General features: G+C 38.8%; 4 protein-coding genes across 20 annotated transcripts; 2 read left to right on the top strand and 2 right to left on the bottom strand.

Moving 5' to 3' along the window:
• The first annotated feature begins 10,126 nt into the window (after positions 1-10,126).
• Positions 10,127-39,975, top strand: LOC121878402 (phosphatidate cytidylyltransferase, mitochondrial-like). Of its 5 annotated transcripts, XM_042384619.1 has the most exons (9): positions 29,662-29,776; positions 29,976-30,206; positions 31,686-31,893; positions 36,867-37,049; positions 37,285-37,396; positions 37,978-38,112; positions 38,323-38,531; positions 38,974-39,079; positions 39,723-39,975. In XM_042384619.1, exons 4-9 carry the CDS (start codon positions 36,873-36,875, stop codon positions 39,851-39,853), a joined length of 870 nt encoding a protein of 289 aa, XP_042240553.1. In that variant the 5' UTR covers positions 29,662-29,776; positions 29,976-30,206; positions 31,686-31,893; positions 36,867-36,872; the 3' UTR covers positions 39,854-39,975. The 5 variants fall into 5 exon arrangements, with proteins under 5 accessions (XP_042240555.1, XP_042240554.1, XP_042240553.1 ...); XM_042384621.1 differs by lacking the exons at positions 29,662-29,776; positions 29,976-30,206 and adding an exon at positions 10,127-10,658; XM_042384618.1 differs by lacking the exon at positions 31,686-31,893.
• On the bottom strand, positions 24,412-32,405 carry LOC121878400 (FAST kinase domain-containing protein 5, mitochondrial-like). 2 transcript variants are annotated; one of them, XM_042384612.1, is made up of 3 exons: positions 32,275-32,405; positions 27,409-28,897; positions 24,412-26,994 (listed from the first exon to the last, which is right to left on the bottom strand). In XM_042384612.1, the coding sequence occupies exons 2-3, from the start codon at positions 28,841-28,843 to the stop codon at positions 26,414-26,416; spliced, it is 2,016 nt and encodes a 671-aa protein (XP_042240546.1). In that variant the 5' UTR covers positions 28,844-28,897; positions 32,275-32,405; the 3' UTR covers positions 24,412-26,413. The 2 variants fall into 2 exon arrangements, with proteins under 2 accessions (XP_042240546.1, XP_042240545.1); XM_042384611.1 differs by lacking the exon at positions 32,275-32,405 and adding an exon at positions 29,541-29,674.
• On the top strand, positions 31,900-33,533 carry LOC121878404. Its single transcript, XM_042384623.1, has one exon. It carries the CDS (start codon positions 32,025-32,027, stop codon positions 32,667-32,669), a length of 645 nt encoding a protein of 214 aa, XP_042240557.1. The 5' UTR covers positions 31,900-32,024; the 3' UTR covers positions 32,670-33,533.
• Positions 39,976-47,800: 7,825 nt separating the features above from the next.
• Positions 47,801-64,618, bottom strand: LOC121878365 (oxysterol-binding protein-related protein 11-like). Of its 12 annotated transcripts, none has more exons than XM_042384562.1 (14): positions 64,560-64,590; positions 62,894-62,995; positions 62,445-62,576; positions 61,978-62,187; positions 61,464-61,659; positions 60,999-61,152; positions 57,772-57,891; positions 53,339-53,601; positions 52,977-53,202; positions 51,320-51,491; positions 50,712-50,811; positions 50,196-50,467; positions 49,843-49,971; positions 47,801-48,952 (listed from the first exon to the last, which is right to left on the bottom strand). In XM_042384562.1, exons 3-14 carry the CDS (start codon positions 62,565-62,567, stop codon positions 48,641-48,643), a joined length of 2,277 nt encoding a protein of 758 aa, XP_042240496.1. In that variant the 5' UTR covers positions 62,568-62,576; positions 62,894-62,995; positions 64,560-64,590; the 3' UTR covers positions 47,801-48,640. The 12 variants fall into 12 exon arrangements, with proteins under 12 accessions (XP_042240496.1, XP_042240495.1, XP_042240494.1 ...); XM_042384561.1 differs by having other exon boundaries at positions 64,553-64,575; XM_042384560.1 differs by lacking the exon at positions 64,560-64,590 and adding an exon at positions 64,264-64,470.
• Between the last annotated feature and the right edge of the window lie 4,629 nt (positions 64,619-69,247).

The following is a 69,247-nucleotide window of genomic DNA, read 5'->3' as shown; positions in this document are numbered from 1 at the left end:
TTTTTAATAGTCATAATAGTGACGAAATGCCATTAAAATTCTACTGTATTAAGAGACTGTTGTTCTTTTATTCTACTGACGGGGAAGACTCTTCACAGGCACCTCTTACTCCTCGTTCACGCACAGTATTATCAGATGGTACAAGGACGTGAGCTCTCTCTGGGACCTACAACAACCTGTCAAACATGACCAGGCGCTTACGACACATCTCCCAAGTAAACGATCTCAGCTGGGCAGGTTAGTGTGTCTCCAGGTGAGCCAAACACAACACACGGGGGGAAAAATGGCTGGCCCCCCTCCCTTGCCTTCTCCTACTCATGATGATTAGGAACGTGTAGAGAATGTTGTATTATCTGCTACAAGGATGCTAGGAGCCATAAACCTGATATTATTAATTCCACTTCAATATGAGTGTGTGTGTGTGTGTTAACCCCTTTCCTCCTCACACATCTTCACTATAGACAAGAGGGAGACAAAACAGTGAGGGAGGTATGGGTCGCCCCTCACATGGAGAGTGACACTATTAATACCTCACAAGGGAGTCAGTGTTGCCCCACCAAGTGATTATCATGAGGGAGGGAGGGAGGGAGGGAGGGAGGGAGGAGGAGGAGGAGGGAGGGAGTGAGAGGAGGTAGTGGAGGAGGTAGTAAGGGAGGAAGGTAGTGAGGGAGGGAGTGTATGTACCCTAACTGTACCCTATACATGTGGAGGTAACTTTATATATAAGATTATACCTTGGTACGTATAACACACTGGGGAAGATATGTGCGTCCGTGAATATACCAGACTACACCCAGCTTATTTTACCTGATGGTTAACCACTCTAACGCTACCTGGGTGGGGGTGTTAAGGTTAGGTTAATTTACGTTGGGTTTCGGTTAGTGTAGGTTAGATTAGCGTTAAGATAGATTGGGTCAGGTTAGCACTGAGAGAGAGTGTTGTTGTTGTTGTGTTAGCTGCGGCAGGTTTGTATAATAACGCTTAGATTAAAGGGTTTTTGGATCCCCTTCAAGTATGCTGTCACCGGATTAAACAACACCGGATTTTTGTTTCACCAAATGAGTGATATTTATGTCCCTGCTTGGGCAAGAGATAAAGTATTGCGCAGGTCAGGGACACATACGTCACGTTTTTAATACATCGTGTACTGTAGATCTATAGTAGTGACGCGGAGAAAATAAACAGATAACTCACAGGAAACCGCAAACAATGGAGCAATTTGACACCAATGACGATGATGAATATTAAAAAATGTCATATATAGCTTGGTAACAACATCCCCTTTATTATTGTTAGGGTATCAACATTCAAGAGTAAATAGATTAACCATGAGGTAAATAAACTGTTTCAATGTCATTATGTGTAGCGATATTTTTTTTATCTGTACAACTGTCAGGATAAAATAATGTAATACTTTTAAAATAGGTGTAGAGTCATCAAAAACTCGTACGTAAAACAAATTTAGAGTTAAATAAATATTACTCGTGTACATCTCAGGTAATATCAGTAGTTCATTCGTCTATGACTCGGGTAAAAACACCGTCAATAACTCACTGAGATAAACCTGAAGTCACTCATCAGTTCCCGAGGTTAAGTGGTGACGCTGGTCGACTAGGCTTATCGTGCGTTACCCCAAAGGTCCATAAACTGTGAGATTTATAAAACACCTAAGATATTTTGATCTAACGTTATGCGTCTGTGTGAATGTTGAGGCGAAAGATGAGTTACGTAATTCCTGCAATTATTAACATAAGAGGAAGTACCTGTAACACCTTCCTTCTCCAGTAGGCATGAAATACAGTACTGTACACGGACTCTTTAACCAGAATAGCCGCGTATCACCACTCACTGACATGCACCACCACCGTCAACTGTGGTATGTCAGCATTATTTGTCTTTCATCAACTTATTCTACTTGTTTATTTCTGAGACTTGAGCATTCGAGGAATTACACAGAGAGACAAAGATGTGACAGCAGCCTACAAGACACCACACCACACCTCACCACCACACCACACTTCACCACACCACACCACACCACACCACACCACACCACACCACACCTCAGACCCCCATAATACACACAATCAGCTCCCTGGTAACTGGTGAGTGAATAACAACACTGTGGATCAGCTACAATTGTCACTTAAGTTACGAAAGAAAGTTGGGATTTTTTTTTTGTAAGTTTGTCTTCGTGGTGTGATGCTGTTTTGGAACACACACACACACACACACACACACACACACACACACACACGTCCTGGGTAACAACATGACGTACTAAGCCTTCCGTGGAGACATAGTTACGGACACGACGCACAGTATCATTATATAGTTCAACATCGAAGCTATTTTGTGGTGATGAGTACAAGTTGTGTCGGGTAGGTCGAGTAGGTCAGGTAGGTTGAGTAGGTCGGGTAGGTCGGGTAGGTCAGGGTCTTCTCCCCCACCCACCCCACTACTACCTTATATTAGGGTGACCGTACAGGTATCGGGTGTCGGGTGGCCGGCCAGTTCTTCACCCTCCTCCTATTCCTCTTCCTCCTATTCTTCCTTCCCTCCTCCTCCTCTTCCTTCCCCCCCTCCTCTTCCTCCCTCTCCAAAAAAGCCGTAATAAAAGCGTAATGAGTAATGGCGGTACAGTAATCTAGAAGAAATTTAAATATAGATTCACTTGACCCTCCCTGCCCTCATGCCAAGGTATTCATATGGCACTACTGGTATGTGGGGTGGGTACTCCTCCCCCCTCCCCAGGGCTGACCCACCTTGATCCACCTGATATTAGCCTGATCCATCCTCATCCACCTGTGGCTCATCTACACTCGGGTGATCCATCTACCTTCCATGTGGGTTTACGAGACTCTGTGTGTGTGTGTGTGTGTGTGTTGAGACTCCTCGGCACTAGGGTGTGGGTCGTGCCTCCTGGTGGGTCACGGGTGTTAACTAAGCCACACAGGTACCTATGGGAGTACATTGGCAACCCTGAGCCTGGCCGCACTGTTTGTAAACTTTGTGGCCAACCCGACTCTCACACCCTCCCCCAATACATCCTCACTTGCCCTATGACCTCCTCCTACAGATCCCCAGCCGCACCTCTTCCCTCCCTGACCAGATATCCCTCCTCCTAGTGACAGGCCTGGCACTTGACATTATTAGGGACCTGCCACGCTTTGCTATAAACAGATGAAATGTACCGGGAATTTTCCCCCCACACACATTCTGTCACTTTATGTAACTTGCTGACAAAACCTATGACCCTTCAGGCTTCCACGCCCTTAATGCATGAATCATAAAGGCAAGCATGAACTTAGCATGCTTCCCAGTTGGGCACTGTAAACGCTTCTGCGCTTCACCTTGCACAGGATGTAAGGGGGTGCCCAATAAACTAACCCCCTCCGAGGCAATCTGTAATCTATCTCCACCCAGAATAAATAGTCATGTTTTAGTGGCGTCATAATTACCACCCCCCCCCCCACACCATCTCCTGTGTTCTCATACATGTACGAATAATTAAGTCTCCTTTAACTCAACATTAACTTCTGAGTCTTAGAGGTGCCACAACAGATCAAGAAAAATATGTGAAAACGCTCACCATCACTAACTCTCCTTTACATATATTTGTGAGTTACTTTCTCCCATTACACCAAATGAAACTGTTGGCTGATGTTATTGCGTTGTGGTGTGTGTGTGTGTGTGTGTGTGTGTGTGTGTGTGTGTGTGTGTGTGTGTGTGTGTGTGTGTGTGAGAGAACACCCATCTCCCTCTCTCTCTATACGACACTCCATGATAGACGTGTCCTGACTCACCTCAAGAGACCTGCCAGGACCAGGTCGTCTTAGAGGAAGTTTGACAGATTAATCTCTGGTCTTAATATCCCATAAAGTTGTGCAACTGTTGCGAGGCGCAGCTCAAAAAAAAAAAGGCCACCAACACGCTGTCCCAAACATTGCCAAAATATCACACCGCTGACGACAACATGTTTACTGCTTCCCTCGAGACGTGAAGGAGTGAGTGGCGGAGTATGTGACGGTGTTGTTGTTGCTTGTTCTTGTTACTATACCGACACCAGAGCCCAAGTGTACACGGTGCATGAGACGGTACGTGGTGAACGGTGAGGAACAAGTACACAGCTTTGCCAGTTAATCAACACCGCTCACAACTAACTAAACCTCACACCTGATAATAATATAAAACAATAAATAAAGAAAAGATTATAATCAACGAGACGCGACTCTGAGGTGAAGTTATGTGTGATTTTATACGATACGCGACCTTCTACCTCACGTCCTGGAGGGAGTGTCGCCCCATTCACCACCAACTGAAAATTTGTAAACGTCATGAGATAGCAATGAGTTATGGTGCCAGCAGATGGTGTGGGTAAGTGTGATGTGTATGGTGAGGGTGTGTATAGTGAGGGTATGGGGGTGAGGGTGTGTATGGTGAGGGGGTGAGGGTGTGTATAGTGAGGGTATGGGGGTGAGGGTGTGTATGGTGAGGGGTGAGGTGTATATCGTGAGGGTATGGGGTGAGGGGTGTGGGGGTGAGGTGTGTATAGTGAGGGTATGGGGGTGAGGTGGGTGGTGAGGGGGTGTGAGGGTATGGGGTGAGGGTGTGTGTGTATAGAGGGTATGGGAGTGAGGGTGTGTATGGTGGGGTGAAGGTGTATGGTGAGGGGGTGAGGGTGTATATAGTGAGGGTATGGGGTTGAGGGTGTGTATGGTGAGGGTATGGGGGTGAGGGTGTGTATAGTGAGGGTATGGGGGTGAGGGGTGTATGGTGAGGGTGTGTATGGTGAGTTTAATAATAATAATAATAAATGATAATAATTAACGGTTTATTGAAAAAGTTCTGCAGCCAGAAGGCTGAAAATATACATTGGACATAAATGACTTATTACATACATTGGTGAGGGTGTGTGTGTGTGGGGAGGGGGGGGGGACGAAGGTGGTGATCGGATGTGGGGATAGTGAGGCAAAGTACTACACCAGCTTCAGCATATACTGTGGTGGCAGTGGTGTGTGAGTGGTGGTGGTGGTTCTGCAAGTGGCGATGGTGTATGAGTGACGAAGATAATGCGGGTGACGAGACTATGTAGTTCACCCAGTCACTTAAAAGAGGAACAACACACCTCCAGAAACACGTAGTAATGAGCCACAGGTGTACACGACGCTCCACTCAGCCAACACAAACAAAAACAGATGCACTCTACAGAGGGCCTCAAAGACCCTGAACCACGAAAAATTGACACGCACTAAAGAAGCCCTGACACCGTGGCCCAGGCAAGGTGACGACACACACTCGACCATAGTAATGCGGGGGAGGGGCGACTTACCTTCACATCTTGTTATGAGAATCTATCAACTCATCTCATTATAATCTGTCAACAGCTGGGCCCTTGAGAAATCCAGCACACACACACACACACACACCTGGATACCCTATTCCAGTGTGTGTGTGTGTTTGTGTGTCAGAAGGTTAAAGAAAAGAGCGAGGAATAAACGGGGTAGAAAGTGACAACAATAAAATCAGTAATTAATGAGAAGCACCGCACCTGGAATAAACACACACCTGGTAGGAGACTGTGGCACTATTACAACAGCAATTATTAGTCGGAGGGGGAGAGGAGAAAAGTAAACACAAGGTTGAGAGTGCCATCATTAAGGTCAGCAATTACCGAAAAGAACTACGAACTGAACACAATGTACAAAGTGAGGACTGAGGTGTTGAACAATGACCTGTGATAGGGGACCCTTGTTACTTAAAGGGAACCACATCGTATAGACAATCATCTACTTCCCTAACTAACATCACTATCAGGGTTGACTTGATGACTTAAACGAACCAGGTAGAGTTCATACCCCGAGTACCAAACCCACACATGATACCAATAACGAGTGAGTGTACGTCTAGGAGGAAGGCTTGGGTGTAAGTATGACCGCGGACCAACAAGGAATGTCGAAGCAGATGATAAACACAGACAATAATATTCCTCTGAGTGCCACCTTGTATGCAGCTGCAGTGTACTTTGGCACCCATAGAGCAGCCAAGAAGTGTCGAGGAGGTGCCAGTGAGTGCCAACCTTACACAGGGGAGAGAGTTATAATATGGAAGATGGAGTTGAGTTATTTGAGGAGTACTTGACCTGAGCAGAACCTCCCGCCTGTACTGCAACTCCTTACCTTTTAAGCAGCGCCTTGAAAGTTTTTTTTTTTGCTTGAATTATTTAGCTTCATAAATATAATTGTGAGAGAGTTTACTTGTCGCTCCCTAACTGGATTACCTTCGCCTGTACACAACCCACGGAATCAATTTGGTTCCTTTACTTTTATAATGGCGAAAAAACAATACTTTAAGTCTAATTTCTATACCGATAAATAGATATATTTTGGCTATTGTACTTTATGTTGTTGTAAATTATTAACTTACACACAGTGAGTAGCGCATTGCTGAATAATAAGGATGTTTACACAGTCCCGCTAGCATCTACCCAATGAGTCAGTAAGAGACAAGGGACTTTCTCCTGTACTGTCAAAAGTAAACAAATTTGGCTTATCTACAGCCAGTGTCCGTGCCGGCACGTCTCCTGCCCGCCGCGCCGCCACACACAACGAGGAGTGAAAGTGGTGGACTGAGACGTGAGGCTGTCGTTGGGAGCTGCTGGCAGGGAGGCTCCTCATCTATACTGCATGTAAATCTCGCAAGTGCTGCAGACCAATGTGGGTACAGACACTCACTCACTCATTAAACCTTGAAGGATGTTTCCAGTTAAATATTCCTGACGAAGGTTCATGCTACAGGAGGTGGTGTGTCGGCACTCAACCTGTGGCCTCAGCTTCCTGGTGGTGGTGGAGGTAGTAATGGTGATTGTAGTAGTAATGATGATTGTAGTAGTAGTAGTAGTAGTAGTAGTAGTAGTAGTAGTAGTAGTAGTGGTCGTCAAGTTGCTGCTCCAAGATTAACGACGGTGACACAAACTTCACTCTGGTTTGCTCGTTTTTATTTTAAGAGAAGAAAAAAAAAACTCATTCCATTTTTCAAGGTAAGGGCGTCCACTGGGCGTCCACTGGCAACGAAAAGCCTCCGTTAAATACTCAGGAGTCATTCAATGTTCTGGTTAATGCGAAGACGACCTCACATAAAACACTGATAGATACAGTGGTGTATAGTACCTGCTCTCACTAATTAGAGAGCGGCAGGCCAAGCGTCATGCTCCCTCACCTGTGGCTGTGGTCAGGACTCTAATATGTGTGTGTGTGTGTGTGTGTGTGTGTGTGTGTGTGTGTGTGTGTGTGTGTGATCCTTGTTGACTACTAATATCACGGCATCATCAATATGTTCTTTATATAACGTTTTATTAGAATTTATTTCATTTCCTATTTCTTAAGTCTACTATAGTTGGTGTTGACGAGGAGATGACAAGCAAGGCCGTGTTTAAGTTCCTCATTAGCAACACAGAGGAGGCCGGTGCTATACTGACACCACACAAGACGGTACTGCTTAAATGTTGCTCAACACCTTAGCATAGTAAAGAGTTACAGATAAGATACAGTAAGGTAACTAATCCTCTGTCCAGTATATGTTACACCAGGGATTATTATTATTATTATTAGTTGTAGTAGTTATCATCATTATTATGGGTCACAGAGGTCTACAGCAACAACAGGAAGTGGTCAAGGTTTTCTCAGTGAACTCAGAGGTGTGTGGTGGAGACAACTGTGTGAGGATGGTGACACGGCAGTGTGTGTGTGTGTGTGTGTGTGTGTGTGTGTGTGTGTGCTTTGGTTAGGTCTGTCCATACTTACTTTTAATGCTGTTTCTCACCGACTATTGTTATACATGGTTAACCTTCAGTAAATCTGCAGGTGTTGGGCATCACACTTTAGCTGTCACAAGGCACGTTAAGTCTCTGGACAGCCATCAACACCTTTTACAGTGTGGTGACCAGGGGAAGGGAGGTAGGTGTGTGGTGACCAGGGGAAGGGAGGTAGGTGTGTGGTGATAATACCAGGTGCCGGGAGACGAGGCACCAGCACCCCGCCAAGTGTGTTTTGCGGTGTAGTGGTGAGCCAAATCTATTTCAGCGTCGACTGTCCATTTATATTCTAAGTCACCGTTTTTGTCTCGACTTAACACACACCTACACATGTAAACACTTCACTCGTCCCCATGCCCGCTTGTACTACCACGCCCACACTTCACATACTCACACACGTTCACCTATACCACAAAAGAAACACACACACACACACACACACACACATACACACACACACACTCACTCGTAAAACTCACCTGGTTCACAAATATTCACATAAAAAATGAGGATGACAGACCAACACTCTCCTCCTCAGTGACCCCTAACATACACTACCAATAAAACCATTTCAACTGTCATATATAAACATAACAATTTCATGGATAACAAGATAGAAATATAAGATGTATCTAAATTAGCAAACTCTACTACAACACGGAACTATCACTTGTAGTTATGTAACCCTACTCTCTATAACACGTATCTAGTATTTTGTTACCCTTCATAGACAGTCATCTGGTTCATAGATATTCCTTTAAAAGTGTGGGAGATATGCTTATCTTGTCACTCAGTGTGTGTGTGTGATAAGTAACGACGCCTGTTCCCTAAGTCGAGTCATTGAAGTCTCGGACTGTAGCGTTTGGGAGACAGTCAACACCTATAGTTTCTGGTCATAAAACAAACAATTGCTTAAAATTCTTGTGTGTGTGTGTGTGTGTGTGTGTGTGTGTGCTAGCAGCAAGCCAAGCATTAAGGGGCAACTTTTTGCTGGGAGAGTCTCATCTTGAGATCTACCTAAAAGGTCACTAGTAATGACCCGTCACCACCACCACCACCTGTGCTGGCCAGGTCGAGTACACCCTGATTGGCAGAGTGACCACGTGTACCTGATTGGCAATCATCACCTGAGGCGGATTCTACCCCTCCCCCTCCCTGGTGCAAGACGTTACGAGTAATTTTAATATATGCCACGCGCAATGTGGAAAGTTAGATTAGATTAGGTTAGGTTATGTTTTGACAGATGGTGACAGAGGTTCGAATGCCTGTGCTACATATTATGATATTTATACATATATAAGCCTAACCTAACAAACACATAATATTTCCATTATTTAAACTGAGGTTGTGAAAAATACCCTCCACGACAGTGTAAAAACATGGTGTTGATCAATGTCACTTCGGACCGTGATGGATGGTACGTTATCTGTCAATCTCAGCCGTATCTCAGAGATTCTTGAGACCTTCTCATACCGTTGTAGGTTGGGGGTAAACGTGGGTATTTTCTGGTACACTGAGTCTTGCTTCATTAAACGTGTTGGTTATTCTTCTGCCGCTTTAAAGAAAGATGACAAAGAACAGGAGCAGTGAAGTGAGAGAGCAGAGGGTGTTGGCAGCAGCTGAGCCTCGCACCTACACCCACAGAAATCTAAATGATCATCCACATCTTTTGTCTCCGTCCAGTACAGTGGAGACAGAGGACAGGCGTCAAGAAGGAGTCCTCACCTCTCGTCCTCCACCCGTCGCGTGGAGGACGGAATCCACCACCATTGTCACACCTCTAGGGTGAACGCTCTTTCTTCTCGCCCTGGGATGAATTAGCATGTCTACACACCAAGTTTTAAGGAATGCGCCGCTGCTCGCACGACACATTTGTTTTGTAAGGTGTGGTGGAGGAGGGTGACAGCACAGAGACAAAAACCCTGTTTACATCGCATCCGTGGTGGCTGTGAGCGATAAACACTGCTCGAGGTAATATGTTAGCAGTACACTCTGGTGCAGGCACACCAGTAGAATTGTCTCCCCGAGACCCGTGTCGCAACGTTAGGCTGGACACGGGCCAGGACATACGTAAACAATGGCCCATGTCACAACACCTGGTGCAGAGAATTATTAACCTTATCTCATCGTTTTGTCTTAATGTACATAGAGAACACACTAACTGACTTAGTGCCACAAGCGGCAGGAACTGGTGTGGCGCGTCAACCCCAGCCAGAGAAAACACAGACTCCTGAAGGTGTGATGTCAGTTAGGTGGAGGATGACGACTCTTAACAGTATTGACTCTTCACTCACATGTGACTACAGCAGTTTTATCATGGGTGTAGGAGAGCGTGATGTAAGTGAGCCGGGCTGCTGAGTGACGTCCGTGTTAGCTCACTTCTCCATAAACAAGTGGAGGCCAGGGTGGGTTGTCACACACTACCTGCAGGTGACGGGGCGCCCCACCAGGCTCATGACACTGCCAGACAGCATACTCCTAGCACATAAAGTGCTGTTGTAACCTCATCCTGATGCTACCCCACACACAGCAAGGCAGGGGCATCACGTTCTAAGGTGCGAACCGAAACACTGACCATTCCGTGGAGGGTGTGGGGCCAGGGTGATGATATATTCTCCTGCCATAAACCCGTAGAAGAATCAAGACATACAGTGTGGCACAACAACCAGCAACCAACACGTAGCAAATAAGTATACTGGTGCTATCTTCAGTACGCACGACGAGTATGTATCTCTGGTCACGATGGAGGCAGAACACAAGAGGGAGGCAGGAGTGAGAGTCCTTGGAGCGACGGAGACGACGGTCGACAAACTGCGGCAAGCAACGTGACACTCTGCATAACAAGGTGAGTTGATTATGGGTATGCTTAGTGGTGTAGGGATGGCCACCAATGAGACTGAGTAGAGGAAAATGTTGTCTGTCGTCTTGTAAACTAATCCAGCCACAATTCAAGGTTTTTCGTCGAATGATAATTATCTACCAAACAGATGCACTCAATTCGTCTCCAGATTGTCCAGGCAGGGAGGCAGGAAGGGGTAGGAGAGGAATCTAATCAATCTTATTCAGTTCAATTTACCTGTGAACGACTGCCAGGAAAATTGTAACTTCTATTAATTACACTCAGAACACCCGTCAATGTGATAAAAATAATAATCAGAGAGCCAGTTGAGGTGCGACCCATACCAGTCACCCTCGGCCTGTGTGTGAAGTGACACTACCAACATTCTTCATTATCAAGGCTACAGAAAATTAAGTTAATTTTTTTCGTCCGCTTAAGTCCAGTCTGGGCCCCAAATTTCTGCCTGTGCTTGAATACCGTACAGACTTGCTTTCCCAGTTCATAGACAACAAATATTCACGCGCTAGGACAGTTGATATCACTACACTACATGATACCACTCACTGACTGTATTGTATGTATGAATGTAAATGCCGTAGTAATTGTTATTGTTCTTTCCATTACTTCCCGTCTCATTTGTCTGTCTCCCTTCCTACCTGTCTATCTCTCTAACAGGTGAGGAAGTCTAGGGGAAAACATCGCCTGGTTGTTTACACTGAGAACCAAAACCTTACGACGTGCCAGCCTCCTTCCATGACCTGCCAGCCTCCTTCTACGACCTGCCAGCCTCCTTATACGACCTGCCAGCCTCCTTCTACGACCTGCCAGCCTCCTTCTACGACCTGCCAGCCTCCTTCTACGACCTGCCAGCCTCCTTCTACGACCTGCCAGCCTACGACCTGCCAGCCTCCTTGTACGACCTATTTACAGGACAGTCAACACTCCTCGTGACAGATGGTCTAAGAACGTCACTAACTGACTTATGATAAAACACAAAAACAACTTCAACAATATTATAAACAAAATAATTTAGAAACTCAACTCAACGATAGATACGTTTATTTAGCACCAGTAAGGAGGCAGAACTGGTGTGCACGGAGCCCTCTGACAATCACAACATCTGCAGGAAGTGTAATCATGACTGAGGTACTGTTTACACTCAGAAAGATTGGACTGGCAGAACTTGAGCCCCTATACTGTGTCTAGGTGTGCCCAGCCTACCCCAGGTCCGATGCAACACACTCACTGGATACCTCTACACTATTTTAGTTGCTGGCAGCTTCCCACCCGAGGTAATTAGATGAGGCTGACTACTACCTGATTTATATTGTCGAGGACCAGGCCTTAGTCACACGCAATTTATTACAGAACTTTAAAGAGATTATAAAGTACCACGCATTCTTAGACGAGGCCGACGAGGTGCAGATGTGATGCTGTACGTGCTGTAGCTGTTCTTAAACACGTGTTATTTCACTCTCTGGTAAGCATACATTAAGTAAACATCATGGTCTTGGTGTTAACTTCGTGGGAATTGTAACATAAATACGTGGTCACTAAGGTACATAATGAGCTATGGTATTTTGAATGAGTTGGGTTATAAGCTAATTGAAACGACCATAGAGCCAAGGGCAGCCTGGTACTATAACATCCCCTTAGGGTGGGTGGCAGTGGGCCGGAGGGGGGGTGGTATTACGTGCTCTGGTCACCTGGTCACGTATGGTAGGAGAGGCGAGTGTCTCATATATACACATACACTTGGGGTCAGGTGTCATAACTCCCCCGCCGTCAGTACATGAAATATTGCGACAATTTTTTTTAAACCTGTAGTGTAAAAAAAAAATAAGCAACAAATATCTATGTCAGTAAGAGCAATGCAAATCGTCTGGCGTTCTCTCCCCCTCCCTTAATAATGATACGTTTATAAAGCCAAGCCAAGCCAAGCCAAGCCAAGCCTAGCCTAGCCTAGCCTAACCACCCATCGTCCAAGTCATCGATGCTTCGTGAGTGTCTGGTGTATTCACTCTTGTAGTAAATGACACTGATAGCTTGTGTTCACCCTCCTCTCCACCATATTATTACAGGGTAGATATGAGACGTGTGTGTGTGTGTGTTGTGTTGTGTTACTAGATATTCAACAAGTGTTAATGATGGTGTTTACTATTATTATTATTATTATTATTACTATTATTATTAAGAGCATAGATGTCACGTGTCACATAAGTTATGAGTCCAAGTCAGAAGTTGCACAAGTAGCATGTCACATAGATAGGATGCAAAGGTAGGGGGTAGGTGGGGGGTTCAGCCAGGAATCACCCCCCCTCTATATACATACCACGAGTAGGTGAGGTTAGAGGGAGTGAGGGGAGGTGAGGGAGGGAGAGGGGTGAGGGAGGGAGAGGGGTGAGGAGTGTCTTGACTTAACAGGATCACAAGGGGAGTTTAAATGAGTTATTTATGCCTCCCTCCCTCCTTCCATCCTTCCTTCCTCCTCCCTCCCTCCCTCCTTCCATCCTTCCTTCCTCCTCCTCCTCCCTCCCTCCCTCCATCCTTCCTCCTCCCTCCTCCTTCCATCCTTCCTTCCTCACTACCTTCTTCTCTTTCCTCTCACCTAGTCCCCATCCTCCCTTCCCACCCAGTTAGCCCGTTTCTCTTTTCCTCTCCTCTTACTGTGTCTCTTTCATCTCCTCTTTCAACCCATCCCATCTAGCCTGCCCCTCCCTCTTGTCCTCCTTCCCTCCCACATCTCTAACTTTTCCCTCAATCTCTCTCTCACTCATCTTTCCTTTCCTTTATCTTCCTTCCCTATCATCCCTTTCTCAGCATTTAGCCCCTCCCAGCTACCATCTCTCTCTCCCGGTACCATATACGGTATACCAGCAACCTAATATCAGGAAGCGCTCTACTTTCTATCATTTTTTCCCTAATTCATTCTGGTGTTCGAGTTTTTGGAGAGGGTCATTTGTTGACGTTTCTTTGGGACTGGTGGTGAGGCAGGGTGGGCGGTAGGTGGGGGCTGGGTGGGCGGGGGTGGGTGTGTTGGAGGCTGGGTGGGTGGGGGTGGGTGTGTTGGAGGCTTGGGGGTGTGTTGGGGGTTGATTGGCACCCACCTGGGATATCAGACACACACACACACACACACTATCTCACCCCACACCTTACAATTATAAAAACAAGACTCATTTGGGAAATTATTTACTATAGACTTAAGTTACAAAATCACACTTTAGAAAAATCAAGCCGATATCTTATAATTACCAATAAGGATAAAATTTAACAGCTCATTACATCACCACCACAGCTCATCAAAGACCTCTACACCTCGTTATAAATCACCATAGGCTGACATAACTCACCAGCACCATCACTGAACACCAACAGACAATTACACAGCCCGTCAAAACAGTGTGTCACGTCAAAACAGTGTGTCACAGCCTACCAAAGCCTATCTATTACCTGACGTTACAGACCATTAAAGCCCGTCACAGCTTCCCACGCACCACCATAACTCACCAGCGACTAACACACTCAGTCACAGTCACATATCACCAAAAAAGGTATCACAATTCTTCACAGTCTGTCACATCCCGTCAAAACTTATCACAGACAAACACAGCTCAACACATCCCTCACCCATTGCAAGAAATAACAAGCTCTGGGTGGTAGAACTTGGGGCCTATAGTCCTAACATCAGTCTAGCATCAGTCAGACCCACGATGATGATAATAATAAAAAATAATAGTAATAATAGCAACAATAAAAATAATAATAATAATAATAATAATAATAATAATAATAATAATAATAATAATAATAACAATAATAATAATAATAATAATAATAATAATAATAATAAAAATAATAATAATAACAATAATAATAATAGTAATATCAATAATAATAATACTAAAAATAATAAATAATAATAAAAACAATAATATATAATAATATACACTGAAATGCGTCTCTAGTTAGGGGGGAAAATTTAATGTGTAAACCTCTGATATAATCTGAGCCTAGAGTCATGGTATTTCCGCTAACATGGTAGATAAAGGCAGAGGGGACCCAGGCAGTAAACGCTGTCTCTCTCCCTCTCTCTCATCTCACTCTATCTCTCCATTTTCTCTGTATTTCTCACTATAGCTTTCCCTTCACTCTCTCTCTCTCCTTTGTGTGTCTCCTCTCCCTCCCTTTATCTCTTTTTTCACAGTACACACACACACACACACACGTTTCCTAGAGGCCGTAAATCAACAAGGCTTAAGAAATAGTGGATAAGAAAGTCATAAATTACTGAAGACTGTAAAATATGGGGTACGTGGAAGGGGGGAAACACCGCCTTCTACCCTTCTCTTCTACCTGTGTATAACGTCAAATGTCACGCATTCCTCAGTAGGGAAACAATATACAGTTGAGGTCTTATGTGTGTGTGGTGGGAGGGAGGTACTGGAGCACTGCGGGCTGCTCCTCTTGACCAAGTGATGAAATGTGATTGTGATGGTTATATTCCGTGTGTGTGTGTGTGTGTGTGTGTGTGTGTGTGTGTGTGAGAGCCAGAGTTGGGCCATCACACTATAACGCTTCTCTCTCCTGACGTAGTTTGAACACACCACATCGTCAAGGATAACTACGTTCATTTAGCAAGTTTCTCTTAGTTGTAATCTTAGTTGTTATGGAGAAGGTGTGGATGTTATAGAGTGTAAGGTTAGTGACAGACAAACACAGGTACAGATGATATCAACCAACAAATATATCAAGGTACTACATACAGGAAGACACCAGGAGAAATTATAGTTTCATATATAACAAGTTTAGTCATTCCTCAATCTAACCTAACCAACCTTCAACTGATTGCCTCTCATTAAACATCAATACACCCGCCAGTTGTGTACAATCCTGTTCCATTAAATCCTAATACGATAAATTTGGGTTAAATTTGGCAAAGGTTTATTCTACTGCCACAAAATTACTAAATCTACATTTTCAGACAATCTTTGAGTAGCACCGGCAAAGGTGAGACAACAATGGAAGTCCTTGTGTGTTGGCTGTTGTAACATACCAGAGACGGGTACGACAAAGACCATATCAAGAAGGCTGGCGAGACACAAGCAGTGAGGGAGGGTGAGAGATCAACTTGCTTAAAATGATGGTGATCTACTCAGGGAGGGATCGTGCCTCGTGACCACCGCCTCACTGGCGACACACACAACACCACCAAGTGCTTACTCGTTCTGCTGATCTGTGTTGCCCACGACACTCAGATAACGTCCACCATAAGTGAAGCTCCCGCCACAGTGTGTCCTGATTCTGGTAAACTACATCAAAAGTATCAACTATTTCATACTGATACAGAGGTGAACCAGTTCTTTTTCCTCGTCTTACATCTATTATTTCAAGGAGTGATGACAGCTGAAACTCCTTCCAAAACCCTATAACATAACTACTACAGCATCTCTACTTTCATTCGTTACACACGAAAGAAGAGGGATAGTAATTATAGATGGGTAAAAAAATAATTTATCGGGGTTTTTTAGTTAATCAGTTTTTTTTATTCCAGTTTAATTATGACACAAAACTCTATAAGTCGTCACATCAGCGCAGGTTATGTCACAACGCCGTGCCGTCACTTATCCCTGGAGCAGCTCACAAAGGAACAATTTGGGTGAACAACCTGTTCACTGGTGAGATGGTGAACCTCGGCCGTCCTCACCCAAAACCATCTCGTAGGATACATCAGTCATCCTTAAAAGTAACCAAACCTGATACAGTATTTTTTCTAATCCTGTACTTTACAATACAATATAGTAATTACACTGCCTCCACCCCCCTCCCAGCACTGTCTCCTCCCCCTCCCAGCACTACCTCCACCACCTTCCAGCATTGCCTCCACCTCCCCCTACCTGAACCTCCAGACATCATCACATACTAAGAGTTTAAGGCAAGACAATCCTGCAGTCAGTTCAGTATGTAGCTAACTGACAGCTAATTAGTCAAACTATAATGATCGTCTTGTGCAATAACAAATATATTTGCTCCGCCTGCTGGGTGGGTCACGAGGCACCAGGAATATTGCAAGGAAAAAATATTATGATTTTGTTAGCAAGAATAACGGACATTACCCTGGAAACCTAAAGTTAGAGTCACCAAAAAATGTAAAATTTATTTGTTTTTCCAACGAGTAGCAATTTAAAGGATAAATAAATAAAATGAGTCAAACGAAACTAAACTTTTTGCAGAGAAATCAAGAAGTTATCAGAAAAATGGACGTAAAATTGTAAGCATACAAAATCGACTGACAATAGCATCTACTATACTATTAAAGTACTGTATTAAAACATACTGTAAACCTAAACTACGAGACTGAGAATCCATGGCCAGACGTTTATACCAGTGTACGGATTCACAATGGCAAAATAAATCAGTTAGTTACGTGTTTTTCTTTTTTCTTATCTCCATTTACAAAAAAAATATTTAACCATGCGAACCTCAGAAAGAATCCGGAACCAGAACACCGAGTGAATTGAGGGTTCAGTGAAGCTAAGGTACTCACTGACACTATATGTATGTCATGCTGATAGCCACAAGTGCTGGTCGCTTTGTTTACCTCTCTTATCATAATATTGGTGAAACTCTTATGATAATATTACCAAATATACGGTTGATACAAGTGTTGTATTATTTGTATCTACACCTGGGCGCACATAGGACAAGATTAGACAGGCGTTGCGTGTGTTTGTGCACGTCGATATGTATGGGTGTGTATAAAAATAATCCCGCTACAAGGGTGACCTGGACAAGAAGACGTTGGCCTGCCCCTCATACGACCAATATGTCGATGTCTGGGTGTTGTTGAGTGAACCTTTACCTAGTGATTAATGCGGTGTCAGGTGAGAGTCGAGGGGAGGAGGGCAGGAGGGGTCCGGCGTGAACGATGGTGGAGTGGGATTGGGATTAATTGGTAGTTTACATTGAGGGATGGGTCGAGGTGAAGTTATGGAGGGGTGCACGAGCTGCCACACGTCACCACAACCTCCACGCCCTCACGAGAGCCTCTTGTACAATTTATATTTTTCAAAACAAATGTGACCAAAAAATGAAATAGGAGTTTCAGCGATCTTTTCATTCGAATGTTTACCGACTTTCTCCCCGTCACGAAACTTAGCAAAATATGGTCTTTACAACAGAAGAGACAGCCTGGAGGTAATAAACTCGATCCAAGGCTTTTTTCTTCTTTTTTTTTAGCACGTTGGAGTGTCTGTGAGCTCTAAATAACCTGCCAGTGAATTGTGTTATAAATCTAGATCGAATTCCCCACGTTGTAGTGACTGACAACAACGCCTACACCCACCATCCTGGGGAGGGTTTGTCGTGGGCGAAGTGTTTATGGTGGTGTTCACAGTGGGCGAGGAATATACGATTTGTTGTCCGTAAAAAGGAAGTATAAACACGGTCGTCAGAATAGTACGCACCAACTTGTACAAACTTAAGTCACTGTACATATTAAACTAGTACTGTACAAACATGGCGCTTCAAGTGTCTGCTGATATATTGCTCCATCACCAACAGAATCAATGAATTCAGAGGTAAAAGTAAATATTGTCATTCACTATGATTTATACATTTCAAGATTTTAAAACCAATTCAACATAAGTAACAGATGTGCGAGCAAATATCTTGTTTGTAAATTTTAATCCTTTACGACATCTGACTTAACCAAAGGACCCGAAAATACACTGGTATCAGAGGATGAACATGCAGTTAAAGGCGCGTGCTGTTATGTGCGACTGCAGCAAAGAATTCACTTGCAATTATTTTCCAACAGCAGATATCATTCCGTTACTGCCATAGCCGACATACGACATATGTTAGTCTCAAGGTTGACTAAGCTCTATTCACTTGAAGGTGACCAATGCTTGAAAAAATGTCCCCCCAGGGCTGCGAACAGCCCTCGCCCAGCTACCACCGACCTATTTTGATGTTACCAGGGAGGATTTACACATCAGACTTGGCATAATTTATATTATGTACACAAGAGAGTGTGTGTGTGTGTGTGTGTGTGTGTGTGTGTGTGTGTGTGTGTGTGTGTGTGTGTGTGTGTCATGAAAATTGAAATAATACAAAAAGTGACCCTTGAAACCAATACGGTCAGACTTCGGCGAGCTCACTGATAACGACGGAGAAATGAGCAATAATTTGAATAAATATTTTTCAACAGTTTTCACCACCGAAAATTTAAACATGATACCCGAGGCACCGACTCTATTCAGAGATAGTGAAGAAAACAAATTAAGTGAGATAGTAGTGACTAGTAACGATGTTAGTAAGCAAATAGACAAACTAAAGCCTAATAAGTCACCTGGTCCCGATGAGATATTTGCCAGAGTATTAAAGGAATGTAAGGAAGAGCTTAGTATGCCCTTAGCAAAGTTGTTTAACATGTCATTAAAAACAGGTGTAGTACCAGAATCCTGGAGGATAGCGAATGTAATACCGATTTTCAAGAAGGGGGATAGATCACTATCCTCTAACTACCGCCCAATCAGTCTAACATCAATAGTAGGCAAATTACTGGAAGCAATCATTTCAAACTCTATTCGAAATCACCTGGAGAAGCACGATTGATCAATGATTCCCAGCATGGCTTCACAAGCGGACGTTCTTGTCTAACTAATCTATTAACATTCTTTTCATCAGTTTTCGAATCGGTGGACGAGGGCACAATTATGATGTGGTATATCTCGACTTTAGCAAAGCCTTCGACAGAGTCCCCACGAAAGACTAATTAGAAAGGTAGAAGCACATGGCATCAAAGGTAACATCCTTAAATGGATTAGGGCGTGGTTACAGGACAGGAAACAGCGAGTGAGCATTAACGGCACTAAGTCCCATTGGACAACGTCACAAGTGGAGTTCCCCGAGGCTCAGTACTTGGACCATTATTATTTATTATATACATAAACGACATAGATATCGGCATTGACAGCAACATAAGTAAATTTGCTGATGACACTAAAATAGGACGTGTTATTAAATCTGACGAGGACTCGGCAAAACTACAGGAAGATCTAAACAAATTTTTCGAATGGTCTGAAAAATGGCAGATGAAATTCAACGTGGACAAATGTAAAGTACTCAGTATAGGAGATGTAAACAGGGAAACCAGATACCAGATGAACAACGATGCCATAGAGAAATCCGACTGCGAGAGAGATTTAGGAGTAATGATAAGTAGGAACCTTAAGCCAAGTAAACAATGTGTTTTTGCTCGTAACAAGGCTAATAAAGCACTTGGGTTCATACAAAGGAGTGTTAGTTACAAGACTAGCGAGGTCATCCTAAAACTGTATCTTGCTCTTGTGAGACCACACCTGGATTACGCAGTTCAGTTCTGGTCACCGTATTACAGAATGGATATAGAATCCTTGGAAAGAATTCAGAGGAGAATTACAAGACTAATCCCGGGCATTAGGAACCTTGAGTATAGAGACAGGTTAAAGCATCTTAATTTGCACTCCCTTGAGAGACGTAGAGCGAGGGGCGACCTGATAGAGGTGTATAAGTGGAAGGCAGGGCTAAACAAAGGGGACATTACAAAGGTACTCAAACTATCCAACCAGGAGCGAACTCGTAACAATGGTTTTAAATTAGACAAATTTAGATTTAGGCGTGAAATAGGTAAACACTGGTTTGGAAACAGAGAAGTGGATGAATGGAACAAGTTACCAAATATCATCATTAACTCGAATACGCTGAATTGCTTCAAACATAGGTTGGATGCTCATATGAGCAATAGGGGTTGGGTGTAAACGGGACTGCCCAGTATGGGCCAATAGGCCCGCTGCAGTTTCCTCCATTCTTATGTTCTTATATTTGTTGTAACCCACTGTGTAATTACTTCCTTTAATGACTAGGTTGGGTTAAGTCTGATGTCAATTATAGGTTCACAGTGATACTAACTCTACAGTCACATTACACACTTAACCTTAAAAATGAGAAAGGCGACACAGTAGGCTGAGCCACGATAAACCAACAGTCACTATACATACTTCAGAGTGAGCCAAGTCAACTTGAATACAAACATGACAAAACTCTCCCAATAACATATTTTATTAGATGAAGTGTACTAAAACAGTAATATTTCTGAATGGTCTACACTAAACAAATACATACCTGTTGTCTCACTCCGCATTATGACATAACAATACTGTTGCTCAACATTGTCAGGTGAGAGCGTAAATCATCTTGGGTAATACCCAACCAACATATTTTTAGGGAAGACTAGCACAGTTACCCCATCACCCCCCCCCCTCCCCCACACACAATACATCAACATATTACTTCTGGCACAACATAACGCTGCCCAGAGGTGTAAAATGAAACCAATTTCAGAGGAAACAAAATTACGCTTCATCAAGAAAATAAGATCAGGAGTGCCTCTGTTAAGGGTTAGTGGTAGGTAGTGTGAAAGTGCATATTACTAAAATGCCACACTCAGAAACTAGGTCAAGCCAAATGATAAGAATAAACTATACTGAGTGACCGCACAGGCAGAGCCTCAAAAGGAGATAGGAAGGAACTGGTTCACAAATAGGGTGGTGGACGGGTGGAACAAGCTTAGCAACTTTGTAGTAAGTGCTGGAACGCTGGAAAGTTTCAAAAGTAGGCTAGATAGATTCATGGATGATAGAGTGGTAGTAACTCTCGACAGGAGCTGCCATGCACAGGCCAACCGGCCTATTGCAGACTCCTTATTTTCTTATGTTCTTATGTAACAGCCCGCCAAGAACTTCAATAACGTGGCAGCACTGTTTGCTTATAACACCGTAAATTTCTTACTGTTGTTGGCATTGGACCTAAGGTCATATTTTGCGCTTATTGATATATTCCATATTTGTCAAAACATGTCTGCATATATCGATTTTTGATCAACAGGCGGCACTTACCCCGCTAGGCCTTTACCTGGCATAACCTAGCTTGCACATGGTAATATTTGAAAGCTCGTTGTTTAGGTGTTTACGTCCTCAACAATAATGAAATAGATTACTAGTGGAGATAAACAATGTACAGCAGGATATATTCTGTGGCTCTATAAACGAAACCTTAATTACAGAACAGTTTGACCTAACAATAGCACTTAGCCTTGTGCCCTTGGTGATAATAACTGGTTGAAGGGTCATTCTACTGTGAGGAGTCCAACATCGCGCATCCTCTCCAAATTCCTTCACCATGGAAGTTAACTAGGAGTTAAAAACAACCTGTGAAGTGAGGGTGTAAACCAAGGGGGGTGGGAGCAGTATTTATGGGAAGGACAAATACTGCAGAAATTCCTAACTGACATACAAGTGTTATACTGTACGTCACACACACTCCGCCATGTTTGACCTTGCTGTAATACTTGAAACGCCATTTTAAAATTCTGTTATGAAATGAAATCTTGATAATTTTCAGGCGACTGTATTTATGCCACAAGGCAAATCACTAATGCATATGTAGCCTACACTCGTACCGGATTTTAAGCAATATTTTTGTAATATGGAAAACGTATTTTGATGATAAAGAGGAGCACCAGGGAAATTACAAATATCTTGATTGTTGAGTTTTTTAATCCAATTAGCTTACGTTTCGGAACATCACTACTTCCATCCTCAGAGATGACCCTAAACCTAAAGTGCTATTTGATTGATTGACAAAACAGAAGGAACTTACTTTAATATCAGGCAACTCAAGTTGTGGGCTTTCCTACTGGCACTTTCCCCTATTCAGTCCAATATAATGAGGGTCCTTACTGCCGGCAAACAACCAAGTGGCTACTACGTAACTGAAAATTTGAAAATGGTTTGAAATGTTTTGATGCGCTGATCGAACGTACTGTAGATTGTAAGGTATGAACCATCGACTTTTTTTACTGCAATTAATTTAATAACTACAACTGTAAATTATATATTGCAAGTTTAAAAATAAATAAATAAATTTATATATATATATATATATATATATATATATATATATATATATATATATATATATATATATATATATATATATATATATATATATATATATATATATATATATATATATATATATATATTTCACATGTTTGTTAACATTTATTATCAATACAACATTTGTATATATTTTTTTTTCCAGGTGAAATTTCAGTCATTAGTGTCAGCTACCGGATAACAGATGGCGGATTGTAACTTCACATACCAACCCGCTGCCAAGTGACTCCCTCCATTAAACTCCACACTTGTCGGCCCACGATATTACTTACGTAATTTATCCCGGTATTCACCAGACCAAGGAGTGAGAAACTTCTGATTCCGAGTCAAACAGTTTAGCAGTGCCAGAGGATTCGTAAAGGATGCAGGTCGTTTAGAATGTTAAGATCAGAGTACAAATAAGTACACTAAAGCTAACCTAACAAATCTAAACTCATATTTAAGCAAAGGGGTTTACTAATCTCGAGGCATAAGACCTAAGTAGCTTTGAAACAGCCGAGTGGGTGAAAAGAAATAAGGGTAACAGATTTGTCAATACTATTGTTGTTTCAATGAACAAAGTATAAAAAAAAATTCACGTCTCAACTTTACCGTTCTGAGGAGTTGCTACAAACTAATACTAACAATAACTACTATTGTACTTTGTGATTACAAATAGGTTAGTGATAGACAAACAATGTTGAGAAAGTTTACGGTAATAGTGAGACCCAGTAGAAGCGTGTACAAGTATTTAATCAAGGCTATTTAGAAGGGACGGATCAGTGGCCAACCAAGAACAATTGTGGCCAAGATAGGGGTGTGTCGGGGCAAGGATAAACATGTCCAGGTAAGGAAAAGTGTGGCCAGGTATGCTTGTCCATCATGTGACTGTGTTGGTTGGTACCGCAGGCTCGCACAAGGCCAAATATATATTACAGCACAAAAACGTAAGTACATTAAGATAGACATTTTCATTGTTGTTTATGAGGCAGACGGCGGAGCTATGACCACCCAGTCTTATAGTCTCCGTCACCTCCACTTTTATAAGATTTATCAAAGTGTTTTTATCGTGATGGAATATTTTAGCATCTCATACTATATCCCTTAAACAAGTTAAATTAGTTATGTGCATCCTGTTACACAATTCCCCGAGAGACGTCATTATTTATGTTATCAAGATAGCTATAAAACTCAAGAAAACATCAACATTCACCCACCCCCCTCAGCAACAGCTAACCTTCAAGGGCAGAACGCTCATATTCCCCCTTTATCCCTCCCCCCCTGGGTAGACAACTATGTGCCTTGTGTCAACCTAATGCACGCCCCTTATCCTGGGCTCACCAACCATCACAAATTTAACATGTCATTTTGGCGGAAGTTTGCAGTTGTCAGGACAGAGGAACTTGTGCTTGCTAAGCTTCCCGATTTAGTCTAGGACGCGCCGGTTAATCACATGCGTTACCTAATCTGGACTTGTACTGCATTGAAATTTCTGTATCAACACTTTCGTCGTCAGTATGCTCTTGTATGATTATTCTGAATAAATACCTATTTCACTGTTCCTGTTTGTGTTTTTTCATTCGTGTATGTCGCATAGCAAACCGGAACTCATTGGCAACAGTAATGGCATTGGATGTTGCTGCCGATATGAACTTACAGTTACTACACTTATGCCTCCACTTACTGTTGCAGAAAATACTAAAGTCCTCATCTTATGCATAACAACTGTATAGTGTCGTCATAGTTGTGGTAAAAATCACACGTCACTCATCATTACATTTATCTGAATTTTTCTTTTCACTCTACATATTTTTGCAGGTCCCTTATATGCTGTTTTTAATCCGTGTTATTACCGGGTATTTAGTGTCGTCTAAAACACACACTAAATGGGAGTAGACCCACTCCATATTCTATGGTGTAGGTAAAAACAGAAAATGTACCATGAAGGTGATACTATTACAGACGGCAGTTGGCCCAATTAACATTCAGCACAACATTTTATCACTTATTATACAAGGTCACCATACCACATAAAATTAAACATTAATTTTAAGTATATTTAATGAATGATTCAATTATCAACATTTAAATCAAATGTATATTATTTAGTCACTTAAATGCTGTCAAACTGTTTTTCCTCAAAAGTATGTAAGTTGTTTGGTTCCACTCTTGTACAGTGAGGAAATTTTATTTAATGACTAGTGCTGATCTGAGTCTGCATATTTACAATCTTCAAATCTCAGACTGATACACCCATAAGTCATTTCTTTAATATTAAATTTGCATAATAGCAGAAAGCCTTAGGATTTGACTTGGCTTGGTTCCTGCAACCTTCTGTCCTGCTCATATTTTGTAGTGACTCTCTTGAAACTCCGAGATTTCTTCGTAACTGTCAATTGTCACAAAATTATAATAGTGTACGTTAATTCTTACTGACTGGCTGCCTGTGTGGCTACAGGCGTAAATCTCAAGGTGTTATACATTAATCTGATGTAACCCAAAGTAACCTAACAATCTTGGTTTAGTCTTCAGTTAAGTTGGTTTGGTATGGTCTGTCATTGTAAATAATTTTGAGTCCAGAAAGTATTACCTTAAATTTGTATGGATTAGAGATGTGAATCAACAAGGCACTAACACTTACCATATTACAGTATACAGTATAACATATGAAACAATCTTGCAAGTATTTATTAACTTTTTTTAATTTATGTAGTATCCAAAATGCAATTTGGTTTCATTAATTTGATGGCATAGAGGTTAAGCACCCCAACATATTTCACCAAATGATTGAACACCTTATTGCCAAGCTCTGTCTGAACTAGAAGGAAAACTCTACAATATGATTAATATTGATTGTTTAATGTTAAATTAAAAAGACTGGTCTGTGTTATTGACTCTCTTTAAGTTACAGTCACCAAGTTATGATAAAGGGACCATGTCTCAATACTTTGGTGGACTGATATTTCATTATCCAAAAATCTCCTGTTAGCGTTCCAATGACAAAAATATCGTCATCGACTTAAAACACTTAACAGAAAGCTATTTATCGCTTGATTTTAATGGTTAAAGTCTCAAAATGCATGCCATTGTATTCCCATTCTCGCCATATAACTGTGGTGGATGTGGGTGTCATGATAACTGCCCTCTGGGGCTGCAAGCATCAGTGTGTCCAAAGGATTTACAGTGCACATACGCTACCCACTTCTTAGTGATAATCACTCGTATTTTAGTATGTTGGTGTTAGATTCAATTTCATTTGTATAATACATGTAGTATTGTAGAGCAATCATTTGTGAAGAAATACACATTTAAAAAATGAAATATGATGGAAAATAATGTCGGAAACAAAAAAGAAATGCACCCCGTGGGGCCCCAAAAGTGTTAATGTACAGTGATTATGTATTAAGCTACAGTAGAGTACCTACAGTATGTATTAAGTGACCGTTAGTTTAGATACAATTATTATGTAAAATACATTGGACACACATTACGACAGTCACCATGTTATAATAAAGTGACCACATTGAAGTACAGAAACTACATAATTAACAATACAGAGATCATATAAAACCTTTGGGCATTTCTTAAGGTAGTCACCTTGTTATAATAAAGACACCAGGTTAGGATACACTACAGAGAACATATGTTTACATTCATCAACTAGCATAGAAAGACATACATACTGTACAGTGTGTATACATCTGATTCATCATCAAAAATCTACAAAACTAATTACATTTACTGTACTGTACTGTACTCAGATACTTTGGCCATAACCAATTACCCGTAATAACATACCTTGGTCAATTCATCTAGAATCAAGGCTCCAATTGCTTGTTCATCATTTGAACAAGTTTCAACATCTCCAGAGTAAATTTTCCTCACTTCCCAGCCACTCTTATTCATTAGTTGTATTTTCAATTTTACCATTCCAATAGGTTGTGACGTGGACAAAGTGGACTGAGAATCAATGAGTTCAATAGAAATTTGTTGTTTACTCGTGTTATCCTTAACAGCAGAAAGTTGCTGTATTACATGGTCTCTTTGGCTGGTTGAACTAGGCAGACTGTTGCAATTATTACCTTTTAGTTCACTAGCATCATACACCAAACTTGCATAGTTAATATATGCTATGGGAAACTTAAGTTTCAGCACTGGAGCACCAACTATTTCATTAATAAACTTGGCACCCTTTAGTAATGTTGCAAGAGCCGGACGATGCTGCACCTCATCCACGAGAGTTCTTGTGGGAAGGTTACTCTTAGAGATGTCAGGGAGTGCTACAGTTAATTCAGGAAGTTCCACTTTAAGACACTCATTCAACGTGAGAAGTCTTGATAGCTGCTTACTCTTCTGGTAATCTAAAGTGTAAAAAATATAAATCAGATCCAGGATTACCTGTAATAGTAGAGAATTATCTTTAAAAATCCAGACCAATCCTAACCAATAGGACTCATGCTCTAAAATTCTCATTTCCTTAATCATCCTCATGTTGTTTTAATATAAATCTATTGTTAATTTCCATTATAATACATGTATGTATTCAAACAATTTTACTACAGTATTCCCAAACGCCCTCTTTATAGTTTTCTTACTACTGTACAACATTTTCATAATGCTAATGGTGTACACAAACTGGTTTTTTTCTCTTATCACATTTAAACTGTAGAGACATAAACTGAACTGTTTAAGAAATATATATGTACTGTACTGTAAACAATACCTGGTTTTCTAATACTGTACTGTACTGTTTATACAAATCTTAATGTTCTCACCTTGCAACTGATGAATCCTTTCATGTTTAAAAGCTTCCTTGATGAGGGGTTGGGGATAATGTCCCATCATAGCCATGGAGAGAAGTGTACTTGATAAAAATTGAGGATATATATCTACCTCACCATTATGTATAAACTCCATGAGGGATTTATCACTTATACTGAGTATTTCCCTGCAACACTGATGATTGACATGACTAAATGCCCATAAGATTCGAGACAGATCTCTTATGCGTACACTCAGTAATGGAGCTTTTAGGTGTTGCAGTATCAACTCCTCCAACCTGGAAAAGACATCAGGTTCATATACACAGCTGTTAGCATACAGAGCAAGAGTGTGGGCAATAAATTGAGGAGACAGATTGTCTGCATTATTATGCATAATAAAACTATTCAAAGATGACAAAATTCTATGATCTTGGTATTGGGCAGCACGAAGAATCTTCATCATGGCAACAAGGCCATATGAATCCAAGTCATTCAGACAAGGACATTCTTTAACTTTAGTCTGGAGATGATTTGCTGTTTTTTTAATAAATGATGAATATTTGCTCACTTTAACATTAGATTTAAACACAGACGCTGCTGCTATGCCAGCATCATGAAAAGATAAGTCTTCATAGTGTGTCTCAAGTTTCCTCACTAGTAAGTCAACAAAATCTCTGGATAGCTTTCTTCTCTTACCAATTCCTACATAGTAAAGAATTTGTACTAAATCTTGAGGCTGAGCTGACTCTATGTGTGTCTCAAACAAAGCCATAAAATTATCATACTGCTTCCTCCTGTAAACATTGTTTCCATATAATATCAAGAGAATATCAAACAAGTGCAGACACTTTTCTAAGTCTGCTTTATAAGTTCTTTTATCACATTCCAAGTCAATATTTCTTGCAATATCCATCAAATATCTTGTTTTTACAAACTTTAATTCTTTCAATGCCGATGCAAAATTTCTGAGTTCATTTTCAGTCATATGCGATAGACTTTCAATCACTTTTCTCTTAACGTTTAACATCAGAGATTTCTTGGATATCATATCTTGCAAAATAGAATGCTGTGGTAGTTTATACAATGAAAAAAGTTTTAGAATATCTTTTGTTTTGGGTATTAAGCTATGGGAAATGACAAGTAACAACTGGTGCATAGCGTAAGCATCACTAAACGTATTATTTTGAACTTGACCAATACTGAGGCTGTCAACAGCAGCATACTTAGTATTAGTTCTCATATACTGTAGAATCTTGTTACTTAATGTATTCTCCTCCATGAAAGACGTCTCTTTAGGTCTAATTGCATATTGACGCACAGGAAAATAATTGTGTGATGCTGCCAAGATTTTCGGAGAACCAAGAACTTTCCAATGTTTTTGCATAACTGTTTGGATTAATGCATTTCTGAAAGGTCCTTTCAGATGTCTTGTTAATGCTCTTAACATTTCTGTTGTTATGAGGTTGCTCTATCTTGAAAGTTTTTCCTAGATGTCAGTCATCTGGAAGAGAAAATGTAAATTTCATGATAAAATTCACATACAATTAATTAATAAATGTTCAGCTTTACCACTTCTTATCACCTTACTTTTCGAGGATCCTTTGCTGATACAGTACAGGGGTAACTAGAATATTTAATAAGTCAATTATGCTGTGCCAATAAGTTCTAAATCACCATTATACTGTATACATTTTCTTAAAACTACATACACTGTACTATAATTACTATGCAGTATAAAAACATGCATATATTCCTCTTGTTGGGTGTTGGCTGCTTTTGGCCAGAATCATATGCCAGTGGGATGAATTACTAATATTAGCCATTAAATTACCTAAAAATTACCAAACCTAACCTCCTAACTGGTCCTGGACCCACCGGCAAGTCGTTTGTGAGGGAAACGTCATAGAAGAAGTGTCTCAGAATTATCTAAACTGTTATAAGTAAAGATAAAATTCCGAAGATATTCCATTGGTGTCCGAAAGTAAAACACCAAAACATTTGTTTACAGGCTTTTCGTTAGGTAGCTGGCTAACCCGGAACCTTGTCCTTGTTACTACCAATGATTCGCTATAATTACTATTACAAAGGAAATTAAACACCTCGCACTAACTTATTGTTATATAATACTGTATTTACTACTTCACCTGTTGCGCAGTCTGTAAAATATAACGTCACGGGACCATTTCTTTAATTGTGGGTAATTTTATTCAATTCTCTGCTGGACAACCCGAGTTACTGTTTACCATTAGTCAGACGACCCCCGTGAGCCCGTGACGTCCGGGTTGTATAAACGACCTTCTCAAAGACTATAGATAATTTCGTATTATGAAAACAATATTAGAAATAACATTTGTAATAATCATAAGCAAATATTATTCAGGTATGTAAAATTGTCATCATAATTAAAGAATGAGAGCTACTTTGGATTAATTTGGACTTTTTCGTTTCTTTTAAATTACTGAACACCCGGTGTGCTGCACTAGTTGCATTACTTTCTGTACATACATGTGGATGTCCACTCTGCGGTTTTAGTATTAAATTTGACAGATAGATAAGTCGCTTTCCTAATATTATTTCAGTTTGTTGACAAGAGACGAAATCCAAGCCAAATATGGTGAAAAAAACAACAAACAAACAAAAATTGAAATCTAACGTGAGGAAGGAATCATCATTGTTGTGAGGCTGGCTGTCTGCCTCTAGTCATGTCCAGCTCCTACCTCAGATTAATACAGAGGTTCCCGAAAGGTTACTCCATCGCTTTCGCATATGGCTCAGGAGTCTTTAAACAAGTTGGACACAAGAATGTTCGAGTGAGTAATTCCTGCACATAGATCATATGATTCATTAACAAGGCGGGTACTGTACTGTAATAGGTGATTAAAGGTGCTTTCCCACATCTCTAATTAAGTAACTTATGGTCTTTCGACTGTTTTCAGGATGAAGTCTTTGGTGACATATATGTGTGATGCTGCTTCTCGTTTTTTTTACAAAACCATTTGATGCCAGAGGTGGTACCATCGGTAAAGGTTGGACTTGACTATTTGGTGAAGTTAGACTATTACATATGCTGTACTGTAATGTACTATACTGTTTAGATTTTCTGTAAATTTTTACTATAGGACATGAGTCCCTAGGGGTTGACCAATATGTTTTCCCAGTGTATTTTGGTGTTTTAAACGAATCTGACCTTCATTTTTGGCGGAAATTGATGGTTTTGCCCCCCCCCCCCCTCAACAATAATGGGGGAGAACGAGTCATCTGACCTAACAAAACCTAACCCAACTAACCTAACTCCTAGCCGGGAGCTCCGCCCCCGGTAGGCTTAACCCGACCCCTGGCCAGGGGCTCCACCTCCGGACCCACGGTAAGCCTAACTTAAACTAACCTAAATGTTTCAGTAGTTAAAAACTTTGCTGTGCGCCATGTACGAAAGTACAATACCTTAGTTAGAAGTGGAAGGCCCTGGGATACGTAAGAATTTTATAGAATAAACGTCTTTCTCGTAAAACTTGGCAATAAACTTAAAATATATGTAGGAGCACAAACGACAACCAGCCTCCACGACGGCCATTGTGAAAATGGTCAATGAAATTAAAATCGTACCCAGGCTGCTGCCTTTGAAAAAATCAAATGTGATTGGTCGAAAAAAATTCGCGTGATGATATCGATAACTCATTGGTCACGACTGTATGACGTCAGTCAACATTGCGCATGCGTGATGTGAAGATAACATCTTACAGACGGAGACTGAAAACTACTTAAAATCAACTAAATTCAATTGTGTTGCTTTAACCATTTCCCCCATGTATATATGGTGTTCAAAATGTTCAGAATAGAGAGATCTAAATGTTTCAGTAGTTTATAACTTTCGGGGGCACTATGTCCTAAAGTAAAATAATACCAGGTTTTCAAAATAGCTTTATGATTAGGTTCATATTCGTTTTTATCTCAACATGTATTTCGGATTTTTACCATTATCACTAGGAATCTATTTAATTCTATGGCAATACTGTAGTAAGTTAGGTTAGGTTAGGTCACCTGGTTAATATTCGTTTTTATTATCCCAATTGGGATAAAATCGAATTTTTACCGATGATTAGTCTATGTCGGGAGATACACACAGTACTGTTAGTATTACAAGAAATTGTCCGGTTTTAGGCTCCACCAGAAAAAGGTTTTGCGATTACTCTAATATTTATAAAAAAAAATTATTTTAAATAACCATATTATAGTCACCTTACAGATGTATTAAATACAGGTTCTCAGATTTTGTTTCTCCTGCTTTGCAGTTTGGGAATGTTGCTGAAGGAGAGTATGATATCAAACTGAGAATTACACCTTGGAGTTGCTCTGTCTAGTTGTCCTTGCTATCTTTTGAAGTGCCTCTTCAGTTTTTGTGATAATTATAGAGCAATATATTGATTTACTACAGATGGAAGTACAGTAGCGCTGAAAATAATCATCAGTCACTTCACTGCCTAATGACTTTTCTGCCATGTAAGTAGAAGAAATTATCAACATTTATGCAAACACAGAAGTGCACAAGAAAATCAAACCCTGTTAATTTGAAGTGCAACCTATTCTCAGTGAAAGTTTAATCATATCCACATTACTGTAGAGCATATATAATGTCACTTAAAAGGAAAAGTGTGGGAGGTACACCAAGTGGATCACGGGCTAGACAGGCTTTCAAGAGCCCTTTCAGATCTCCTGATACCTCAGATGTCAGCAGTCCCTTATTAGATGAAAATGCAAGTAGTACATTGATTCAGCAGAGAACTCAGAAAGTTGAGAATATAAACAAAAATTTAGATAATTTTGCTGAAAGATGCCAAGAAACACCAGACAGTTCTAAGAAACAAACATCACATGACTCACAGCTGAGGGAAGCTTCTGTAAGCAACTCAACTCCTCGAAGAGTTGTGGTAGGCAGGTCCCGTCAGATCATAGATTCCTGTCGCAGAAAAGTAATTCCACGACAATTTAATGTTCCTTTTCGAAGTCCGAGCATAAGTCCAGTTTCACAGCAATCAGTATCCCAGGAGCAACAGCTAACCCAGCTCTACAAGCAAGAGGCTGAAATGGATGAAGAAATAACATCTCTCAAAAACAGTGGTTACAATATTGAAGAACTTCAAAGTCACATAGAAAATCTCCATCAGTACAATGAGATCAAAGATGCAGCTCAGCTTGTTATGGGTAGACTGGCAGAACTAGAAGGAGTGACTATTAAAGAAATGCATGAGAGATACAGAGTTTCTGGATTGGAATAGAGATTTCTGGTCTGAAGGACTGTGATTAGTATAAACATTTGTATATATCCTGTACATGACAGTAAGCAGTTTAAGTTAGCAAATACAGTACATGTTAAAAGGATCATCCTTATATAAAGGAATGGCAGTCAAAAAGGGAAGAAAGAGTCAGATATGGGTTTGGATATGTTATAGCAAGACACATTAAACTTTTAGGTGTTACACTTGCTAAAATCTGATCACTTGTGGTACAGTAGTAATTGGTTTCTTTTGTATTGTTAGAATTTCTCTGCCAACTTATATTTTGAGATTCAGTGAATTACAGTACAAGAATACAGTACCTACATTTGTTTAAAAATTAGAGACTCTTAAAGGACTTTCAGCTCTCTCACCAAGTACTTCCTCTGCAAAGGATCACCAATGCACACTCATTGGAATCATTATATTAGCGTTATACAAATATTTCAGTAATACGGTACCTGTAATACCAATAAATACTGTAGAAGGGAACTTTCTGAGTATTGATAAATTTTGGGGAGCTCCATTTAACAAGTTTAAGTCCTTCTTTATTGGAAACCAAAGCTGTGTACTGTATGACAGTGTACTGTACCGTACCACAGTTTTGGTATGTGGTGAAAAAGACGTTAGTGGTTTTGGTTAATGAATGCTATATTCAGTACTACTGTATAGTACAGTTCAGGTATATTGATGACATCTTTTAATCCCTAAATGTTTATATATACTATACAGTATATACAATCATTTTTTGTTATGTTTTGTCTTGAAAGGTTCATATTATTTGTCCCTGTGAAAATTTTGAAGTACAGTACTGTAGATATAAAAATTAAATTTTACAAGCTTTTCTTGAATGAATTATCTTTTGCATTGGTAGTTTCATTGTTCCTCTGTTAAAGGTAAAATACCCATGATATACCAATTACCATGAGATGAGCTTGATACAGTAATGGGAAACCAATAATATGGAACAGTATAGTATAGGTATGCGAATGCCTATTTACATCAACAACAATTTTCCTCTACAGTTCAGTACTCTACTGTGCAGTACAGAACAGTACAGTATTTTCAAAATTGGAAACAATATATCTGACACACTTCCTGGGCGAATCAAAAGTTTTCTCAGTCAAAAAAGCAGCTAATAACCTTTTTCAGAGAGAAATCTGAAACAATTACATATGGTATGTTTCAAATACTGTACTTGTGAAGTGGATTAGGTAAATAACAACCTGGTGTGTTGTGAGTGTACAGGAACTACAAACCTGGACGACATAAGGATATACGAGTCATACCACAAACATTAAATAAATCAGTACAGTGATACTACAAACGACAGATAAATACAATAATGAAATTCAGTAATTCCAGGTGAGAAACACATGAAGGCATCAGTCTGTTTGAAGATAAAATGAAGAATTCAATAGTGTGTGATCAAGAGAATCTGGAATGAACCAATCATGGGAAAACAGAGGTTAAAGGTGGAGAGATCCAGTACAGTTTACATACAATAGTTGAGAAAAACAATCAATACATTAAGCTAAGGGTGGAGGACATTGTAGGCAGGCAAACATAGTGTAAGTTAATTTGTGAAGGTTACTCCTGACCTTTAGGAATGGTAAAAAGAAGAAAATAATGAAGCAAGGAATAAAACAATATGTTAGCAAAATTAATATCTGATCATACAAGAATAGTCTTCATACAAAATACACTAGTACAACTGAATAAATAGGAGCAAATTAGGTACTGTATCATGTAAGATCCAATAATACACAAGACAAAGTGTTATTTGAGAGAACTAAGTGAAATAATGTCTAGATGGTTAATAGGAATCTAAGTGGCGGTACAAAGTAGAAAAGATGTGGAATTAATCGGGAAAGGCATTGACGAGTGTGTATATACATGTACCAATCAAGATGCCATTCTCAAGTCTGAAGGTTGGTGATCTTGGCCTACCACTACAAATGTTTTCACTCTTGTCTTTACTACTGTAGTCCTTCAAGATTTTTCATCTCTCCAGGGATGCCGGTTTTATTATTTCATTCATCCATCCCATCTCTGCCTTCTTCTGGTCCACGTACCCTCAGTTTTTTCTCATTACTATCACCACCACTATCTTAATCTAAAAGTTATAATACCTGTACAGTATTTCCCTTATGACTCTAGCCAATTTTAATAATTTCTCCATTTAACAAACATTAGCATTCTCTTGTAGCATCACAACACAAAGGCTTCTAATGTGATTTATTCTGAGATATGGACAGCCCTCCCAAGCACTACAATAGGAGCTGACTCCAACCTTCATCACATTGTCCTGCAGTACCCTCAACCAACACTTGGGTGGAGAACCCTCAAATGACAGGATGAGATAAAGGGTAGGATAAAAAGGCAGAATTAAGAGTGTAGATCCTTCAACTTCTGAATTCCCTACCATGAAATTATATTTTATTAATCAGAAAAGTTAAACGTTAATACACAAACAGTTGTTTCATGGTTGATCATTAGCACCTTCCTAATGTTGAAGGAATATATAAGCACAGTTCCTAGACATGATGATACTTCTATCTATCCAGCACATTAATAATGCCTACTGTTCAGGGGTTTTAATATCAACCTGAGAAGGTCTGATAAGATTATTCAAACTTTAATAAAGCAATACAATATGCCTTTCATCATTACTGTATACAACAATAAGAGGTTATTAAAAGGGAAGAACACAGATCATATCTACAGTGACAAAAAGCAACAAATAACATGTGGTATCTACTGCAACTTTTCAATACTGTGATCACCTCTACAGCTATTAGATTGGCTGTGCCATTTTCAACAGTTTATTAAATCTTGTGGAAACATTTCAAGTTTACCTGGAGGATGATATGACTTGTAAAACATTTAGCTTTCTTCTTTAAACATTGAGAAAAACTTAAGTTAGTAAAATCTTATACTATACAGTACTGCGCTTAAACTTTATTTTAATACTGTATATGGATTCCCACTGTAATGCATGTCACCTAGAACCAAATACTGTATCATTTCAGTACAGTATAGTCTGGATTTACGCGGTTTTTGTTAACGCGTTTGGTCATTTACGCGGTGACTTGCCAGAATGAAATGTTTTAATTACACGGTAAATTTTGTCATTTACCCGGGAAACGGCACAGGCAGGGTGCGCACAAGGTCGCCCAGTCATCAAAACATTACCGAGTTCTTCACCAGCCACCCACCACAGCCGGCCCAAGTCAGTGATAGTGAGGATATGGACTTTGAGGGGTTTGACAAAGAGGCCCTGCAAGCCTCTGTGGTGGATAGTGATACATGATACAAGTGATACAGGTGAGGGCCAATAATCTGCCTCGGAACCAACCCCCCATCCCCGTGTGCCCAGCCATCTTTTCTACTAACGTAAGTGTTAAAAAACCTAATATTATTGATATTTCTCTTAATTATTAATTGTGTGTGCATACCATCATAAAATTAAGATGTTATTTTGACTACAGGGTACGTATTGTGTCGTAAAAAGTGGAGTTTGGGGGTCGGCCCAGTCTCTATTTCAATTAATCCCATATGTTCTGTCATTTCATTTACGCGTTTCTCATTTTACGTGGGCCTCCACGGGTTCAATTGACCGCGTAAATGCAGACTATACTGTACAGTACCGCTTTTGACTGGTAATCCAATACAGTATGCTTTATAGCTTCTTTCAGAATATACTCAGTAGTACAGTACTGTATTAAAAAACCCATCTACAGTACTTGATCATGGATATATTTACATGTGATTTATTTTTTGGTTTTGGTAATAATAATAATGATTAACTTAAATGGTATGTTTGAAAACTGTTTAGGATACTAGACTCTGTACTGTACCTTATAATTATGTAAAAAAAAATTTCACTGTATGGAAAAAAAAATTTTCATTGAAAATTTGTATTCTTCTCAGGAATTTTAAAATGAAGGTGTTTGTAAATAAAACCTATATTAAAAGAAGAAAGTTCATATTAAAACAATAGTTTTGATGCCCATTGATAGTCTCTACCATACTCACACATAAAGAGGATGCCCATAGATACTGACATATTGTATGAATTTCAATGATTTCTGTCATGTCTTGTGGGTTTTATTATTAACTTGCTATCTTGTTAAGTGAATTCTTATGTATAATTATATTCAGCTTTGTTGATTAAAGTGTAAAATATCTTTGTTTCAGGATAACATGATAGATTTCATCTTGGCTGTCAGAGATCCACTAGAATGGCATAAGGCAAATATGGCTAATAACCCCAAACACTACTCTGCCCTGCGATATGGTGGACCTCACTTTGTAACCAGCATTCAAGAAAAGTGGGGAGCTAAAGTTTATTTCAATACTCTAATTCCAACACATGAGGGGGTAAGTTTACTGCATGATACTGTATATTAGGGGTCCAGGATAAGTTTAATGTTAAGGCATAACTTTATAATCTACCTAACTGTAGATAAATTTCTCTTCAAATAATTCTTACACACACATAGACACACCAGGGTCTACACACAAGGACACTATATATGCATTTTAAACTGCTTGAAGCCTCTAATTAATGTCAATTGTTTACTTTGTGTAATACAGTATTTCTTATATATTACAGATGATTAAATATGGGGTGATATCACATACAAGTCTAATAACTGATCTGCTGGACTGGGATACCCTCTATATTGCAGGCCGCTTACACAAACCTGTCCTCATGCTACATAAAGGTGTGTGTGTGCACTGCATTTGTGATGAAACCCGACTTAGGTATATATTTTAGCTTATGAGTAGGAGTACAGTATAGCATGTTAAGTGTTGTTAGTTATTTACAGTTGCATAGTGGTTATACTATAAATCCTACTGCATTTGTGAACATTGTTTGGATTAGTTATATGATCATTGGTCTTATGCTCATGATACAAAAAAGAAGAAACTACAATCATGAAGAAAACACTCTGTTCACCTCTGCATTCCCACTTTCCTCCATCTACCATATAAAGTTCTTGATTTAGGTTAATAGAATACATATCCTTATCATTCAACTTTTGACCTTTTAATAAATAGATAAGTGTCTTGTAGTGGTGGGAGGATTCAATTTCTATTTGTGGGTTTACAGTAAGATGATTACACTTTAAGGGGTTCAGTGGTTTGTCCTCTAGTCTTCCTAATCTGCTGTACCTTGGTCTGGGAGCTAGAGAGGCACACTGTACTGTATAAGATAACTATATTATAAGAATCAGTTGAGTACAGTACAGGTAATTCATTCTTGAAATCAGTTATTTTATGTTCTCTCTCTCTCTCTCTACAGATTCTGCAGATGACGAGCTTCGTAGTGCACTAAAAATAAATTTATATTCAGCCCTTCACACAGCTCTACTTTTGCTACCAGAGTCATTTAGTGAAGATCAGCTTTATTTAGCCTTGGCTGGTGTTTCATACACAGGTTAGTAATGTATTGTTGTTATACTGTACTGTATTTGCCTCTTTACAAGTATCTTCTGGTCTAAGGTTAGATTACTGCTGATGTGTGTAGATCTGGGTATGTAGGACAAAGCAAGAAAAAAATTGAATTATATTCCACTAAGGCAATTTATACATGTACCAGAACTGCAAAATGTAAGCGTAATTTACTACCCAATGTTTTTCTTGCCAGGTGATTTTCGTATGCATGTAGGGGAAGACCAGAATAAGGTGAGAAACATTGTTCAGGCACAAACACAGGAGTTCCGAAATCTGTACTCGCCTCTCTTGAAAGAACTGGAAGAATATGTTGTACTGGATCAGTTCAAGGGAATGGGAGAACAGGACACATCACCACCAGCTCGACTATTTCATCTCTCAATGCTGCCTAAAAGGTTACAGGTATGAAAGATACATATACTGTACAGGTTTTGGGTCAAGTTTTGAACAATTAAAATTACTTTTGTGTTTTGCAAAGTGTGTACGTGAATTGGTAAACAGGGTGCAGTACTTGAGAGTAAGAAAGAGTGCATTAGGAATAGACAAAACTAACATGCTATTCTAGTTATTACCTATATACTGTAGTGGGTATCAAAATATACTTATAAAAAAAAAGCCATTACAGTATTGCAAACTGCTTTTGACTGTCAGATCTATTAATTAAGATTTAACTTTATATTTATTTTATAAATAAATATTATATTTACTTTTGTTCTCATCATACCACGGTTTTTCTATGATTAAACATATAAATTGATAATTTTTTACTGAACTCATAAGTGACAAATGAAAATTTTAAATGATACTGTACAAAATTTTTGTAGATTCCCAATTTTACTTCCAGCTCATGTTGATTAAAGAATTCAACGTAGATAGAAGAAGCAGAGACCTGGAGGATGTTCTGCGTGCTGCTGCTCACGACACTGACTGTGCTGATGTTATAGTCAAAGGTAATCGCCCTGTTTAATAATAAATATTTGGTTTGAAAATTTTATTTTAGATGTATGTAATGGTCCCATTTAATCTTTTCCTGTTAATAAATACTGTACCAAACTTTTCATGCTGAATGCACATTGGAATTAGTCAGAATTCTTATTGCCTGTACCCAAGCCTCTATTCTAGTTCATTTTGGCAACACTGGAGCTCCATCCAGTGTTCCATGATTTATGGTTACAGATGTTAGATGTCCAAACCAAGGTCCTGCACATTGCCCAGTACTGTACTGTACTTTGAAAACAGTTTGTAACAGTTTGTAACTCTGTCTGTTTGGCTAGAAAGCTGACTAATACCAAATTGAAAAATATATGTAAAGAAATCTTAACTTTGTATGATTCAACCATTCATACTTAGGTAATACAAAGACTTTTCCTATTTAGTAAAAAGGAAAGTGGTATTTTATTAATTGCATTCACCTTCAGTGTTTATCGCCTTTACACAGCATCAGACCACCATGCCTAAGAGCTAACATACAGTTAACCATGTTCCAATATGGATGAATAAGTTTCAAACATTGTAAATAATCAGGATTTGTTGATGTGTTTACTGGAGTGTAAGATATTTGTCTCATACAACTTTTCCATTCATGTCTTGTAGGTATTCAAGATATAGTGATGACTCCCAGCCTGACTCAGAGTTTAAAAGGATTATTGACTGCAGGAGCTGTCAAGTCTGTCAAATATTCATATTCCAAGCTAAAAAAGATGTGGAAGAGTTTACAGAGATGACTTTATATTTACATTAAACTTTGTACAGTACAGTGTTAATCCCAGACCCTTGATTTTTTTAGTTTAAAAATTATAAATTCATGATGTTTTGTACATAAACAATAAAGATTTTATCCAATGTTTATGATTTATTATTTTCAACAATGTTTACATACATGTAGGGATGTATACCTAAATACAAGTGAGAGATAGATTACGAGTGATGGGATATTTAAACGCAAGAGTGAAAGAAAGTGGAGAAAATTGTTGTAAATATTGTGTCAGGACTAAATAGAACTTTAGACTAACAGGAATGTGTGCTGAGGAAGACATGACAGTGGGAAAAACAAAGTTTCAGCTGAAAAAGAATTCCCAATGTGCATAGTTGCAACAATGGAGACCTTTTTTTTTTTTAAAGTGTACTGATACATGGACAACTGAATGAAAGTTCACTAGTATGTATGTACTTTACTAAGAGGAAGTGTATATAGTGCCTGACTTTTATTTGAGAGAAACAAAATCAGACCTCAGAGGGCACCTGTACTAGTGCCCTTTTAGCTCTGAACAGGACCTGTCTTCAGTGTGACAATGCATGTTCACCTCTACATTCTCATTTCAGCTCGCTCAAATCTACACATGTCATCCTCTTTAACTGCCATACCAGGGCCGGATCCATACCTCAAATTTGACAAATGCAATCTTTCAGTTTTTGTAGTGACAGCTAGCCCAGATTAAAAAAAGTCTATGGAATTTTTACACCTCAATCCGCAACGCAGTATTTGTAATCAATAAATCACTAATATTTACTTGGATCAATGTATGTTTAGTCAGATATTTTTCCATAAAATAAAAAGAAGCAAGACTGTACAGTATATACCTATACTGTAGTTTTAATGATTTATACAATACAGTACTGTTTATACAATACTAGAGCTTGGTACAGTGATGATTACTTGCAGCTAACACGATTCTCAGAGACGATTCCTATATGGAGCATTATAGCTAATAATCGTCCATACATCACACATTATATTAGAAATACTGTGTTCATTATAGGAATATATTAGGAAAGGAATATTTATACGAAATATATTAGGAAAGGAATATTATACGAAATATATTAGGAATAACAAAATACAACATAATTTATAATAGGAATGTTTTATACTAAAGACTACTGACTGTCCTCCCAACTCATGACCTAACCTAACTAAATTACCATTTCCATTTGTTTTAGCCTTGACGCTATTATGAGGTCACCCTACGTCAAGTGACCTGACCACAGGTCACGTGAATATTAAACTTGTCAACCTGATTTATTGACAGGGTCTACAAATATTTATTTTTCATGAATACGAATACAGGTTTAACATGAAACATTCGAATGCAATTGAATAACATTTAACCATTAAATTAATAACAAATAAAATAATAATAATTATTATAATAATGATAATAATAATAATAATAATAATAATAATAATAATAATAATAATAATAAATATCCTATCCCTGGTCGCGGTTTATCAAACGTGTCACTCAGGTACGGAGGCTGTGCCATGTGCCAACACTGACAACATCACATACCGATAGGTCAAGTACTTGACAGATGCGTATGATACCGTTGCATCGGTCAGAATTTTTTGAGCGATTCAAGTGCGTCAGTTGCATCGACCTGGATCTGGCCCTGTCAGACTCGCATATCGACGATCTCCTGAAGTTCCACTCGTAAAGGAATATAACTCTCTAAACTACTTGTTGGGTGTTGACAAATTACGCTGACCAACTCTAACATCACAATTATTTGAATGCCACATTAAGCAAAATTGACTTGAGTTAACACTTGAAAAGTGAAAATGGATATATAATGATTCTTACAAGGTACAGTACTCACTCATCACGGAGCAGCGTTCACATGACTCAACATCACGACGTTACTCACGTAAATAATTGCGAACTTCGCGGGCTTAGGCACCTTGCCTTATAAAAAAAAAGTCCGAATGTTATAAAATTACCACAGTCAAGGCCGGTGAATATTTTAATTTTTTTCGTAGGCAGATGGCCTCAAATTTTTCTAAATTAATCTAATTATGATGTATTTTTAATTATGTAGGTAAGGATATGGTTGGTTTATTCAAGTGACTTCGGAAATTAAAAACGTTTCAGACGCTGGTAGTGAAAATATTTTAACATTACAGCTACCATAAAAAATGGAAATAAGGGGACACTCCTCCAAATTTACAACTGAAGCTGAATGGACACTAATGGAAAACTCCTGTGAAAACTTAAGTTATCTCACCCATTACCAGCTAATTTTGTCGGTGGAATAACACACGTGGCTACCAACTTCTCAGTGGTAGAATAAGTGTTATGGAAGTTCTGTATAAAAGGATTATTGATCCATTAACCTAAAGTTAATAGAGAAGGAAAATTGCAAAGTTTACTTGGACACCACAGGGAAGGAGAGAGGGCAAATCCCTGATTTCTCCCATAAAAGAAGAATTTTCATAATTTCTGACAAAAGCATCACAATTAACATTTATTTCTTTTAAGTTTGGGACGTTATTTTTATGTATGGCAGATTTGAGGCTGTGGTAACAAAGAACACAAGGATATGGTACTGAACTGACTTTACAGTACTTCACTTATACTGTTATTTGAGGTAAGGAATCTAAATACTGTACTGTACATTCCAAGTTTTGAGTTAATGAGGATTTTGTAATTATTTTAAACCTGTAGCTGCTGAGAGATAAGTTAACCAAATCAAGTATGGTTACAAGTGAGCTGATCTTGGCAGTAACTCCAGCCTCTCTGATCTTGGCAGTAACTCCAGCCACTCTGATCTTGGCAGTAACTCCAGCCTCTCTGATCTTGGCAGTAACTCCAGCCTCTCTGATCTTGGCAGTAACTCCAGCCTCTCTGATCTTGGCAGTAACTCCAGCCTCTCTGATCTTGGCAGTAACTCCAGCCACTCTGATCTTGGCAGTAACTCCAGCCTCTCTGATCTTGGCAGTAACTCCAGCCTCTCTGATCTTGGCAGTAACTCCAGCCACTCTGATCTGGCAGTGCAGCCACTCAGTCTCTGATCTTGGCAGTAACCAGCTCTTCTGCTCCAGCCTCTCTGGCAGTAACTCCAGCCTCTCTGATCTTGGCAGTAACTCCAGCCACTCTGATCTTGGCAGTAACTCCAGCCTCTCTGATCTTGGCAGTAACTCCAGCCTCTCTGATCTTGGCAGTAACTCCAGCCTCTCTGATCTTGGCAGTAACTCCAGCCACTCTGATCTTGGCAGTAACTCCAGCCACTCTGATCTTGGCAGTAACTCCAGCCTCTCTGATCTTGGCAGTAACTCCAGCCACTCTGATCTTGGCAGTAACTCCAGCCTCTCTGATCTTGGCAGTAACTCCAGCCTCTCTGATCTTGGCAGTAACTCCAACCTCCTTCCATCCTCAGGAGTGCTTCAACTACAAGAATGGGAGGACAGAGAAGCTTCCCAACTGCTGAGTCTCATGCTACACAAACCTCTTCAACCTCTACTGTGCTGCAATGATGTTAGTATTGCTGGGCCTCCCTAGTCTTTTTTCAATCTGTATACCTATGCACACACACAAAGTGCAGATCACATGGCTGCTGAGGAGTGAATAATACCAAAGTACACTAACATTCACCCTAAAGGTTGTGAGTTTATTACAATCAGAGTCAGCTGTATCCTAGAACTGTCCCTTCCTGATTATCTCCTTTACCTCAATAAGTTACTGGTAGTGTTGGTTGTCTAGATTGCTTAGAGCATTGGCAGGATAGTGTTAGCCAATAGGTTCACCTGATGCACCTGTACACTGATGGTTCAAGACATTATTAATAATACCACCCCCTGTAATTGATATTCAGTAAATTTTACCAAGGACAGTTGACAAAGCCAAGAAGTGGTGTTCCAGCGTGGTACTTTATTACTTGCTGCTTAATGTAAAATGCTTTCAAGAACTAGCAGTAAACACATTAAATGCTTATTGTTTGCCATTAAATAATGTGGTAGTTGAACAAATATTTTCACATTTTGCAAAGTAATGTACAAAATAAATTTTCAACCAGTTTATTACCTGCTGTCGTAAGAATCAAAACAAAACTAAACATCAATAACAACTGTTGCAATGATCTCAAAGCTACCATGAGATACTGAGCTTGTTTAATGACAACATGTAAGCAACATCTGCAAGCTCTGATATCAATGATGAATTTGATGATATAATCAGAGTGCCTTTTTAACAAATGGCGAGTGTTGACTTTGCTTTAATTACATTGGAGTAATTCCCAGCCTCTGATGTACATAATGTTTAAGTCAACAAATGTGTGATATGTAACAAATAAATATAGTTACAAGTCATTATTTATTAGGTGTATTACAAAATGTCATTCTTCATAACAGTCTCCAATTGACACTTGGTGGCTTCCAGTGGTCATGCAGTGTAATTACTCTCAGGACCTGTAAAAAACAAAATGTAAGAAAATCTTCAAATGAAAAGTGCAGTTTATTAAGGTGCTCGGTGTAGCACTAAAAACTCATCAGACCCACATTTTCCCGTTTTCTAAACATTACTGTGTAATATCCCTGCTTTCCTCTTTCAGTGGCTCATTGAATTTAGGGATAGAGTGTCCTTAAGACAAATAAAGAAGACTTTTAGTAATTTGGAAAAGTGGAAGAGTGAGGTGTGTAAGAAGTAGGTAACAAACTGAAAATTCTTAAGCATTAAAGTAATTGAAATCATAATACCCTGTACTAATTTAGCTTTATTATCATCTATATTTTCATGGGAAGGCCATGGCCTACCTGGTCTATGCATTAATCTAACCCTGGTTCATACCGTACAGATTCAGTACAAATAACCTGTACTGTAATACAAAACTGTAAGGAAGGGATTGCTTACCTCTCTTAACATTGGCAACTGAAAGCCGATCCTGAATTTCTTAGATGATGCGGTTTCTTCAGATCTATTTCAATTCAAATACTGTAATACTTAAATGGGGATCAAATACTAAGCATTTCACGGGTATAAATTACCTGAAGTAAGGCTTAAAGCATCTCCCACCCCCTCCCCTTTTTTCATTTGTCAAATCTCTTAAGATGATCCAACTTTGGACAACTACTGTATACTGTACATCCTAAAACAAAGATATTAAGCAGAAAAACACATCAGAAATCTCGTTGAGTTTTTATACAAAGTAGTGCACAAAAGAAATGCTGTAATTGGCACCTGCCTCCTAAATTCCTATTCGATCTTTATATTGAAACTGATCTGTGCTGAATCCCAAGACGAAATGGGTATGGAAATAATTATTTGTTAAATTTTATTATGTTTTTAGTGTACAGTACATAAGAACTGGTTTAGTCGATGTTTGATGTATAACACTTCTGACAATGTGACCTTTTAGCGAAAATTATATTAATATTTTTATAAATAAAACCATCACTATGGTAGTACAGTACTATACACAACATTTAACTCTTATTCTCTCTAAACTATGAGAAATTTGGCAAATTTCTTGTCAAAATGAATACAGTACCTTTTAACTGTAGATATTAAGGTTGGTAGTACAGTATAAAGAAAAAAATAGTAAATACAAGTACAGTACACGTTAAAATCTCGATTCTTGGCCCTTTCCTAAAATTTTCCCTCGAGAATTCTCTTCCCAGAAATCTTTGAAGCTTCATTAGTATACTGTATGACCTTTATTTCTCCAAAGTACTTAATAGTTGTATCCTTACCTCTTTGTTCTAGACACATCACTGCATTATTAAAGACATTGAATCAATCATTGAACCCCTTCTCCAGTCACCGGTCATACGTCGCTGCACACAACCCTTCACATGGCAGCTTACAAAATATATCAGATGTAATTTTTCATCCATCACTCGCTTGGAGACTAAAATCAAGACATATATTTGTTTTTCTTTATAATTATGTATATTCATATAATATTTGAACCATTATTATACATATATGTAATATGATGGAAATGCATATAACATAATGTACTGTACAGGTACTAGCATATACAGAGCAATGTACTGTATGTATGTACTGTATACTGTACAGTATATTCAGTAGCTACACATACCGGGTATCCTGCATTATGTGTATATAATACATATAAGAATGTATATATTTACTGTACCTGAAAAAGTTGATATTTATGACTACTGTAGCTGCCAGGGAAACACTACCACCTGATGATAACTTCTTGCTGAGACACACTCCAATAACACACCCCTCCAAGGCACTAAATTCCTCACTTTGTATGTTATCTTCCAACAAAGAGACTGTCAAGGTCTTTTTGGTCAGGGATCTATTCCTCATCGCCACCAATATCCTGTGATTCTGCTATTTTTACAATAAGATTTTGAGATATCACCCAAAATCCCGTTCCACTTCTGAGAACAATAGGAGACAGTGATGGAACAATGACATCATTGGCAGGGCCTACTATCATTGTTTAGGCCTAGTGGGTTGAGCTAATATTGCACCCAGTATCATATATGAGGCGCTCCCATTGATAGTGATGAATCAACCAATGGTGCCCAAATCAGATTCTTGCCGACTCATTCTCTACCAAATACAGGGTTTATTCGTCATTACATCCTGGTTAATTTTCACGTACTGCAAGCATCACCATCAGCTACTATGGGCCTCCTACGAAAGACCACATAAATCACCATGGTGAAGAGCTTGGGATAATATTCAAGTTATCAAGTTACTCTTCAAGTAACTTGGTTTTCTGCGGTCAGGTTCTAACTGCAGTGTGGATGAATTCTGTGCTTTGTACTGTGGACGAGTGGGCCTGTTTGCTATATAATGCTTTGAATGAACCCTGGACTAATAAAAAGCAAATTTACTCATGGGCAGGTAAATTTTAAACATTTTTGGAAGTATCCCGCACTATTCGAATAGGTTAGGTTCCTTAAAAACCATTCATTAAGTGAATATTTGTATAGCGAATAACAAAATATGGGAAAAATAGGGTTTGGTTCCTCAATAAAACAAATAAATATTAAACATAGAAAAATGAAATCAGTTCACAAAAAAAGAAATAACCTAAAAAACTACTGTACAGTACCTACTCCTGTAAATTAGTACCTAACACATAAAAAAAAAATTATAAACTATAAATTCGGTACATCACCTTACGGGATCATTGTTCTTATAATTATCAATACTTTTTGCATAGTAAGAAAGAGACATAAGAATACAATATTCAAATAAGCAAATATTTGTTGACTGAACGTTCGTATAGAGAGGGATACCTGTATCAGATAAATTATGTGAGGAGTGACACTGTTAATGCTAATAAAACTTTTATTACTCAATGTTAATTCACCTTACACTGCAGTGCTTGATATTCACTTGAGTAGTACTGTACCTTATTATCATTTCTCCAGCTAGAAGCCACATCACATATGTCCAATTAAATAATTACCTGCATATTCATGAACAGTTTAAAAGACATGTCAAGTCTTGCAAAAGCTATAACTAGACATACTGTGGATGTGTCACAAAAGCCAATGTCTAGCATTATATTTACTATTATTATCGAAAAGTTTATAAGTATTATAAATTAGTCTTAACTAATTTCATTTTATGCTCTGGAAAATGTTTGACCTTATACCCTATGATTTGATGATGAAATGACATTAGAATATATATATATATATATATATATATATATATATATATATATATATATATATATATATATATATATATATATATATATATATATATATAATCACACAGGAAAAGGGAAACAATGAAGAACCTCAGCTTTTGGTTTATATATATATATATATATATATATATATATATATATATATATATATATATATATATATATATATATATATATATATATATATATATATATATATATATATATATATATATATATATAAGTAAATCCTTAGGACGGCAAAACACGGCTCACGTGCAACAGAGTTTTAGCTCCTCAAGAAAATATAAAACATCAGTACAGTAGTTATGAAATATTACATGCCCAAAATTAAAAAGAAACCTGATAATATAGCATAACATAGTAGCTTTAAAACAAATTGTGTAAAACCAGTTACTTGCTTAAAGTAAATTACTGTACATGTTACATCAAATCATTTTCTATTGTGAACTGCAAAAAACAAAAAATAATTATACGTACAGTACATGTATACAGTAGATGGTTTCCCTTATCAAATATTTTAGCCATTTAAAAGTAAATATAAATCATATTTGTTAACAATAACAGTATACTGTACATTGAATATTGAGAACAAGCAAAAACAAGGATATGGAAAATTAAATCTCTTTATAATAGTAAAGTAAAATGGGATTATCTGATAAAGAATTCCTAAGTTCTGTGAAACTCTAAAATTAGAATTCACATTTACCATCCAAATTTAAAATAAAAACACTGATATATTTATGCAGTAAATTTTGTTACTGCTCAAGATCAACACAAGTTTTCAAGCTAACATTTTAGACTACAACTTGAGAACCAGACAATGAAGTGGAAAATGCCTTACATTTTCTCTTTTGAGTACAGGTATATTAAATACAGTATCTACTTAGGTGTATTTTTTTTTAACCCAATCAGTTTTGTATTGCTCGAACGAAATGTTTAGAGTTTCACTGTGGAAGAAAATAAAAGACTACTGACACAATCTTTGGCATTAAGAGTAAACAAAACAAAATTCAGCTGCAAATCAAGGATAAGTTTGTGTATGTATTCTCATACGTAACATCAGAATATAATGAGTACTGAGTCTTAACCTACTGGCTCTGAGTAGTAACAGGACAAGAGGTAAATGCATAAGATGGGAGGTGGTTGTAAACCCAATGATCTGTTGAAGGAGAGCTGAAAAGTTGGGTAGGGAATGCTGCATTCCTGGCTGCCCGTTCGCGCTCCTCCTTCCGTTGCATCTCCTCTAGGGCTCTCTTGTGGCTGGTTGCAGTCTCAACATCTCCACGGGCTAATGCCACACTTACATCAAGCCACAAGCGACGTGATTCATTTGGTGCTTGCTGGGCAATGGGCCGCAAACGCTTAACACATACCATTGGTATGTCGTTGACATCTATGTTCTGTGGAAAATATTTAAACATATAAACTAAGGTTGGATCAGTTGGTAAAGTTACCATATGGGCATCTAGAAATTTTATTCAAGTCAAATATCCAGCATAAACATTGTCACCCTACTAAAACCATCCCTGGCTACTAATGTGTCAATTTCTCATGTTCCCAACATTAACTGAGCTTGATTTGTGCAATGTGTTGACGATATAGATGATAATTTTACTGTTTTGAACCCTGAAGTGGCATTTTCTGTGATTCACTCTCTTTAATAACCTTCATCAGCTCTCTGATACTCATTTCATTTCCACAAACCCTTAAGTCTTGTGTTGCTATTATTATCACACTGTTCTCACACATAATTTTTGTCACTTTTTCATCATTTCTTCCTCTTACACCAAGTCCAAGTTTCACAGATCAACAAATGTGTGAAGAGACTGGGTATTAAGGCATATAGGCAGTGTTGATATAGTATAAATTATTCAACAAACTAAATAAACTTCACTATTTCTGGGTTAGAAATGAATAGAATTGTGTTCAGAGATTAACTCAAGTTAGGTGAATAGAATTCTATTAAGAAATAGTTCTAGGATCTATTTGAACCAACTTAGACATAAGATGCACTGGTCAATCAAGGCAGCAGACAATTTCTTATGAAAACCCTATTTCAGCATCTACTTACCCTTTGAAACACAATCTATAAAACCCAACCTCAGGAAGCATTTAAATCCACTTGCAACCATCTGAGAAAGAGCAATGGTTTCCCCACAACTATCTACATACTCATCAATTATGTACATAAAACACTTCAATTATTGTGATTATGTAATAAAAATCTTTAAATTTATTTCTTATTATTCATGATATCAACAAGTACCCAAAATCTTGCATGAGATTTTACCTCCTGAACTCCATTAGCATAGTTGAACTCCAGAACAGAATCCCACTCTCCTTGTACACGTGTGAGAGTTAATCCAGCAGCATTCTTCACTTCTGCTGTTACTCTGTGTAGTTTCCCTCCATAGAATGGCTGAAATCATTACAGATCCTTCTTTAATTCAAGTATATCAGTCTAGGATTATTTAAATCTTTGTCATTAACTGCTCAGGAACAAAAAGCTGTAAACAATATCAGATACTTTTTGTTATCATATAGGCACATCAGTCTCGTAATGATGTAACAGTGTTTTGTTGTTATTTATAAACAATGACTTTCAATTATAGAAGTTTGAACATCCTCTAAAAAATTCATTACCTTTGTATGGAAGACAATAACAGCCTGACAGCCAGTTTCTGGAGAGGAAATGTTGACACGACCTCCCAGTTCCACCCAGGGTTCTGTGAGAATGCTGCGAGCATAGGCAGAAGGCATAGCCAAACTGTAGCTCTCTTGCACATTCCCTATCACAAGGGTGATGTCCCCAACCAGATTTACACCAACAGACATGCCCATGAACTTCGATTTGGTCCAAATGTGGGCATTGATACTAAGCTGCTTCTCTGGACATTCAAAGTAGAATGCTGACACTGTTTAAAAAAAGAAATACCCATACAAGTTTTTCATCTTATCACTTACAAGGAATAATTAAATAATGTTGTGGATGAATTAAATGTGGGTTATCAGTTGTTAAGATAATGATCAGAAACCACTAGTGGTAAGGAAGAGACTAAGAGACAACCGAAAATTATTTTTCTGCCGCTGCTGAAGTAACAAGTACGGTATATGGTAATACTGTAATGCAAATGTCATGCCAGTACAAGTATGCCTCACCTGGAGGATGGTGGGAGACCTGCTCAGCAGAAAATTTAATCGTGATGTAGGAACTCTTTTTCCCCTCAGCTGGTTTCCCATCAGAAGCTTCGGTGTTCTCCTGATAGAAAGGTAGGAATATTATTAATTGGCGAAAGAAAGTGCTGACAGGTAAATGTAAAGGTGCTCTTGCTTCCCTTCTTTCTTTCTGTTATCCTTAAAATGAACTTATATATTGAAAATAGATATTCAGTAATATATGGACCACTCTATAAAAAGCTGTGACTTCAAGTGGCAATTTTTCCAAAGACATATATTAGATAAAGTCCAGTTTATACACCATAAGCTACAATGCGTAAGTTTCTGCACAAAGACTATCAAGTTACAACAATTTCCTGACACTTTATGGTTTATTAATGTATCGGTGAGGTTTTGTACAGAACTGATGTGATCCAGGCATAGGGAGAGGTTGTAGGAAATAACCTCAGAGATAAAAACCTGACGACAGAGACTGTAATAGATCCTGCAACTTGGAAACCCTGACAGGCTAAGGATTTTTTAATTTGATTCGCCCTGAGGATTTTCCACTTGCCTGTATGATTGGGCAGCCCTGCTTAAGCAAAACTTACTGATGAGGTATTTGAGTCCCGAGGAATGCGCCAACTACAGTGGAATACTTCTCCAATGATAGGATTGTAGGGTTTCTTGGCCACAGACCCATTACGACCAACATGGATGCTCGTCAAGTACCACTTTACCACTTGTTGTATGCGCTCTTCTGGAGTCTTTGCATCACCAATTCTGAAGCAATAATACATCTAATAATAGGTACAGGAAAAATAGAGTACTTTATATTTGATGATAAGAAACACATATCATAAATGCAAGGAAGAAGGGAAGGCAGCAGCAGCATATCACGGATATGAACTGGTCACACGAGGGGGAGCAGTGATTCAAAGGTATGCTTATGTAACATTTGTTTGGATCAAGAATGATGGAATATTAGTAATGCAATGACTGCACCATTTTATATAGGGAGAGTTGTCAAGGGTAAATTCTGGGCTGTAGTATCTATATTAAAAGGTGGAAAATTCCAGAGGGTGGGGGATTTCTGACTTAAGCTGCCAAAGAACACCAAACCTACTGTAAATTTTTGCCTAGACTTAACACTCTCATGAATTTTATATGGTATTTAATTTTTTTTATTTTTTTAGCCACTTAAGGCTTTATCATCTGTGGAAAAAAGTTAATTTTTCCTCGGTCTTCCATTTGCTCTCAATAGCTCAGCACTGCCTCAGAGTGAGTCACTGAGCTGTTTGCTACCAGGAGCTCTCATATGCCTGGCAGCAGTGCGTAATGTCTTGGCTGACACTCAGCTCCATTCAAGCTTCTTGGTTGAGGCAGGAAGAGATTGTATGACACTCACAATGCACGCAACCGAAGGTGGTGCAGAGGTAATGTTTTCACTGATAATTACATTGACTGTATATACTGTACAGTATCTCAAAAAATTTTGGGTCCGATGACTTCCCAAATGCTACATGAGACTCATGATGTCCCTGGAGGGTTGGTGTGCATGGCTCTGTGGTATACTGGTCCTACTACACTTGGTAACAGAACATGAAAGTAATTATGCCGAAATAAACACACATTGCAACACCTATGTTAAACTGTACACCAAAGTAAATGCATGTCCCAATATCTTTCATCCGTGGTCTCAAAATGTTTCACACAGTGTGGACAGATAATTTTTTGAGTTACTGTACACTATTTATATTTCTTAAGACACCTCACTCTAGTATTCCTCAGCAACCACTTCTACTGCGTCCTCAGAAGCAGTTGCTGAGTCACCCTATTGTACCACCTCAGTGGCAGCACCCGCCTATGCGAACTTTTCCCCATACTTAATGAATTTTAGTTGTATTTTTTCCAGGTTGGGGATACAGTTGTCCAGTGCAGAACCCAAGCCCGGTTTTCGAGGGGATTCGGATTAAACAAGTCCGGGTTAAAGGAAGTTTACTGTAAGATATATTTTCTTCACTGACAAACAATTGAGATAGTATCCCATCTCCTGATAAAGGGGAAATTTTATGAATTGTATTTAGTTACAGTCAAATGTTAAAAGGACAATTTGCAAAAATATTAACCTTCTACCCATTATTTAATGCCACTGCACTAATTCTAAAAACTTAAATTAATGTCAAGATCAAGCTACATGGATATGTTAAGAGACTCCCAACTGAAACTCACATAATCTAACAGGCATCTGGGTGAGAAGGTATTTACCTTACAAAGTAGTCAGGGTGTCCAAGGAAGTCTGCAAACATTTCCAGCAAAGAACGACGCTCCAGAATAAATGTTGGTAAAGTAACACGAGTGAGGTCCATTCCCAAACGTAACTGGGAGATAATGTGCATGATTATTGACCGCTGGCCGTCACCAACTTCACCCAGTTCACCATCACCATCAGGTCCATCTTCATCACTGATCTCAGAACTATTTTCACTTGCACCTGATGAGAGATCAAAATATAAATAAAAAAAATCCCTCTTTATATATACTGTATATACCCTTTTCCAAGTACAGTACAGTATATATATCATACTTTTATACAAGACCTAAGAAATAAAACTATTGTATCTTTTTACCTGCTCGTGATGACTGAAGTAGTGGAGGTGTTGGAGTGGACGTGGGTGTAACTGACGTAATAGATGAGGAGCGAGAATTGCCTGTAATATCTAGGACATCCCCGAGGGCGGAGGAGGTAAGGGGTGCTGGCGGCTGCCCTGTCAGGCTGGATGGAGGAATTGCACTGATACCCTGGGTAGTGCCAGGGGTTGGAGAATGAGGAGCTGTGCGTACTCTCAGAGAGGGAGAAGAGGAATGCAAAGATGGAGATCCAAGACGAGTACTGCAAGAATAAATTTAGTGAATATAATTACAAATACTGTATAAGATACATATTGTGTAGAGGAATGATACATACTAAACAGTAACATAATAAAATTCAATGGAAAACATCTCAAGATTTATCTAACAACATTAAAATAAGTCACATTACTGAAAAAATACATATTATTAATGTTTTGTTGTGTAGCTTACAATGCACCTTTCCACATGGGTAATTTTTTTCTTTTATAGCTTATGGGCCATGAATTATGAGACTGCAGCTTGTAAACACTACTGAACTTTCATGAATCAGATTATTTACTGCAGAGAAGTTTCTCACCCATTAAAACTAGTTCCTAATGAGTGATACAAACTGCTAGCCAAGTTGTTGCTTAAAATAAAAAAAGTGAGACTTCAGGTTCACTGGCATGAACTCAATTAATAGGTTCACTTCTACCCCCAACACCAATACACAAGGCTCTAGTGTTTCAACCCTTAGATTTTACCCACTGTATTCTTACTTTACAGACACCTCCTCTCAGCAGCTTTATGTCGATCTTTTACTATCATCAATATCATTGTTCTAAAAACCTGTCCATCCAAGAGATATTTACCAAACCTAACAAATTCAGTAAATAAAACACAATGACTCAAACAGCAAAACTCAATTACATCCTCTTCAATTTTTTTTCCATCTGTGGCCATTTAAATCTATCTTGGTTTTAGGAGGTTGGGACTCTTTATATCAATATACAGTATATCTCATTGATGAATCCTAAATGTGTGGGCTGGATCTGGGGAATATTAAAAAAATAGACCTTTAATTTCTTCCTGAGGTGTATAATTCCTTGTTGGGGGTGGTGCTGTATAGGTTGTCAAGTTAACCTTCTCCATCCCATTTCTTGTTGCTTTGAAATCTTCCATGTGGCTCTTCAATGTCCAATATAGACTTCTAATGGAGAAATGATACATAAAATCCCATCCTGCCCTCCACTATTGGTGAACCCTTAACTGACAGGAAAATGTGAGGGTCAAAATATAGGATCCTTGACTATGACAGCTAAGGGTTTTGAGGTGCAAGTGTTTCAAACAGTAGGGTTCATCCCATTGGACCAGAAGCCTCATAACCTTTCAAATCAACCATAAGGCTATACTGTAAGTTTGCATCACTGATTCACATCTAAGCTAGTACCATTGTTGTGAACCAGTAAATCTAAGTATACTGTATTTTGATGGGCAAGTGCTACTCTACAATAATTACACTGGTCACTCAAGACAGTGGAACTTGCTATCTAGAAGTCCTCTTATCACCTTACAAGTCAACACTCTAGGGACTATATATATATATATACCTTATGTTAAGTTCATATAAATTTAACAGAGATTATCATGATATAACTAAGGAATAATAAGCTCTAGATTGAACAGTTAGCCTTATGAAATCAGCACAAGGAAATACTGTACTATCGTGAGAAAATTAAAGTAATGGTGTCTTTTCCTTCTTTAACAGACCTTTTGTTCAGTCACATTCACATCAGAACTCCCAAGCAGTCAATCTGTCACATACAAGAAAATAAGTGACTCTTATTTCTTATTCCTTTAACTGCTATTCCTTCCCTTTATATTCCACTTTTCTTTTTCCTCACTTTCCTACCCAGGTTTCTCCTTTGTTTATATTCAAATATCCTTTACTGTTCCTACTGGGTAAAAGACTTTCAAAAAGCAAATTTCAGTTTCAAGTTGGTTTTCCCTTACATAGGAACAAGGAACATGCAATACAAGAGACAAGTTACAATTTAACCTTTTAGAGTCATGCAACACATGTATACAGTAGGAAGATTCATTTTCACTTATTTTTCAGCTCGGATTCAAGATTGATATTCAGCGACCGGTGCCATGCACGTGGACTACGTATCTCCGTCACAAAGGCCATTCCTTCTCGACCTCCTCCAAGACGCAGGAACTACCAACGCACATGTCATCACACTCACACTAAAAGGTTTGTCCCTGAATACTGTCAATGCCTACCGTATGTGCCCCTCTCCACCACCACCGTGCCAATCCTACCTATCTCCACACCTTCAAATACTGAAGACTCTGAAGCAAGGGAAACATTAGTTGAACTGGTAATGCCACAGTGAAACATTTGCCACTTATTTGCACTAAGGAATAAGATCAGAAGCACTTGAACAGGATTACCTAATCATACATACACAAGTAGGAAAGTAGAATGAGAAGAAAATTAGTAAAAACAGATACAAAAGACGGGGTGAGAAAAAATCCACTGAAAAAATAATGCAAAATGTGTGGCAGAAGTGACAGTGCAACAAGAAAGTGGCTATAGGAAAGACGAGCATAAACAGTGCACCCCATTCACTTTCAAAGCATGACAATGCTTCCATGAGGAACTAAGGCCAACTACAGTACTGTTACTTACTACCTGGAATATCAATACTGTATAGAAATTGGCTCATACATAATGTTCGATTAATATTGCTATATCGCAAATAAATCCACATATAACTGTTAAGGATACCATGTTCTGGCTCACTTTAATGCCGAATTTAATGTATGTAAAGCTATATCTGCTTTAAAACATTAATTTTCAAGATGTGGGAGGAAAAAAGTTTAAAATAAAGAATATTTACTGTCAGGGTTACAAACAAATTCCTGCTTAGAACTGTACTCTATGTCTAAGCCACTGCATGAGTTCCTTTCATGGTGGTTTGTTCAAGCTTTGACCTACGAGTGTCCCTATGGTATCTAAACACCTTAAAAGTGACTTAAGGAACCAACGTCCCTCTACTATGTGTATGGGAGGGTCATTTCAGAAAAAATAACCCATACAATTAAAAGATTAAATAATTGCAAAAGGTTTCTTCTAAGAGCAGGATAAAGCACATCAGCTAAAACACTGTACTGTACTACTTAGAGAATCCAGATAAAAAAATCCACCACAAATAAGGGAGACACCACATCAGGATTTAATATCTTCGTATAATCCTGTAAATGTTTCTAAATTGACTCATAATACATGCTGGTACATTGCCAAAGATTCCCTACCATGAACCTAGCAAAAGTGGTGTCACAATTTCAAAAAAAAAAAAAAAAATCATAAAAAAAATAAATCTTACAATTCTAAGTCACAGCCAGATTATGAACACCACTACAAAAATGACATGTTGAACAGAAGAGAGGGAAGCAGGGGAAATCCATCACTTAAAAGCTGAATGGAGAAGCAACCTCAACCAAATTACATAAAACCACACATGACTGGAGTTAGTTGTGAGACAAGGATGATAATATAGGGCTCTTGAAAAATATGTTCCATAAAATCCTGTCTCTCCACAGTCCTCTGCTCATCCCATGATTGTGATTTTCTCATTTTGTTTTATAACCAAACATGCCGGTACATTTTCCTTTTCTAATCAACAGTCCGTGGCCCACCTCCCTTACTGACCAAATATCTCTCCTCCTAGTGGCCCGTCTATTATTCTGACGAGAGTATTTCATCTCTTTACTCTGTCTTAATAAAGCAGTGCAGGGTATCCATCTACTCAGGCCTGAAGGAGTGTACAGTATGCTCATGCCAAGAACTCTCATACAAAATAAGACCAATTCAGAACTTCACCCATTCTTACAGCATCACTCCTTCCAGTCAATCACCTTCAGAATACTCATCGGATTTTACTTGTTCCACATCTCTCTTATTTCTACACACCTCACATACTCATTTACAATCGCATCATTTCTTGCACCAAAAGAAAGAATATTACATTATCCCTCAAAATACAGCTACAGTACATCTACTCTAATAAGATTTTTATTCAACAGCAAATAAATTATTCATGATGATTTACAAAGTGATGGTTCAAAGACACATCAATATTTCCTTTTAGACTCACCTGTATAATTTGGTAATTAATTAATACTGCCTGGAGACCTATTAGGTCAGTAAAGCTAAATCAATAACAAATATTCAAGGTATAGTACTTAATTCTAACATTTTATCGGGTATAAAGTACTCACACATGCCACTTACTCATAAACCTAAAAGTAATGTAATAAAGGAAAAAAATTATATACTCTGTACAGTACAAAGCAAATACCGGTAACTATAATAAAAGCAGCATATATGAGATGTTCAAAAAGATCAGAAAATTATTGTGTAAATCATGCTGTGTGTACGTACGGAGTAGGCGATGAGCGCCGCCGCTGAAGAAAGGCAGAGGAGGCATCCGAAGCAGTGCGTCGGTGGAAGCGTGGGGAGCGTCCCAAGAGAGGGGAGCACCGAGCCCCAAGGCTCCCCACCCTTCCCACATACAAACACACCATAGAAGGAGGACACACCAGCAGCACCATCACCACCACACCAAAGACAGCCCAACACAGGTAGGAAGGCAGGAGCATTGGCATGACGACGACAGAGGGAAACACGACAGAGGATTTGGGAGAGGAAGGATTGTATAGTATTTGGAAATTGTCGGGTATTGGAGGAGGATCAAACCATGCAGGTATTGTGGAGAAAAAAAAAGAGAAGAAATCAATACAGTACCAAGGAGATAAAGTCAACATTAAGAGGTGGACAGAAAGTGTTTACAGAAAGGAAGGAGGATGATATGGATGCATCAGCAGTAACAACAAGATAATAAAATATAAATAAATAAATAATAAATCAGAGAAACAAAACGAAAATAAAATTCAAGGGAAACAAAGCGAGAGGATTATCAGATATGCAAAAGGATCACAAATTAGGCAAAGGTTAAAGTTAGATAAAATGAATGAAGGCAACAGAGGTGTGATATATTTTCACGAGATACAGAGTTGCATAACACGAGTATTGTATTGCAAATAAAATATATATACAATAAAAAAAAGGCTCACGGAGGTGTTTTTGTGGAGCAAAAAGAATTAGTAAAGAATTATTGGAGTTGGAAATAAGCAAAACAGTTAATATAAACACAGAATAGCAAGAGCAAAGGTAAAAATTTTAAAAGATAAAGTTAGAATAGAAAATCCAAGGATAAAAATAGATACAATAGATAATATACAAATATACATAACAGTATATACAGCCACCGCAAATGAGAAAAAATTTGAGATAAATGTAACAATAAAGTTTTGATGTGGTAAAAGATAGAGAGTGTGAAAGTGTAAAAAGATATAATAAAATAAAAGTTAAGGATGAAAGTGCAATTAATTGAAAATATTTACATAAGCCAAGAACAAAAGAACACACCATGAAACAGGTTGGTGATAAGTAAACACGTGATAAAAAAAGGGAAGAATAGCAGCATCATTCACAGCAAGAGGAGTCAGGATGAGAGGGAGAGGCAGAGAGAGGAGGGAGATGCAGGAGAGAGAAAACAATAGTCAGCACAAGAACCACAACTAACTTTGATTTAAAACAAATTTATTAATATGTTTTGGGAGCTTTATTCTCACCTCAAGACTGAGTGTTAGGAACTATTTGAAATGTCTACTAGTAAACACATCAGACAAATGAAAATGTTGTACAATATGACTCTATAGTATTCATTAACAGTTGTATATAAAAAATACTCTGAGGACAAATTTTAACATGTCTCAAGGCAGATCATAACTATTATACAGCTTTAATTAAGTACATGTCCTGACAACTATGACGTTCTTTATTTACCACCGTCCAACAAGGTTGCTTAGAGTGTGTTACCTCAATCACCACCACCATTTTAAGGCCATTTTTCCACATTTGTGAAAGTTAGCCATGATTACGTAATGGCAACTCTCAAAGCTTACATGGTCTCTTGTAGCCTCTCTTGTCACGTTCTTATCTAAGAGATCATTTCTTACTATCTCTCCCCATTTCAGCTTTAGATGTTATTCAAACTTTTAACAGAAAAGGTTCTTTTATTTCTAAGCCTTGCAATCCTTTTCAGGTCATGATACAGGGTGACCAGACTCAAGAGCAAACACAAACTCTCCCTTCACCTGTTCTCTCTATCCACCATAACAATAGTGTTCTTCTATTGTGTTCCTCTTCCATAAACAAACCTCAAGATTTATGTTTGCCTTATGTATGGCACTTTGCACAACACATCATCATCCAACAGCAGCACATCCATCCTCAAAACCCCATTCAATGTCATGCTGTCTGATCATGATGTGAGATGATCCATGCACTTAAAAAATAACTCAAATTTTGCAGTACTGCCTCCCATTACTAAGTATTTTTAAGAATTAATGGTATCCTCACGTTTAATTCTGGATATCCAAAAATATGTATATGATGAAAAGTTTGGATAAGATATTGTATAGATCAACACGTTCTTAGAGGATAAGAGTACTGTATACTTGCCAAAATGGTGAAGTAACCCACTAGCTTGTGAATGCAAAGAATCAAGGGATCAACACCTGTCTACCCACCCTGGATTAGAGCAGGAAAAGGCTCATAAGTATGGATGAAAAAACAAATTCTGGCAATTATCTAAAACTTATTGTCAGTAAATTTAACTGCCTTGAGGGACATTAAATAATCCCCATGGATCATGAATAAAGCTCCCTAAAGCTAACAAGACAACACAGAACATTAGATAATACACATAAAGATATTCAATCTATTCAATCACACAATAGTTTGGTAAGAGAACGGTCTCTTCCAGCTCATAAAAGGGTGTGTGCCGGGTACTGTATACTCGAGAGAGCAAAGACTATTAAAAATCTAAGTCATCTCTGAGATATAAACTAATCCTAACTTAATTCCTCTGATATATGTAACCCAGAATGGCAACTACTTTTACTATTGCATCTTCAAAAACACTACACAAGACCAAACATTCAGTTAAGAACACAACAAGCAGAAATAAGCACTTGATGCAGCATCCATACATAAAGTAGTAAAATGCAATATAACCCATACTGAAACAAGAACTACAACACCATTTCCATATTTGAATATAATCATCACTAATTTTGAATTAGCAAACCTTTACATCAATTGTATATTTACATAACAAACATAGGTGTCATGAATATCAATAGTAGAGTCATTGAGTGCATCAGGAGAAACATTATACATATTGTTGTACCAGAACTAAAAATATTACATGACCAAAGACTGAGAGTACTGTACATGCAGTTATTGAAAACTAATCAACAAAAAAATAAATGCAGGATTCATTGGGTTAATTTTCCAATACGGTAATTTCAAGTGACTGGTTAAAGCATTATACGGTCTCCTCTATTATGCCACACACCCATCACAATCACAACAAATTGAGAGAAATAAGTTTCTGGTAAGGTAGTATAATGCACGAGAGAATAGAGTGATAGTTATCATACAAGAGCCTCCCATCACACAAGAGAGAACAGTATCCCCCAATATAAAAGGGAAACTGAACCATACAATCAAGATATTCACAGGATCAAGGGTTTTCTTACTTGATACTGGTGACTGGTGGCGATGGCTGATGATGTGGAGCGGACATGTGCTGTGTCCGCAGCACACCAAGACACTGGTCAAGACACAGGAGTGTGGCCTGACTGGTAGCTTTCAGCAACAGTAAGTTGGGCTCTGTACATCGCATACCAGTACCTGAGTTTAGAAAATCCCAAAAGGGTAAATGCCCTTTTAATTATTTTCTCCAATATTGTTATTATAGCCACATTAACATAACCTATTATTTCCACAAAGCCAGCCTGGTTACATTGTTAGGAGGAACTCTTGAATTAGGTACAGTATAGAATTAGTGGGATCATAATATTGTACTATATTGTAATGCACAGTACAGTAAACAAAATTCTCTCACCCTGTACCTCCAGCATCATTGGCTGCAAGTCATATTCAAATAAAACATTCCTCAGAGTACAAAACCCCAAAGGAGTTTCTAAATGTCTTAACATTACCATAAGATGGCATATCCTCAATGGCTGTTACAAGGGCCGAGTGTTGTCTGCGAGCCTCCTCCAATACTTCAGCCACCTGAGTGAAGGCATCTAATACTGCTAATCCCATGGGTGGAGCTGAAGCGACCTGATGTGAATTGCCAGCATTGTTATTGCCAGGTGTGCGGTGCTCACGGGGAGCAAGTGGTGGGTGGTTCTGTGGCAAAAACACATGTGGTTAGAAGAATGTAAATATGCTGATAATTATGAGAAAAAATTTAGTGTTCTTTACATTCTTTACTTTTCACTCCTTCATGTATTCTGTCGTCCAAGTGAAAAAAGAACAAAGTAGACTGAAGTACTATACAGTACTGTTATCTGAATGTGTATGAGCAACAACAGATCTTGGGGGTTACACAGGAGGTGCCAAAGGGAGGAAAATGATGCAGTCAATGTTAAGAGCCAACAAAATTCTTAAAAGTAAAAGATTTAACTTAAAATTATATCTTCAGGACAGTAACCCACAAAAACGTACATGAGCAATGGCCCGTGTGTGCATCTCGGCCACAACTCGTAATCGATTAAGCCACATCTGCCGGTCTTTTGTGTCAGTGGCTCGCAACTTGTAAGATTCCCCAGCAGCTGGAGACACAGTAAAAGTATAAGAATCTTCATCACTTGGAGAAATAACAGCCCCTGCTAACTGGATGCTACCACGAGCCCTTTCATGCTTGTCACTCTCACTCTGAAAAAAAAATATATCTTTATAAATATTTGAGAACATTTCTTTATCCTGTAATGATTAAGCAAACTTAACACAGACACAAACTTATGAAATTCTTAAACTAAAAAAAATAATAACTATATAATTTTTGAAAAGCCTTTTTCCAGTTAGAAAGATACTGTACTCAGATAAGTTTATTAAAGCAAAAGTCATAGCTAAATAGGATTACCTCTCAGTAGTCATTTTCTCAATAACAGTTTTCTTATAATTTCACCAACCAGATAATATTCCAGAGTTCCAATTTCAGGATTCAGAATAAACCACCGTGCCTGCCAGCCCTTGACAACATTGGTGAACTTAATCAACTGGCCCTCATATGGCTGACGCAGGTGCTCATCCATTTCCCCGTCCTGGTGATAAGAGAAATTATAAACTTCAAACAGCTACATTCATCCATTACTGATAAATATATAGATATGTAGCAGTCACTCTGTTTATCATATTAACCTCCTCATTACTGGACGCCACTCTCAACGTTTTGTTCGGCTCCAGCCAGACAATTTTATTCAGCTCAGAGAGACTCTCGTACCCATGGTGTTAACAACCTTAGTTCATTCCCAAATACTCAAATCCTGTACCTGGAGTGGAATAGCTGTTTTGTGTTGAGCCTCATAACAATTTAATAAACAATTTATTAGTATCAAATACACAGTTTTCACTACTTTACCTTAAAAGTGGCAAATACAGTCTCTTCTCTAGCCCAATCCTGACATCGTCAAGTTCTAAATGTTCTTCCACACTACATTGCTGTTATTTGTGATCTTGAAATCTGTGCAATTTTGGAAGCCAAGAGAGAACTTATACAATTAGAAGAATAAAAAGATGGAAATACCCAAACAAAACTCACCTAGACTAACTAATTAAATATAAAAGATTTACAGAATCTAACCTAATGTAAATTGAAAATTATCTTCAATGATCATCTTATAAAAAAATTCTAGGTAAAGATTCGGAAACGTCGACCACAGAAACTACGAACAAAAGTAGGTTTTTTCAAGTGTATTTTGTGGTGTTTCAACCAAATCTGACATTCCTTTCCATCAGAAATGAGCCGTTATGGAGATATGATCCCCTCCCCATTACCAACAAATTTGATTGCACAAAGTGGACAGGGCTTTGAAGTAGAGGGAAACTGTGAGGTAAAAACACACAAAAAATGGAAAACCAAACCTTACAAACCTCCTACAATACACAAAACATATTGTTCATTCACCTTTCATTAATTTCAAGAATTAAGAAAGCATTTACGTTCTATGATGATCCTGGACTATAACCATTGAGCAATGCCAATGCTCAGTGGTTCATCCAAGCTACAGTACAGTACTGAGACAGTGTTTGTTAAGTCATTGAAAGAATACACGCCATTATACTGTAGGCAGAGGCCATGTGAATATTAGGATATTCCTGCTAAAACCAGACACTTCAATGATGGTTTTGTTTGTAATAAAAGAAACTCGTGAACTTATAAGGTTGGTGTCCACTTGATATTCTTTAAAATGTTCAAAAATTGTGTTCGGGATAATACTTTGGAGCAGTATCACATATTAATCACTGAAATTGCACTGTATACCTTTGTTTAGTATACCTTAAAACAAACACTTTAAATGAAGGAAACAAACTATTATTACAGTAATGGAGTAGAAGTAAACTTTCTAATTGACTAGCAAAACAGTTTACATCCCAGCGAACTGCAATTCCAATGGCTGTAATTTGGTACACTACACCAACACCTGAGTGTCCATTCCATATAGTGTTGTGTATGGTTAATGGCATAATGAACTACGGTACCACTTGTTTCCAAGTTTATTAATCAAACTGACTGATTTTGTAGTTTTAAATGAATACACAAATTACTTACAAATTAGCCTGACTAGGTTAAGAGTCAATAATCCGGTTAGAGTAATAATGGTAGAGCCAGGCAGTGTAACATTAATGGTAGTGAAGATGACAGCTCGTCATCTGGCTGGCCTTCCTGTTGTCTGTTACACAAGATAATCCCACTCTCACATCATACTCATTCACTTTGTATTAACTCACCTTCAGTTTCATAGCTTAGACGCAATACTCATTAACAAAAGATTCCAGGTAGAAGCAAGAGTGAAAAAGAAAATTACAAATTTCCTGCCGTCCTCCTCCTCTCCGCTCTAGATCAGCTGTTTATGAATAATCCATCCGAATTCTTGACACAAAAACTCGTGTTATCATAACATTTATCCATTCAGACAGAGAAATACATTTCAATAGACTGTAATACATAATTGAGGTATTTATCTATATCATCATGGGAATCTATTGTTCTAGATTACAGTAAAATGCACAAGAAAACCTTTTACACTAAGCAATGAGGAATCGGACAGTCAGACATTTGCGGTGGCCACTGCGGTACGTATACACCTCCCATCCCCCCCTCTACACTTTATTTTTGTGTAAATTTACTGCCTTTATTCATAACAATAAAAAAATAGTGTTACTGTATAAATTAAAAATCGTTTAAACAAATTGGATCTAGCGCACATTAAGTTAACATTCGCTGAGCTTTATTTACAAAGTAGTTACTAAAATCCTGCACTAGGTTAGTTCATCAATTTAAACACCGCCCAAAATATTTATTATATGGTTTCCTTTCTCTCTTATACCACAGTCATGAAGTTGTCTTAATGGAATACAGAACTAATGAACAATTGTAATCTGTTCCTGAAAGTACAAAGAAGTCAGACTGTAGAAACTAAAATCCTTGAAAAATCCGGCTGAGATCTTGAGACTTTACAACGGTACAGTGTGGGAATCGAGGGGACAGTTGCCAGGGTGGGTGCCGGAGGGTAAATCCCCTGATGTTCTTGGAGTTTAAGATGAGAAAAAACCCCAAAACAGTAAAGGCCTCCTTGTCCTCCTGGATTCTACCAAGAAATTTAATGATCAGCAGATGAGTCTATATAGTTGTTTTGGGTTATTGTGCACCTGTAATGTTGCTCTTTTCATGATAGGAGCATACTATACTGACACCAGGTTGGGCAGACTTGTAGTGGATTCCTCCCCTACAAACGCTGTATGTCGCTGAGTAGCCGACCCCGCGAATTCCCCAGTGTATGCCTTGTGGTCTAGGTCAACCAGCGCCGCCTTACATGACGGAGGTCAACTATCAAGCCACGCCTACCTCCGCTATATAAGACCTGACCTCGTGGTGACCTACCTTTTTTTCTATCTACAGCCAGTCTTCAAGTAACACCTCTTCCTCCTCCTACCTGGCGGCCTCGCTCCCGCCGGCGACCATGGCGACCCACAAGCTGGTCCTCCTCTGAGCATCCTCACCAACCAGCTCTCTCTACATCACGCTTGTAACCATGCTGCCTTCCCAGCACCAAGCTGCATTGTACATCCAATACAACATGTATACAGAGAGCACATTGTGAGTTTCCTTTCTCCATCCCATCTTGAGTGTGAACCAACATCTCGTACCCCACAAATGGTGGCCCCGGAGTGACGCACTCACACAGGATGGAGGAGAAACAACCCGTACCCCACAGACTCATTTACACCCAATCCCTATTGCTCATATATCCACCCAACTTATGTTTGAAGCTATCCAGCTTATTCGAGTTAATGATGATATTTGGTAATCTGTTCCACTCGTCCACTACTCTATTTCCAAACCAATGTTTACCTATTTCGCGCCTAAATATACATTTTTTTAATTTAAAACCATTGTTACGAGTTCGCTCCTGGTTGGATACTTTGAGTACCTTTGTAATGTCCCCTTTGTTCGGCCCCGACTTCCATTTATACGCCTCTATCATATCGCCCCTCACTCTACGTCTCTCGAGGGAGTGCAAATTAAAATGCTTTAACCTGTCTCTGTACTCAAGGTTCCTAATGCCCGGGATTAGCCTTGTCATTCTCCTCTGAATTCTTTCCAAGGATTCTATATCCATTCTATATCCAGGTGTAGCAATTTTTAGAATAGTGTTGTGAGGTGAGGTCAAAACAGCACTAGTAGAGGTGTTATAAGGTGAGGACTCAAATTCTAGTATGAAACAATCTGCCAGAGAGCGAATTGTGACGGCACCGAGTATGAGACGCGGTAAATGAGTCAGTGCTACCTACACAGCAGCTAACTGGAAACTGATGCAGTATTTGAATACCACTCGACTGACCACTACGCTGCCTGCGAGGATGACACGGCTCACCGTTGCCTGGATAGATCGTGACTCGTGAGGACCCTAGATTACTAATGATTAACACGGATTTAAATGACACATCAAACATGAGACAGCAAAGAATGACTGTAAATATGTTTATTAGCGCCCTCTGAATAATTTATACTATAATCCCCACGCATATTCAAGTGATGAGTGAAGTCACGATCCAGTATGCTATAATTATCATGTTATTTTGTTTTAGAATAAGCGTTCTCAACAAAAACATTAAAAAATCTCAGAGCAAATTCGAAAATTCAGTAAATAGTGAAACCTAAATAATATAAATAAAATCAAATGAACTCACTACTGTTGATAATATGTAATGAAAGCGTTTTATGCAAACCTCTTTTATTTTCGTGGTCACATTGAAATAAATAGTACACATATATAAATAGTCACCATGAAAATTTTTAGCAGAACTTAATGAGGCTAAAATTTAGTCATGGTATAATACTGTGATCTCGGCCAGAGAGCAAAGCATGGAAAGTTCCGTTTTCTTTGATGAGTACTGTATAGAGTTTATAGACCGTATTCTCCCTCAACAAAAAACGTAAAATTACACCAAGCAGCTTCAAGAAAGTTGCTTTCATTAGTCCCAGATATCAAAATAAGGGCTTTCTATTTAGTATGCTGGCTAGGAAGTTAGGCAAGGTTAGGTAGGTTTCTTTGGTTAGGTCAGGTTCTGCGTATTGTCGTATCACTCTTTTTACTTGCTATCATGTGGAAAAAATTAACGAAATCGAACAACTGGTGTTCGCAGTCTTTTCCACCTTTACCAATAAATTATGTAACGGGTGATGGATGTATTCAGATGTTTTTGCAACAACTCAAAAGTGCCAATAAATTATGGATCACCTGAAGATTAGCCCCTCCCAGCTTATTTGTCCGATGAATAACACCCCAAAGTTACCTGGGGTGAAGTAAGCTAGGAGGGGCTATTTGGCAGGGGTGATACATCGCCATAAAACACATTATATTTACATGATCCATGTTTTATAAGTTAATCAAGCCTTTAATACGTAGTTACATCATCAGGTGGCCGGGCGAAGTGTTATCAAGATTCAGGTGTGTATGTGTGTGTGTGTGCGTTCCCTGTATGAAGAGGGGCAGAGGGGTAAGTCTTACTCAGTGGGCCAGGGGTGAGCCTTGTTAGCTCCCCCAGGCCCGTAATGTACAGTTTATCTCTAAGGGGTTCATTCATCTTCGTTCGGCTAACGCAAGACGAATGATCTGAGGGAGGGGACGGGGAGGGAAAAACCACAAATATCTTACCACATACATACAGTACCTACCTGTGTACGTGTGTGTGTTTTTTGCAACGACTATGAAATTAAGATGATTGTACCTTTTTTTCTAGATTTGCTTCAGGCCCTCCATCACTCAGCCAACGCTCACCACAGAAACAGGCGACGTTTGGAGGCATGCAAATGTAAACAAAGTTCCGAGGTATGGCTTTCAATATTTGTTTGCTATTATTTGTTTTCGTCTAGCTGGGATTGTGATGGCTCTTCTAAGTGGCTCACCCTCCCAAAAGCAAAATCGTGTCACCACTTAACCCCTGAAATTTATCATTCTATCATTTATCGGGCGATCGGTTTGTTCTTGCGAATTTTACATGACACAACACAGCTAAGGCGGTGTCCACGTCCATCTTAGTTACGATAAAAGATTACGTACGAGTCTTTGAGAATTTTAACCCATTGACTACGATGACTTAACTCTTTGACTATGATGACTTAAACCTGGAACCGGAATACTGACAAAAAATCTTTGTGTCGTAGCGTAAATAAGAGAGTTAGGTGCTGTATGTCTTCAGAAAACCTCAGTGAGAAAGAAAGAAAGAAAGACGGTGGTGGGAGAGGGAAAGTGCTGTGTCATTGTACACTGACCACGTGTGTATGTTTACGCCATTCTAGTCTTTTAGCTATTTCTACCGTGTGTGTCTATGTACGTGTGTATGTGTGTGTGTTTCTTGGCCGAAGTCCATGAACCCTACACCTGATAAAAAAGCTGGTATCAGTCTTCCCGTTAACCTGTGTCTCCGTGAGGTAACATGACGAGGCGGGAGGTGCCACAGTCTTCCCGTTAACCTGTGTCTCCGTGAGGTAACATGACGAGGCGGGAGGTGCCACAGTCTTCCCGTTAACCTGTGTCTCCGTGAGGTAACATGACGAGGCGGGAGGTGCCACAGTCTTCCCGTTAACTTGTGGCTACGACCCATAAACTAGTACAGTAATAAAAACAAACCACCGCCAGCACAAGCAATCAACAGTGCCTGGCGAACGAACACACGCGCTGTCTGCCCACAATAAAAAATACGATGAACTTTAAAGTGAGGAGAGTTCTTACAGAACCTTCTGCTGGGGTAAACATTAACCTGCAAATTTTTGAGGGTGTGAGCCCAGCTGAGTGAGATGAGGCAGATAGAGTGTTTATACGCGTTCACCGACAGCACCTGGTGAAGGAAGAGGGGGAGGAGGGAGAGAGTCACTTAGCACTGTCTTCCCACCTCATCACACCCAACACACCTACCTTAACTCCATCGAGAATCACGTAGAGAAAAACAACACACGGGAACTTAACACCATATGAACACTGTAGTGAAGAGACCACGATATAGGAAAAATAGGAAGAATAAAACCATTGTATGATTCGATGAGAGAGAAACAGGAGGCGCAGTAGACGGGAGCATGGGCGAGGGATATACATCGAGTGGGCAGTTGTGTATGGGCTAGTAATACACATTATCTCAGTGGGTTGCTGTGGGGCTCAGGTAGTGTTATGTAGGGTATGTCAACAAAGGGGGGGGGGGGGAAGCAGGTAGC

The sequence above is a fragment of the Homarus americanus genome, unplaced genomic scaffold, assembly GCF_018991925.1.
Source record: "Homarus americanus isolate GMGI-L3 unplaced genomic scaffold, GMGI_Hamer_2.0 scaffold41027, whole genome shotgun sequence".
Lineage (NCBI taxonomy): Eukaryota > Metazoa > Arthropoda > Malacostraca > Decapoda > Nephropidae > Homarus > Homarus americanus.
Note: the sequence above shows the minus strand (reverse complement) of the source record. Positions and strands in the feature narration are given on the sequence as shown.

Coding starts and splice junctions, on each gene's coding strand:
- LOC121878402 (XM_042384618.1), top strand. CDS start 30,099: ATGTCCAGCTCCTACCTCAGATTAATACAGAGGTTCCCGAAAGGTTAC. Junction 30,207..36,866: donor TTGGACACAAGAATGTTCGA/GTGAGTAATTCC, acceptor TCTTTGTTTCAG/GATAACATGATAGATTTCAT. Junction 37,397..37,977: donor TGTCCTCATGCTACATAAAG/GTGTGTGTGTGC, acceptor CTCTCTCTACAG/ATTCTGCAGATGACGAGCTT.
- LOC121878400 (XM_042384612.1), bottom strand. CDS start 28,843: ATGTTAAGAGCATTAACAAGACATCTGAAAGGACCTTTCAGAAATGCA. Junction 26,995..27,408: donor AAGGATTCATCAGTTGCAAG/GTGAGAACATTA, acceptor TTTACACTTTAG/ATTACCAGAAGAGTAAGCAG.
- LOC121878404 (XM_042384623.1), top strand. CDS start 32,025: ATGTCACTTAAAAGGAAAAGTGTGGGAGGTACACCAAGTGGATCACGG.
- LOC121878365 (XM_042384559.1), bottom strand. Junction 62,188..62,444: donor GAACTCTGGAATATTATCTG/GTTGGTGAAATT, acceptor TTTTTTTTTCAG/AGTGAGAGTGACAAGCATGA. Junction 51,492..52,976: donor CACCCTGACTACTTTGTAAG/GTAAATACCTTC, acceptor TTATTGCTTCAG/AATTGGTGATGCAAAGACTC.